Source organism: Triturus cristatus, chromosome 3_2, assembly GCF_964204655.1.
Source record: "Triturus cristatus chromosome 3_2, aTriCri1.1, whole genome shotgun sequence".
Taxonomy (NCBI): Eukaryota; Metazoa; Chordata; class Amphibia; order Caudata; family Salamandridae; genus Triturus; species Triturus cristatus.
In genome coordinates this window covers 566,009,707-566,081,795 of record NC_140584.1, presented here as the reverse complement: position 1 = coordinate 566,081,795, position 72,089 = coordinate 566,009,707, and positions in this window count along the sequence as shown.

Here is a 72,089-nt window from a genome sequence, read left to right as displayed (position 1 = left end):
AACGGCCAGCCGTTCTCATCCGAACTAATGAAACACGTTTCCCTTTTGTTAGGCTACCAATGGAAATTCCACTGTGTCCGACATCCCGAGGCAGCAGGTCTCGTGGAACGTCATAATCAAACTCTGAAAATTAGATTGTCCAAAATATGTAGAGAAAAAGGTGTCGATTGGATAGTAGCCTTACCAGTTGCGCTCTTTTACATGAGAATGGTAGCACATTCTCGAACAGGGCTATCCCCGTATGAGGTGATCTTCGGTAGACCACCAAATATGTGGGGGACGCCTATACCTCGCAAAATCACTGATGTTGACTGTAATATGCTGACAGATTACCTGGCTTCCTTGATGTCTGCACTACAATCTTGTCGTTCACAGGTAACCGCAGCTTTTCCCGATAATACTGAGGTGAAGCCCCATGACGTGGTTCCTGGTGACCTGGTTTTGGTCAGGAATTTCGACCGGAAGACCCAACTGGAGCCTAGGTGGAAGTCGCCTAAGTTGGTTCTACTCACTACAAGTACAGCCGTGAAGATTGAGGGTCGCAAAGGGTGGTTGCACTCGAGTCATATCAAGAAATTTTATGGAATACCATCCAGTGTGAATACTCAACCTTGTATTCCCTCACAGACAGACTCAAAGCTCCCCTTGGTTGAGCTGTTAAAACCAGAACTTTACAAACTAAAATTGAGGTCTAGCAAGTCAGACAATTTGATTGTTTAAGTCCTCTCCAAGGTGAATCGGTTGAATTTGTTTCTGACATGTATCCTCTAGACCGGAATAGAGAAAGAAATCAACAGACACAGCTTAAAAAGCATGCGTATTGTAAATCACTTCGTAGTCACTGCACAGTAACACTATTAATTTTGTTTTTTCTAAGTCTTCTGATCATCGTTTTCAGCATACTATTGCATATGTATTATCCTATTCTTAAGCGTGCTTACAATGTAACTGCAGAACATTCTTTTAGCGAATTACCTCCGCACGAGTTGTCCTATAGATTTGCGCTGCGCAACAACACATTCATTAGTATGTTACATCATTCCCATCAGACCAGCAATGCTACCAATTGTTGGATATGTGGCCGACTCCCTCCCTATCAAAACTATAAGGGAGTTTTGCCCCTCTTTCCATATCCGTTCACACACAATGGCTCCTGTGGAGCATGGTTTAGTTTGATTAATTCCTTAGATTCAAATTCCACAGTTTATCAAGACAACTGGGTATGGGGAAACCTGAACCTAGTTTTGCTTAAAGTCTGCTACCCTAACAAGGAGGGACTTCCCAAAAGAACAGGAACTGATCTAGAAAATGAAGTATATGGATTAGGTAATTTTACACTTAACCTCATGATCCTGAACGTTGAATCTGAAGCTACACCAATCTTGCCCGCCATGTCAGTATTCCCAGTAAAAGGGGAATTATGTGTACAAAAGAATGGTTCCATACATATGGGCCATAGTAAATGCACCACTGTAATAAAATTCAGTGATCAAGGCAAGTCTACATTTAGAGCTTCCCATCATTCCTACTTCATATGTGGTCAGACCGCATATATATGTCTACCTTTAGATTGGGATGGTACCTGTTACATAGCATTCCTTCTGCCACCTGTTTTCCTAGCTCCTCCTGATTATCACAGAAATACCCATTTAGTACACAATAGACAACAGAGAGATCTCCCAATTGTCGATTACACTGAAACAGCATGGGAAAAATACACAGATTTCAATAAAGGGTTCTTTCCCTATATAGGTACAGTCACTAATAGTAAGCTGATACGTAGATTAACCAGAACCCTTGAAGCAGTAGTGAACGAGACTATTTCCGCCTTAGGCAATTTAACAGAAGAGCAGTCTGCCATGCGGATTGTTGTGCTTCAAAATCGTCTTGTCCTTGACGTCATCCTGGCCGATAGGGGCGGAGCTTGTAGGGTCATCGGATCAAGTTGCTGCATTTTCATACCAGAAAATTCGCCGTCAGTATATAAAGCCATAACCCGCCTTCATAAGATTATAAGCCAGATACACCAGAGTCCAGGCACCTGGACTTGGTCCGGTTGGTTCTGGGGCGTGTTGTCAGCCTGGGGATGGAGAATCCTATCCTTCCTAGGTATTGGCTTTCTCATACTATTCAGTTGCTGCTTATGTCTACAATGTGGGCCAGCGATTTGTGGCCTGTGTGCCACATCGTGTATTCCACCTCCAAGTTTTCATTCAAAATCCCGGAAGAAGAAAGAAGAACAAATGATGCTATATGAACAGATCGATGGATTGATGAAGATCGATATCTCCTGAGGGTCCGTAGGGGACAAGGAGGGAATGAGGAAATATGAATTTTGTGATCAGTTATGTCCCCTATCGTAGACCCCAACGGCTCCATGTGCATGCTACAAGTACATGTATGTTCCCTCCAGTTCCAGCTCTGAAGACGCAAATACATGTGCGTCCACCGTCAGATCCACCATGAATGGGTCAGATATTCCATTCCTAAGTATGAAAGGCCACCGACTTTATGTGGTTCACTTTCCACATTTTACAGATTCAGGCGAGTAGGCCCTGAATTCTGTCATCAAGCCTTCTCCTGTCTTCTGCCTCTGAAAGCTCCAGCCCGAGCCTGCATCTGTATCCATGAACTTTGTCCTACTCCCTGCGCGGCTAACGGTGCCTGATCCAGCCAGTTGCCTGCCAAAAACTGTATTTCACCTTCAAGATTATCTGCTTCGCTCCTCATCCGATGCATTCCTGTCTAGCAGTTTAGGTAAACATTCCTCCAGCTACCGTGCAAAGAGGCCAGGCCTCACTGTCCTCGTGCAAGTAATTCATAGCCCCGTTACCATGGAAGATTCCTATCCCCTCGCATCTCATGTAGACACTTAGACGCTTGTACACGCACTAACAGTCAGTATAGAATAGATTCTACTCTAGAAACCTTTCCTTTTGGATAACACAGTTCTTTAAACATAGGATATTAGATATGATTTGGGATTAGGTTGACATGACCCTCAGACTTCTGTCTCCACATGTAGAGCTAAATGTCAAGTCCCCTTCACCCTCTAGTTGCACGTCAATCACACGTCATGCGGCTGCGCACGCATCTCTGCCAAATATTTCTGCTGACATTGCAGGATTCTCTTATGGATCCACCCATTTTGTGACATCATGTTTAATGACGTATTTTAGTTACACCCATGTTTACGCCTTTTTGGTTACGTATGCATATTTTATCTCTCTTATCAGCTGTTACGCCTCTTGCATCTGTTTCACTGTAATGCATTTTCCTATAAAACTGATTATCTGTCAATAATGTATGCCCTTCCTTCCTGAACTTTCGTGGTGATGGAATAGAAGCCTGTAATTCGAATTACATTCCTTTGTATAGGAATAAAGCCTTTTTAAACCTCTAATACCACGGATTCTGCCTCTTATATTTACTGAGTTATTCTTCCTAGACTTTACCGCATAAAAAATAGTACCGGTAATGAAATATTTACCACACCCCCCAGCACAAAAACAATAAATGGAGGTGATTTCCTCTTTCTATGTGTGCTTCATAATGCAACACATATAGAAAGACAAAAAATGAGGAGAAATATGGTTATTTCTCCTGGTTGCGCCACCCTTAAGTGCACCCCTGGGGAGGCGTACACTTTTTTTTACCCAATCCCAGCTTTACGAAATTTAGTAAATCTGGGAATGTATCAAATGCCATGGGTGTTACATAGGAACACCCGCCGTAAAGCCCATGGCATGCCTCCCTATCGCAGTGTGCGGCAATGCAGAGACTTGTGCTGCATTGCCTCAGTCCATTTCTACAAGTCCATGCAGGGTGGCTTTACGTGGCCTTGTAGAAATGGCTCTGCAGTGTGGGACACCAGACTGTTACTAAAAGTGACTTTCCGGTGACGAAGGAGCCTAGTAAATGAGGCCCTCAGAATTTAGGAACCATACACTTCACTCAAATGAAATGGTTCCCTATCACAGAGTCTGTGATGCTTTAGCCTCTCGTATTTGAGAAATGCCAAAAACTGTGCATCCTTTTCAGCACAAAAATACCAAGAAACAACCTGCACTAATCTCCACCAGAAGCACATACCCGAAAACCTATAGGAAGCATCTTAAAATTCGGGTCCGCTCTGATTTTTTATATGACCCCTGCACCCCAGCAATCTTCGCGCAAGTCCTATCTATTAAATCTACTGTAGAAGCTACACCCAGTTTTCCATTAGTACTGACTTAGACAGATAAATGGAGACAGAATACAATGTTTATGTTTAAAAACATAAAGTCACATAAACAATGGGGCATATTCTCAAGGACACATCGGCGAGTTATTGGCACTTTAGCGCAGCAAAATTGGCGAAAGAATTATCGCCCCATTCTCAAGCTGGTGCAAAATGCCGTTATCTCCAGTTTTCCAGCGATAGCCTCCGCAAAAAACATCGCCATGGATGAGAGCGACAACTAATGCTAATGATATGCAGAATAGGCGTTTCCGTTCATAAACACACAAAGACACCTCTTCGCGATATTCTCATCGATCAGCCAGATCGGTGAAGCAATCCAAAAACCGGCGATAAGGCGCTTTAGCAGCAGGGAATGAACACCTGCCTTTTACTGGTGTTCAGCAGGACGACAACCTGCAATATAAAAGGGTGCCCAGCCCAAGCCACATCGACAGACCAACACATGTCATGGAGCTACTGATTATGCAGCTCGGAGACTCAAGAGGACCACAACACCCACCGCCACCACCCCCAATATTCCCACTTGCCCCTGCCACCGCCTCCAAGCCACCCCCCCAGACTACCACCGAGGCAGCGCAGAATAAGACAGTGGTCCTTCCGAAAATGCACAAGCCTCAAAGACTTAACACCAGAGGAAGTCACTGGCCACTATAGGCTCAAAAGGACAACCATCCTCCGCATCCTGACCCACATTGCCCACAGGCTGACGGTACCAACACAGCAGACAACCAACATCCCTCCGCAGACAAAGCTGCTGGCTGTACTGCACCTGTTGGCCTCTGGTACCTTCCAACCAACAACCGCCAGAGTCAGAGGTGTCTCACAGCCAGCCCTATCAAAGTTCCTCACACCTGTCTTGGATGCCATCATAAGCTTGGTACCCCAGCACCTTCACTTCTCCCACACTGCGCAGGAACAGCTGGAGACCAAGCAAGGCTTCTACACAATAGCTGGCTTCCCGCACGTGTTGGGGGCAATTGACTGCACACATGTCCTACTTGTGCCCCCTGCTGACACTGCACACAATTACCGCAACAGAAAGCACACGCATTCCATCAATGTGCAGGCAATAGTGGACCACCGGGGACTCTTCTCCAACTACCCAGGCAGTGTGCCTGATTCCTACATCTTCCAACAGTCCATCATCAACCAGCCCTTCGAGGATGGCACCTACGGAAATGCACTGCTCGTTGGTAAGTACCAAATGAACACACCACACACCTCAACTCCACAATCATGCAGCTCACAACTGTGGGAATGCACACATTACAATATCACATACAACATGCCAAACAACATGCCCACCTACCAGACACAACAACACTAGGAACTGTGGTAACAGGGGCCAGCCATGTAGACAAACCATCCACATCATGGCACCTCTGCCAAGCAATAGCAGGATGTGGTGAGAGTTGGGAACCAAGTATGTGCGAAGGAGGCAGGTGACCCATCAATGAGAATGTACACAATGCCTAGTGTGGTGGTGATGTGCTGGACAGACTTCAGTATACAGAGCACAGACATGTCCATTTGGACATATGCTGCTGGTGTTTGTAGTGTTGTGGACAGTGGACGCAAACAGGTCACCTCAGGCAGTGGGGTAGACCTTGGAATTGTAGCTATGTTGTCCCCCTTGTAAGCATAAGCGTAGTGGGCTGGGTCAGCGTAGGAGAGGAGCTTAATAGCCCGGGGTTCAGGGCGCTGTTCACTTCCGGGATGGCCACCAAAGCAACTACTGCGTGTGTCTCTGTGTCCGCCATATCCTCATCATAGGCCCACACACACGTGACCGACCACCTTCAACAGGCAATATCACAGTGTCATTGTCAGGCTTGTGGACATGCGCAGACAGTCATGATAATGGTGTGTCTCAGGAGTGCAAGTGATGCAACCGTGCAGCGCACACAAGTAAATAGGCTCGGAGGAGTGAGGAGCAGCTGTGAGGCAACGTAATACACATGGATGCCGCTCATTGGCCACATGCAAGACATGTCAAACATGAATCCCAAAGTCCCACACATCACACACCAATATACTAATTAGCCTGCCAACACAGAATGCAGAACCACGATTGACACATCTCTCTCCCTAGTCACAGGTGACCAAGGATATGCACTCTGCCCGTGGATGATGAGACCCCTCTGAACCCCGAACATCAAGGCCCAGAGGCAGTACAATGCGGCCCACAAATGCACCAGGGGCATTGTGGAGCACTCATTTGGCGTGTTAAAGTCACATTTCAGGTGCCTGGACATCACAGGTGGAAGACTCCTGTACAGCTCAAAAATAGTGTGCAAGATGTTCATTGCATTGTGTGTTGCACAACATATGTGTACGCACCAATGCCCCATGGATCCATGTGCCAGATGCACCGGACGATGATGAAGAGGATGAGGCAGGTGGACCACACCCCAGTGCAGCAGCCGCAGTATTAGCCCGAAGGGACACTATCATTAACAGTTTCTTCACAGGAGCACGTCACATTGGGACTGTCCTTGGCAATCATGGGACAGGACAAAACGACTACAGGCACAGCATGTGCAAATGAATGCATTCCAAGACACATTGCCTGTGTGCATGTCACTCCTCTGCATTAGCACATCACTCTGACAAGTGTAAGTGCAACATTTAGTGCCCACAAATTCTTAGATGGTGGCAGTATCACCTCCGTTATTGGGATCCTGTTTTCCTGTGGAATGAACCGCATCTTCCTCTTCTTCTTCTCCTTGCACTTCCCTGACCCCGGGGTCCCAGGCTGGTCCTCCGTGGGGCTTGTGGGGTTCTGGTTGTCCTCTGTACTTGCTCCGGCTACCTCCATGGTGCTTCGCAGTTGTTTGTGTTTTGTTTGTGTTTTTTGTTGCCGCTTTTATTCTGCTTTTTGCAGCCTGACTTGTGGGACTTGCAGGCCTGGCGCTGCTTATCGCTGACTTTTTTATCGCACTTGGGCACAACGCAACTTTTTTCGCATTCGGGTTTGGATTTGTATCGCCGTAGCAGTAATGTTATTGTGGACATTTGACGCGTTATTGGGTAACTATCGCATCTTACCACCGTGTCAAAAATGTGACGTTGACACAGAGTTATTTTTCCGTGATAGACGGCGATATGTGAAATTGCGTTGACCCATTTTGGCGAAGATTATCGCACGTTCTTGAGAATATACCCCTATGTCTTTTCCATGACTGCTGCCTTTCTAGACTCCCAGACCTGTATGTACATAGTAACAGCATGGAAAGTTTAACAAGTGCCTAAATGGTCTTTAATAACTTTGTGTGCACTTCTCTGTCCTACAATTCTAATATTTTTTATTATTGCATTTGTTGTGTTATATTTGGCTGCTTATAATGCTAAAACCTGAAAGGCACCAAACTACAAGCCAACGTATATTTTTTAAATAAATGTAGAAATATGGATAAATATAATAAAATTCGGTATTTGTAAAGTGTGAACTAATCACCCCTAAGGGTCTCAATGCACTGGAGGCGGTCAGGGAGATAACGTGAGCTATTGTCCAGAGCCACATGATACTGAGCTTAGCTGCGGCCAAGGATCGAACCTTGAGCCCCTCGCTTCAGAGTCAGCTGCTCTGTCTGCTGCGCCACACCTCTCCCCTAAACATAGAGGCAAATGTTCAAAAAATACATTCCATAAAGGCAGGAGCCTTAAATATAAATAATGTCTCTACTGCAATGGGTACCATGTGAAACTAACTCAACTGTTCATTTGTGAAACAGCTTCTACATAACTCAGATCTAGAGTCAAATAACCCTGCTGACTACAGAGCAATAGCAAATGGATGTTTGCTGACAAAAATCATTAAAAAGGTGGCCTACGCAAAAATCTGAAAAACAAACATTCCGATGTAGAGTGCACTAAAAACTCTCTGAAGAGGGACATAATCTATTCTAGTCCCTGCATATCACGAGTTATGAACAAATTATGCAAATGAGGCAGCCACCCACAACCTACTAGATGTCTCTGCTACATATGATACTGTCGACTACCAAAATATGCTTGTCACATCGAAATCCACAAAATATTCTTGGACAGGAATTCCTTCCTGTTCCAATACACTAACATTAACTCCCTCCTGCCAAATTTCTAGGAAAGCACATTGCCTAGCTATCACAGGACTAAACTTTTTCCTTCAACATCCACTCCATCCCTGAGTCGGGTATGATTCAATCTTTTGGGCTGTTCACTGACAAAATATCGCCTATGAAAATATCGCCACACAAAAATATCAAGACCAAAATATTGTTTTCAAAGTTATTGTCATCCTATACGTATATTGGTTAGTACAAAAAATCCAAAAAAGTATATCATTGTCATTAATATCATTGTATTAAATACCGTTTTTAAAATATAGATACATTTATATAATAATTATTAAAAATATTACATGATAACATTAATCTAATAAAAATGATATAGATTTAATATATATTTCAACAAATATAACAAATAAACTCATTTAAACACATATCACACATATTGGTTATTGGATATATATATATATATATATATATTCACTTAAAAAACCATAGGTTTCACACACGTTATAGTTAGGAATTAGCATTTAAAAAACCTTGCAAATTCACTTAAAAAACCATAGGTTTCACACATGTTATAGTTAGCTGGACATTTCCCTTGTAAAAAAACAATGAAATTCCCCCGTTATAGTTAGTGCAGGCAACTATAACTCACGCGACCGCAATCCTCTGCTGATGACGTCAGATATTACATCACTGATTACATATGTGTCTTTCTGAAAAATAAATATTTGTAATATATGTATAGCTAAAGATTAATGGAAGAAGACATGGGTAAATAGGTGTCTAAATACAGTGATGTAATATCTGACGTCATCAGCAGAGGATTGCGGTCGCGTGAGTTATAGTTGCCTGCACTAACTATAACAGGGGAATTTCATTGGTTTTTTACGAGGGAAATGTCCAGCTAACTATAACATGTGTGAAACCTATGGTTTTTTAAGTGAATTTGCAAGGTTTTTTAAATGCTAATTCCTAACTATAACGTGTGTGAAACCTATGGTTTTTTAAGTGAATTTGTACGGTTTTTTAAATGCTAATTCCTAACTATAACGTGTGTGAAACCTATGGTTTTTTAAGTGAATTTGTACGGTTTTTTAAATGCTAAGTTATGTATTTATTAATATCTTTTTTTTTTCAGGTTTTTCACCGTGCGCGCACCGTGTGCGCACTGTGGGCACTCGGTGCGCTTCGCGCACCGAGCCCCCACGATGCGTTGTGTGTGCCGTGCGCGCAGGGTGCGTGCACCCCGTGCTTTTTCGTCAAAAAAATAAATGTTTTTTTCACCCTTGGGGGTCCTTCAGTGACCCCCTGACAAAGGCTAGGGGGTCAGGAACTGTCCACCCTGCCCCCTTTTCACGTTCTCCACCTTTGTTTTTCACTGCCTCAGACTGCGAGAGACAAAATGGCGGCCGACACTTCCTGATTTCGACCGATTCGAATGTTTACTGACATCTAACAACTAATCAGAATTGCGCTCGCGCACGTCACCGTGCGTGTGCAAGCTTATAGATATATATGTACTTTTAACTGAAATTTTCTCTGGAACTACTGAACAGATTGACTCCAGATATTCAAAAGGCACATCCCTGACCTGAGGACTACCTCTCTGACAAATTTCAAGTAATTCTGTTCAGCCGTTCGGGCTGTACCTTGGACTAAAGGTCCCTATGGAAAAATGCATGGGGAAAACGCGTTTTGGGACCCCCCTTTTTTCTCGGCCCCCGCTTGACTAATCACCCCGAGACTTTCAGGGTAGGAGCGGAGTGCCCCACCTATTTTGAAAAATTCGCGAGGATTCGTTAACCGGCGCCAAAGTTATTCAAAATAGAATTTTCAGATTTCCTATGGAAACACGGTCCTAACTATAACTATCTACTGGCGACCGCTAGTAGATTATATATATATATATATCCAAAACGACCAGTTACTCCTTCTGGACTCCACGAGACCCGTGGAATGTGGCTCGAACGCCGGCGGAGTACCGGCTATGTCAATATTTCCTCAAGGCTTTAATATTCAAACGCGCTCTCAGGACAAAGTACCACACGAAAAAACAAGGTGTCCGTTGTTTAATTCACAACGCGTTTCACCTCTGACGAGGCTTGATCAAGTGAATAGCAGACAACAAAAACCGCACAGCATAAATGGGGTTTCCGTGATGCATACTAGTGACGTGTAGATCGTGGTTAATGCAGCGGACATTTTGCAATGGTACATACTTTAAATGCCATGATAGAAAAAATTAAGTAATCATCTTACTATAATTTCCGTACGATCGTCCATGTCAATATTTGGTGAAGTCAATATATCTCTACTCTTACATGCACATAAATATGACGAAATTGCATAGGGAAATAATAAACATTGCACATGACGATCAATGACGAATAATGTGCTGTTTTTATTGGCTGCTATTGTCTCCAAAATGATGATCAAACATATGCCATGACCAAACATATGAAATCACATCGAAAATATGGATGGCAGCAAATGAAATATTGGGGACTTGCAACTGTACCCACAAACGAAAGAGGAGGTGACAGAACTAAAAAACGAAGACAATTGGAATCAAAAATGATAATCAGATTTCAAACCAAACAGCCAACAGGATTAAACGGTGATGAACTCCATGTGCACTTGTAAATGAATCGCCTGTGAAAAAAGAAACATTTCTTAATTGTCAGAGACTAGAAGCCTTTATATATAAAAAATCATGCACTAAGCTGACAATAATGTACACAAATGCATTCAAGGTGACAAATGATAGTATCAAATGTGGTAGGGCACTAAACCACTTCTAACCTTTAAAAATATACATGCTCACAAAATATATATGCTATGTATATAAATGAAATGGTTCAACACAACAAAACTGTAAATATGAACAAACATGCACTGTAAATATAATCACTTTCACTATTTGAAACACATTTCCCATAATGCACCGTAATAGCTGTATGGATAGCTGTGTATATATAGACATTACCTGTGGAACTCCGCTAACTGTGAGCAAGACCAGAGCGGTCGAAACGCATTGGTTAAGAAGCTTGATGGTGTCTGGCTGTTTCAAACTGAAGTAAAAAGGTCTTGACGTCTAGTAAGCAAGCAGCTCGAGTGACTTTGAGCCTGACCGCAATCCACTTGGATAATAATCAATTTTGAATGCCAAGCAATGTGTGATGCTGCTCACATGAGAAAAAAGTTGTCACCACAATTACCAGCAGGCCATGCTGTTGGCCACGCCCACTGAGGCGGGGTAATTTGGATATAATGGAGGCCGCTGAAAATGCTTCACCATTGACTTTTTGAGCCCAGAGCCCCTGAAGAAGTGTTTATTTACATGAAACGTGTTGGGCAGGACCTTATGACTGCGAGAGTTGGTTCATGGTGTTTGTGTTGCTTCTTGCAATAAAGTGATATTTCGGCGATACTTACATGTTGTGGGCGTCTTCTGCAGCAGGCAATCTTTTGGTTTGGCTATATATATATATATATATATATATATATATATATATATATATATATATATATATATATTTCGACTCTCGTTTTTTCGGGAGAGAAGCGAGCCACTTTGCGATGGCGGGCTGTGGCGGGGTCGCGAACCTCCAAAATTCCACAAAGGTGGCGTCCCAATATTTAGATGAACACACCACAGCCTAAACTTCTTTCAGCATGCTTATTTATTTAAGCAATGCCACCCTACGCGTTTCGGAGCGCCTGCTCCTTGTTCAAAGTATCTGATTGCGGAGAGGCACAATGTACTATTCCCACTCCAGTCAGTGCAAAAGTTGGGAAAGTGTTGGAATGCAGAGGGGTACAATTTGCTATTCCAACTCCAATAACTTCAACAGTCGGTAAAGTGTTGTATTACGGAGAGGTAAAATTTAGAATTCCCACTCCAGTCAGTGGAGCAGCAGGGAAAGTGTTGGATTCCGGAGGGGAACATGTATTATTCCCACTCCAGTCAGTGCAACAGTAGGAAAAGTGTTGGATTGCGAAGGGTCAAATTTACTATTTCCAAGCCAATGAGTGTAACAGTAGAGAAAGTTTTGGATTGCGGAGGGATAAAATGTACTGTTCCCACTCCAGTCAGTGCACCAGTAGGGAAAGTGCTGGATTGTAGAAGGGTAAAATTTACTATTCCAACTCCAATAAGTCCAACAGTAGGGAAAGAGTTGGATTGCAGGGGGGTAAAATCTACTATTCCCACTCCAATTAGTGCAACCCTAGGGAAAAAGTTGGAATGTAGAGGGGTAAAATGTACTATTCCCACTCCAATTAGTGCAATAGTAGGGGAAGTGCTGGATAGGGGAGGGCTAATATGTAATATTCCCACTCCAGTCAGTGCAACATTAGAAACAAATTCTCTTCAACATAATAAAATATTTAAAAAAACATAATGAACAGTTAATATAAATATGTCAAAAAAAGAAATACAAATATATATTATATTAAAAATTTATTTAAATCAAAACATGTTAAAATACATATCATAAAGAACTACAAATATTATTATAATAACATACAAAAAATATTTCTTAGTTAAATAAACAATTGTATATAAAAAATATTTAATTAACAAACAAAATTATAAAATTTTAGTTACTTTCCACCCTAAACCCTTACAAAACCCACAACCCACACCTAAAACTTAACTTAAAAAAAATAATTATTTACACAATTAAATTAAATATTTATCAATCAACTAATTATAATCAATTAAAATGTAATTATTAAATAATTATAATTAAGTTACTTCTCACAATATACCCCACAAAACACACAACACACTCCTAAAATGAAACTGAACAAAACATTAATTAAACCGCACAACCCACACCTCAAATCAAAAATTTAAAACAAATATTAGAAAATTAACATAATTAATTATCAATTAAATTAAAATTATTATTTAACAAATTATGAATTAATTAAAATTAAATTACTTTCCACCCTGTACCCCATAAACCCCGCAACCCACACCTAAAATTCAAATAAAAAAGAATATTTGCACAATTAACATAATTAAATACCAATTCAATAGATGATATTAAAATTGAATAACTAATTTTTTATAATTAAATTACTTCCCACGCCATACCACTATAAACCCACAACCCGCTACAGTACTAAAAATCACAAAAATAAATGTAATTAATTCAAAAAACTTCTAAAAATATAACAACTATATAGAAAAACATAACCAATAATTATATAAAAATGCACTTCATGGGAGATCAGCGGTGATACAAGATAGCCTCTCCTTAATATCCTCCACGGCACTGAGAACACTGCGAGTCAAAGGGGCGCCTAACTGATGTTATGCGGCAGGCCGGGCATGGGAATGGACGACGGAAGCTCCCCGGAGCGGAGAGGCAAGTTTTTAGATTTTAAAATCGGTCTAATTTTCAGGTTTTTTCCTCCTCTGCTCCCGGCAGCGCTCCGTGTCCAGGCCGCCATTTTGAGAGTCTGAGCTCACATTTTCCTCAATTGATGGAGCATATGCTGTGCCCACTTGATAACCAGACAGCATTGCTCTGAGAAATATGGGAATCTCCTAGAAATTACTCAGCACTGATAGTATGTGGCTTTCTTGATTACCTGGATATTGCTTTTATTTGCATTGAAGAGTCTTCCCTCTTTTTCTTATTTGAGGAGGACTGTCTTTACTTGAAGTGTGCTACGTATTTACAAATATGGGTGCAAGCAGATTTGAAAGCCCCAGGAGCGGAAAGGCTTCTTACATAACTATTATGTGATCGAACTGACAGCTTCTAGAGCTTTGTCCCCCGCTTCTGGTAAGTTCTAATTTTGGCCACCATTTTGTTTTCACCTCAAGAATCACCACAACAGGATGACTCTTTAATCTTAAGACTTTTTACCTCTAAAGTGATAGATTCATTACTCTGCTATGACTTTTCTTTTACATTTTAGAACTTATTCTTATATGCTCAGAGATAAACCTATTCTTTTTTAGGAATATCCTTATTAAGTGGCAGAGTTACTCCTGTTTAAAAATGGATTTTGTGAATTCAAATAAATCTCAATGATCTTCTGGTTCTAATGCTACTAGTCGCAAAGAACCTGCTGGCAACACTAATAAAAGGGCTAAAAAAGGATCCTTCTTCTCCAAATAAATCACCTCTAGCTTTGACTTTAGAGGATATTATGGATGAATTGAGAAATATTCATCCATTTATGGCAGATACCACTGCGACACTTCAAAGAATTGAAGAGAAATGGTTGGTCTGGATTTAAGACTCACAGACGTTGAACAAAGAATTAGTGATGCGCAAGATGTTGTCGCTAAAGTGAATGTTTTATCTAAAGAGGTTGCTCAATTGAAAAAAAACAACTTAGGGTTTGGAAAATCGAAATAGACGTAACAACCTAAGAGTTTATGGTGTTCCGGAAAGGTCCGAAGGCAATGACATGATTTCTTTTCTGAAGTTCCATATTCCACAAATTGTTGATTTATCGAAATCTGTAGACCTTAACATCCAGAGAGCTCACAGGATAGGTCCTCGTAATGCAGAGGCTTCAAACAGACCACAAGGAATCATTGCCTACATTCTTTTATATTCTGCCTTACTGGTGACTCTTGCTGCAGCCAAAACAGCATAAACAGATGTATTGGTCGGGTCACAAAATCTTTTTAGTCAAGATGTTTCAAAACCCACAGCCAATCGCCAAAAAGAGTTTCTGGACCTCAGACCTATGCTTCGATCTATGAATGCTCGTTATTGCCTTATTCATCCATGTTTTTTCAAAGTTACATATAAAGAAAGAACAGTTACCTTTGAGGATCCTGAGGAACTTCCGAACTTTATACATATGCACAAAGCAGAAGAAATGGAACTGAGTAAAACCTAATTGCTCTTTTCTCTTGTTTTATTTTGCAGGTTCCCATTCGTATTGTGTCTGATGTTGTGTCTTTGCTCCCATACTACATCAGTTCCGTCGTCCATGTTTCGCTTGGTTACATTGTCCCCTTGCGCTGCGTTTGTTCAGCTCCCTTTTCATTAACATTGTTCTTCCATTATATGTTGTAATTTCAGTAGCTTATTTTTGGTGTTGCTCAATGGAGTGGTGTCTGTCCTTCTTGTCCCCCCCTTTCATCTTTATTGTCCTTTCTGTTTCTGATTACTATGGCTAAAGTCCTCTGTCTTTGTCGTCTTTTTTGTATATATTTCTCAGAGGAGACTATGTTCTTTTTTTCTCCTAATTCTCCCAATTCTTACCTCAACTCTTTTTCTCCTTTCCTCCCCTCCCTTTTTGCAATCTATTACAGACAGCTTTTCCATTTCCAAAGTTGTTTTTGTAGTCTTTTACTATTCTCTATTTGACCATATCGGTCCTGGTATGTCTGTTAGATACTTTGTTCACTTTTTCGTTACTTTCCTCATGTTTTCTCAATTCCTTCACTTAAATATTAACTTTATGTGTGTCAGTTTTTATGTATATTCAGATCTGTATTGTCTTCTAACATTTTTGTTTTGGTTGACTAAGCCATGCATTTATTCTAGGTTTCATTTATGTCATGTTAAACGTTTTATAATTTTAATATTGAAATTCTCACGTTTATCCTCATGAGTACCTTATGTATGGTGTCATGGAATGTTAAATGTATTCGTAACCCGGTTAAAAAGCTAAGAGTTTTGACTCACTTGTCAAGATTGAACTGTCAAATTGCTTTGTTACTGGAAACACATCATAAGGAGCAAGACATAAATTCTATTAAGAGACAATGGGTTGGGAATGTTTTCTGTTCCCTTGCCCTGCATAACTAAAATGGTGTTCCTATATTGTTTCATCAATCATTAAAAATTCAATTGTTAAACAAATTCAAGATGATGCTGGAAGGTGGCTTCTCCTAGACGTGATGTTAAATAATACAAAATGTATGATTTGCAATGTATATGGGCTAAACGGAGTTGGCCTAATATTTTGGAATAACTATTCTTCTATGTTGTCCTCCCATGCTTCTGAAAACCTGATAGTTAGTGGTGATTGCAATCAAATTATGGACCCATTTTTAGACCACAGATCACAGACCAGGTTTGTCCCCACTAAAATTCATAGAGCCTTCCACAAAGCCATTTCTGCTAGAGGGTTGATTGATGTATGGAGAGCACTTGACCCTGAAGTTTTGAAATTCAATTTCTTTTCTCCCGTTCATAGGTCCTATTCCAGAATAGACTATGTATTTTTTACCCAACACATGCAGAAATAGGATCAATTGTTATTTCTGAGCACGCACCCGTTATTGTTGATTTTGATTATCCTAATCCCATTTCCTTAAATCGTAGATGGAGATTTAATTCCCTTTTATTGGATCAACAGTTTACAGAACAATTCAGTCTTTCTACAGGAATATTTTATAAATAACCTTCCCTCAGATACACAGATGAATTTTGTATGGGATGCTTTCAAAACAACTGCAAGAGGTTTTATAATAGACTTTCTAGATAGAAAAATGAAAAGACTTCTTAAAGATTCTAAGCACCTCTTAGAGCAGATTAAGATTTTGGAGCTCGAATATTTTTCCTCTAATAATAGTCATATGTTATCTAAACTTATTAAGTCTAAATTGTAATACAACAAACAATCCTGGGACAATGCTTGTGGTACCCTACTTCGTTTCAATGCAGAAATGTATGGAGGTTGTAACAAAGCAGGTAAATCCTTGGCAAATTACCTTAAAATTTAAAAACAGAAATCTAAGATTGTTGCCATCACCGACTCATCTGGGTCCGACATATTAGTGACTCAAAAATTCTAGAATGCTTTACGGAGTATTATACAAGTTTATATACCCCCAAATCATCTCCCTCCACTGCACAATTGGATACCTTTTTTCAATCAATCCCAAAAAAAACACTAAAAAGGTAGATTTATTCTCCCAAGATACAACTTTATCTGAACAAGAATTATTAATTGCTATAAATCAGCTTCCCAAAGATAAAACTCCTGGGCCTGACAGATTTACTGTACACTTTTATTTACATTTAGACATCTTTTAATTCCTAACTTATTACCTCGTGTTAATCATTTTTTGAGTACAAGCTATACACAACTTTCTTTCACTTAGGCCATGTTATGTTTAATCCCTAAAAAAGGTAAAGATTTTTCTCAGTGTAGTAATTATAGACCTATCTCATTGATTAATACGGATTGTAAGATTTTTGTAGAAGGCAGGGACTAACGGCGGACTCCAATGGCCGCACCTCTTTGCTATGTTCCCATTGAGTATAGTTGATTGTATAATTACAGTTGGTGTGCACAAACTGCTCCTGCATCCGCCGTTGGAAGATGCAAACTGCTTGGCAGATAAACAAGAATTAAGAGATAATGGAGTGGTGCACTACCATAGTCTTTTGTTTAAGTCACACCCAGTGGTCAATTTTCTTCAGTGAAACAATGTTCTTTATTATAATAATCCAACAAAATTGTGAAGAGAATCTCAGCCAACGTGTTTCGTTCAGGAGAATGAACATCGTCAGGGCTGAAAAGAGGTATAACATAAATAATATAAATATAGACAAATGACTAACTGAGCACAGGACAAACAAGGAACAGATCGATATATAAGAAACATTATATAAAAAGACATAACTATCACAAATGTCTAACTACACACAGGACAATAAATACAAGTACGTATGTCTAAAACATACTTTAAAATCATACCACAATAATGACACATAACATGACCCCAAGAAAACAAAATATACTTGCATTAAGTCAACACCTAAAAAATTTTTTAAAAAGGAAAGAGACAAAACTGGATGACAAAAGTATACATTAACAATACACATATAACATAAATAAACCATAAAACAGACCAGTATAAACAGGGATATGTTAAACCCATACATGGGTAATGATGAATATTGACTCCAAAATAGATCAATTTTCCTGTTAGTGAATGAGCCTTTCAGAAAACACACAATGTCGCTAAAGTAGCAGTCGCGTATCATATGGCGGGTCCGAGGACAAAAAATGCCTCCTTAATAAGGGCCCAATGGTAGGTTCTGCCAAAAAAGGTAAGAATATATAATCAACAAAGGACACAAAAGTATCATGAGATATTTATAATACCTAGAAACAGGTGACAGAAAGACAGAATATAGCCACTCAAAAAGAAGGGGACAAAAGAGGAAGAAAAAGTGAGCGTCATAATGGAAGCGTCAGGGATTAAACATGTCCAAGGTGTAAAAATTCCGCAAAGTTCATAACTAATTGGAGGACAGAGATGGGATAACAGGTCGGCCATCTCGGTATAAACCGTGGGTGACTAAAACTGATGTTAAAAACAGCAGCTATGGTGAGCAACACGGTTCCGGGACCGGCACAAATGTCAACATAGAGGAAACACAGGACCAAACTGAAATGGAGATAAAACATGGCCCCAAATGCAGTTGAATCTACAGAGGGAAACTCCGACATGGACTATGAATGATGCAACGGACTCGCACCTTGCACGGAGAAAGCAATATAATAAAGCCAAAAGCGTCCGTGTTGCACTAACCAGCCATCAGGACATACATAAGTAATCACCGGGTCGAAGGTGCGGATGACAGGGAGGTGGGGCTGGGCAGAATACAAATCTCAGTAACGGGCGAGTGAAGCCTGAATCGTAAGTTGCACCGCTTACCTAGAGCCGTGAAATCTCCGTGCTTCTGCCTCGCACCGCCTCCGGATGGTAATAGAATCCATTAGTGGACAGACAGGCCGATATATAAAGGAAAAAAAGGGGGAAACATAAAAAGGCCGTTTCCGTAGGTAACAAGCGGAGTGACGTAAGGGGGAGTTACCCGTCCTACCATGTGTACATCAGCTGGTAAGCCTCCGTGCATCGGAGCGTTCGAAATGTGAAAGAGCAGCCTATGGGTTCCTGGCGTCCTGTAGCAGCAACAGGCGATTTGAGCAGCTCGGCCTGCTCGCGGAAGTCTCTTGGAGTTTTTGGGGCGTTCTGCAGAATTCCAGGTAGCAGAACTTCATGAGCTCTGTCCAGGCCTACAGCAGAGTTGCTTGTGCATCCAGCTTTCAGGCAGCAATACAAATTTCAAGATAACTGTTATGAATAATGTTCCTACTAGAGAGAGAGAGATAGGAGTTTTGTCTAGTGGCAGTTTTGACTTGGTCTGAAGTGGGGCAGATGTCTAATATGCCTCCTGCAAAGAACAGATCTGTATTTTATGTTGACAGCTGAGTTGATTAGTAAAGCCAGCCTTTACTAGCTCTTTAAAACAAATGAAAGGTATGTGAGAGAGAGTCTATAGAAAGATGAGAGGCACTTTTGCTGGGTGGTAGGGAGGGAATCCAAGGAGGAGGTCATGGGGGCCGCCAAAAAAGGCTGTCATGCAAGGCTCCATCTGTGCTAAAGCTGGCCCTGCCCCCAATATTCTCAAGACCCACAGGAGGAGTATGATCACTGGGCAATATCTGAATGTGAGTTTCTTTTAAGAAAGAAAACTTATTGGCCTTTCTGTAAACATATAAATGTCACAGTTTCCTCTTTAACCAAAGTTCTAAATGTACCAACTGTGCAACAAGAGTGTCCCCTAAAGTCCAGTAGCCAATATTGGGATAACTTTGCCTGCAGATATGATGGGTACTCGAACAGCAACTCGTGATCTTTGCCTGTAATCGTGCTGGGAAGTTTGAAGCCCACAATGTCACACTGGTGGCACCTGTGCATTATAGTATTAATAGATAAAATATAGTACAAAAAATGGACTTCTTCGCAGGGCTATGATTACAAATATACGTTTGTAGAAGAAATAGAGAAAGGCAGAGTGGTTTGAGCAGACTAGGAGTGGCACGAAGTGGTAGAAAATGTTAAAACATTGCAAATATGTTGATTGACGTGTAAAAGCTCAAGTACAAACCAAAATTCATAATTTTCTAAGCTAGAAATATGCAGAAATGAGAAAACAAAAACTTTACATATCTGCCTGCTCTTCGTTAATGTAGAGAACAGATACTTGGGAACCAAAAATCAGGCGCATGCAATACACTAAACATAACTAAGGACAGACAATGGTGAATTGTGGCCATTGAACTCAAATGGCGAGTAAATACTTTAAATAGCAACAATTAATTAGACATTCAGCGCTGAAATTTATGACTAGGCTTCAGTTGGGAATTTTTATGCATAGGTGAAATCTCACAAAACATGTTTCATTTTGCACTACACACATTCCTGGAACTTCAGTGCAAGTCATGGTTGCTTTATACGGCTAAATGTTAGCCCACAGGAAACCACTTCGAGCAAAAAGTGGCTTGCAAGAGCAGTATGGTTAAGCCAGTTTTCCTGCCAAAATCTCGTGTGACTTTTTTATGTTTTCCTCCGAGATACAGGCCAAATGTCTTTTGCTTAGTACATGTATTTCTTGTAACGTGTGAAAACTACTACGGGGAAACATTGCAACAATATCCTTCACACCCCAAAAGACATGACATACAAGACATAAATAATCCATTGTGAGAAATTGGGTTACTTGTTGAAGGGGAATGAAAACCTACTCAAGCAGCAACCATAATCCATGTCAGGGTGAGGCACAGGCAAACCCCAAATTAACCTGTTCTCCATCCTCTGGTAGCTTGGCAAAGAGCAGTCAGACTTAACTTAAAGGCAATGTGTAAAGTATTAATCCAGCACTTCAAACAATAAGCAAGTGAAAACACACAGAACAAGAATCTAATGCCAGTTTAGAAAAAGAGAGCAACATTTAATAAATAAATCAAGAACAAAATGAGAAAACTCTAATCAGTAAAACCAGAGATATGCAGTTTTGAAGACTTAAGTGAAAATAGCGCCAAAAAGCCCAAACTTGTGGCCATCTGGTCGAGGAAGACCGGTAGAAAGTCACAAGTTCATGTCGACTGCGATGAAGCATGGGTCAGACACAGGGACCAGGTTAGTCAAGTTGAAAAGTTACCTTCTTAGTCCAATGCAAAGATTCCCATTCGCAGTGGAGGGGTCTGCGAGGAGCAGGGAAGCATCACAGATGTCGTCAATGTAGTGGAGGGAAGAAACTGTTGTCATCGTGAATGGTCGGGCTGGAGTTTCGCTGTAGCACTCCCTGCGAGTATTCAGTGCTGTAGTGCGAATGGTGGGTTTGGCGGCACTTTACATACTCTAGCAGTGTGAGCATCAAGCTTTTGGAAACAACAGGAATCTTTGAGGTCACAAAGAAACCTAAAACTTAAATTCAAATCCACTGAGGCCATACCAATGGTCCAGAACCTTAGGGGCACCACTTGGAGGTCAGGGTCTTACTCCAGCTGGATCTGGGTGTTGGTTCAGGTGGTGAAAGCCTATGCCCCTGTGGCTCTGAACAGAAGGCCAGCAGACTAGCCCGTGGAGTACTGGGTTCAGGTTTAAGTCTTATCCCTCTGACTCTGGTAGGAGAGCAGCAATCCAGCAACGCAGCAGTCCAGCAAGGCAGAAGTCCAGCAGGTCAGTAGTCCAGCAGAGTGACAGTCCTTATTCTTGGCAGAGTCGCCACAGGTTCAGAAGTATATTGAAGAGTTGGTGTCTGAGTTCCAGTATTTATACCAGGTGCCTCCTTTGAAGTGGGAGAAGCCTCTAGAGGTTTCCCTTTGAAGTACACCGGTTTCCTGGATCTTCTGCCCTGGCTCCAAGGGGTACGCAGTCCTTTGTGTGGAGGCAGGACACAACCTATTCAAGTGTTAGTAGGGCTCTGCCCAGCCACATACCCCCATCCTACCAGTGATGGTCCATCCAGGCACACCTAAGCTTGGTATTGTGTGTGGCTGTCTAGGAGGAATACACAAAGCTCAACTGCCAACAACACCCAGTCATGTGACCCAGTGACGGACTGAAGATACAAAATGATTAAGGAAGAAAAAGGGCAAATTCCAAAAGTGACATTTTTTTAATTTGCAATTTAAAATCCGAATTTACCGTAAGGAAGGATTTTTCATTCAAATTCCAAAGTCACCAAACATGAACTGGTTACCTGTTCCATTTGGAAGTTCCATTTTATTAAATGTAATAGTGAAATTCCAATGTTATGCTATAGGAGAGGTAGGCCTTACAGTAGTGAAAAACAAAGAATTTAAGATTTTTTTCACAAGCAGGTCATGTGAAACATAGAAGTACATATCACATTTTTGAATACACTGCACCTTGCCGCCTGCACTGTCCAGGGCCTATCCCAGGGGTGACTTGCATGTACTAAAAAGGAAGGTTTGGGCCTAGGAAAAGGTTTCCTATGCGAAGTAGAATGGCAGATTAAAACTGATCACACAGGCTGCAATGGGGATCTGAAACATGTTTAAAGGGCCATGTAAGTGGGTGGCACAATCAGTGCTGCAGGCCTACTAGTAGCTTTTACATGTAGTACCCCTTTACTAGGGACTAACAAATAAATTAAATATGCCAATTGAGTGTAAGCCATTGCTAACATGTTTTGAAGGAGAGGGTACAAGTACTTTAGCATTTTACCATTTTAGCACTGGTTAACAGTGGTAAAGTGTGCAAAGTCTTAATAGTCAACAAAAATGGGTTCGGAAGGGTAGGGGATAATCCTGCAGGAAAGGCCAAGTCCAACAGCAACAGTGAAGGATGTGCTTGTGAACTCTGTAATGCAACTAAAGTCCCACTTATACTAATACAATTCAATACACAACACCTACACAAATAGACATGTCATTGAAGAACATAGCAGTACCCAAAACCAAACTGGAAACCCTGGGTCCAGTTTAGTGTTTCATGGGCAGGCAACTCTGTTGCAAAAGTAACAGACTACCCTGCCCACCAACCCATGGTCTGCTAGCCCCATTTTGAGACGGCTGGGTCTAAAATATACCACTCATGGAATCCCTTTTGGCTCCGTCAATGGAACACTTCCACCAATGGGTCAACAGAATAGGAACTGTAATAGGAAGAATATTATACTGCCCGCCAAACTTAGGTTGCAAAGTGTAATGTCTAATTTTTTCCTGTCCCTCACTTCCAGGAAAAACCTCATGTTGAAAGACAGGGAAACACAATTGTGACCCCACACCTTAGAAGAATGCTCCCAGGGTATGGACATCATTAGTTTTTTATTTTTCAGAATCAAACGCCTACTTTAGTCAAAACTGACGGCATCTGTCCACCAAACTTTTAATACATTGGAAGGAACCCCTTTGATGGTGCTTTTTTTCAATGTACAGAGTTGACTGATAAGCTGGCGGTAATCTCTAAATTTGGCAGACGGAGTACAATTAGAATGGCTGGAGGTAATGTCCTCCGCCATCCCGACGGACACTATTCCATCTATCATACTATTCCATCCATCATAGGTGAAGCAGGTACCTTGGAATCTTACCATTTCAAATGCAAGATCTTAAGGAATAAGCAAGCTGTAAAAACAGAAACTTCAAACTTTCAAATGAAAACCTTGGGAAGCAAGGGAGATGGACACAAAAAAGTGGAAAAAGGATCACTAATCAGTGCAGAATTAGGAGCTGCATTAAATAGTTTAACAAAAAACTGTGAGAAAGCAGGGCTGAAATGTGTACACTGAAGGAATAGATAAATAAATCAAATGAAACAAGTAATTTTCTGCTGAAGAAGAAAACATGCAGTAACAGGCAGCCCCCAACTTGTACTGGGATCAAGAAGGAGCAAACAGTGCACAGTTGGTACTGGTATAGGCAGCAATTAACACTTCAATGCTGGTAGAGGGTGTAGGCAGAACAAATACAGCAAGCAGCTAGCATCAGTGACCAAAGTGCACAGTGTTAGGAAAATCCATAGAAAAACATTGCCCATCTAGTACTACTGTATCGCTACAACATCATCAAATGAGTCTTCATATAGAGAACTTAACTGAAACTGTGTTACTTTTACTGAAAAACATTCTCATATGTTTATTTTTCCCAAATGGTGACTCTGGGCTGCTGGCGTCAGACGCAGGAAGACCCACCGGTGAACCACAGCTGACGTTGCCGGAGCAGAAGTGAGTCATCCATGGATTTGATATTTCAGTAATAGCAGCAATTGATGGGGATCCTCCACTTATCAGGTGGGCCAGATTGGCCATATTTGCATCGGGTCCTGAATTTGGTGATGTCCTGGAGCCCGTGGAGTGCTCCCTACTCTTAGCAGCACTGCTGGCACTCTTGCGCTCTCTCTTCGTCCTTCCTGTTGGTTCTCTTGCCGCTCTTGTCTTACTTGTGCTGGGTGCCTCCTGCTGTCATTTCTTCGTGTGGTGTTGGAGTAAAGTGGGGGGATGTCTGGCTGGCAGCGTGGTTGGCTTGTGTGCCTCACAGTGGGCTCCCGATGCTCGCTCAAACGCTGCACAGCGAGAACTGCTGGGAGTGGAAGACACCCCTTTGGAGTCAGGCTCACAGCTAGTCAAAGCAACTATATCTCAGAGACTGATAGAGACTAGCAAGAACAGCGAGAGTGATTAAGTCTCAGTGCAGGTAACAGCTCCTGGCACAAGACCTAAAACAGATGTGAGTGACATTTGAAATCAGTTATCTGTGCTTTCTGGGTCAGTTATTCCTTTAATTTCTTCTAATATTTCTATGCTTTCATAGTCTACTGTAGCTGCCTCCCAGAAAAAAGAGGAAGCATTTTGTCCGGTGAAACAAGCCTCTTCTCAACCTTCTTAACCTCCTCAATCTCTTGCTGTACAGGGAGGCAAAAAGGATGAGCTAAATCTTTCTTTAATGGTGATGCCCGGCTCTGTAACACTTTCACTGGCTCCTCCAGTTAATAATCCTAATTTGTACAACTCTGGAGGAGAACGTTAACCAGACGGACAAATGTAATTTGCTCGTATAATATCATGATTCTATACTGGCCTTAAAAGACTCAACTTTAAAAGAGACAGCTCATCTTGACAAAACTACCATTGGTATTCCACAAAGGGATTCTGGCTAACCTTTTTAACTAACCATAATTGATAAGATCTCACGAGACACAGAATCACTGGAGGATTTTTTTTCGCTTTTGGACCCCTCAAAGATTGAGAGCGTTAATTTGTATTCAAGGTCTCAGTCTGAGGGTGAACCAGTAGCAGACAAAGAACGAGAAAGAGCCTCGGTTCTGACTAGATCTAGCAAGTGATTGGTCAAATCAACTTCTGGGACAAAGGGAGAGAAAGGTGTAAATATCCTGAAAAGATAGTTGAATCTGACCTCTGAGCAAATGGAAGATTCTGTGACTCAGATTCATGCTTCAGGTGAGCTGGATCCAAGTTGGCTGAAAAAGGATGAGTTATCCTGGGGTCCTGAAGGAGTCAAGCTTTCTCCAACTAATATTTCCCCACCCATTACCAAAAAAATCTTTGTAGCCAAGTATTGCTAGGGGAGATGTTCTCTCCTCAGGTGGTTCTTTGAACGATGTACAAAAATATGTATGTATCCAGAGGTGCCTCAATGATATGGAATCTCGATCTGTTGACCTGATGCAGACAGTTCATGTTACTCAGTCTCAGCTTGGTGCCCATGATGGAAAACTACAGAGCATCCTAATAAATAATCTTTGGGTCCTGGGATTCCAGAAAACAATGAGAGGGATTATGCTGGAGCATACAATGTTAAACTTTTTAAAGAAGCATTTACTCAGTTTGGGGACTCGGATATCAACTGTTTGATTCAGAGACCACACAGGTTTCTATTTCACAACAGCAAGAGGGCAATAAGGGAAGAGCAGCATAATATCCACAACGTATTCTCATGTATGAAGGAAATTTTATATTTTGACAACTCATCTTATCAGCTGCTCATCCACGTACCCCTGTGAGATGGTGTGTTTTGGATTTTTTGTTGTTGAATATTACATCTACCACAAGACTGTGTAGCACCGCAGGTGGCTTCAGGAGTTTGTTCCTGCCTTTAAAAAGGCAGGAGCTACCATCTCACTTTTACAACTGGCAAGCTTGCCTATTATTCATGAGGGCAGAACATATTTTTTCTGGATCCTGTTAAGGCAGACATCTTACTCAATCAACTGAAGGGCAATGATTGACTGATTGGCTCGCTATTATAAATGAGATTTGAAATAATTCACCTGTTGGACAGTTGGTCGTTGTTATGAATTTTTTTGAAGGATGAATTTAGTTATCTAATACATTAGATTGTTAACATATTAAGTAGAATTTAAAGCATGCCTGCAGTAGTAATTTGCAGCCGCGGCCCGTGCAGGTGAGAGCGGTGGGGCGGTGCGCCGTGTGGGGGGGGGGGGGATTTTGACAGATGATGAGGGAATATAAAATAAATAATTAATTTTCCCTTGTCACCGTCCATTGAAATCCACCCCACCTGGCCCCACTGCCCACTGCTCTTACCTGCACAGGCTTCTGCTGGTAGTTTGTGCATTTAGTTTTGCTGAGGATCTGATGTTTTGCTGCTATTTGCCATCTTATTACTGGCCGAGGATCTTGTTCCATCTATGTTAATGTGTGAGTTCCTTTTCTACTGGTGGGTGTAAGCTCTAATTGGGCTATTGCTTTTGGGATCTCTGAGTGTTTGAGCCCTTGTTCTACTGAATTTGGATAGAAATGGATGATACTAGTCGGGTGCAGCGGGTTTTGGGTTCAGTGTTTTTTTTTGTTGGGACGTGATGGTTTGTACATGCAGGATGTTTGTTGGTTTATTTGTGGAGGGTAATGTGCAAAGGGGGAGAAACTGAAAAAATTTGGATGTAGCGAACGTTTGAGCCAGTTGTTGCTTCATTAGTATCAGTTTCATATTCCCTATGGCTAGCTTATCTCAAATGGGGAATCAGGACCAATAGATACTTAGTTGGAAAGAAGCCTAACATACTTGAACCACAAGTCCTTTGAGTCCATGAGACTGATCTTACTATGTTAGAGTATCATCAAATGTAAAAGCCTAGCTACAAGGTACATACAGTTTCTGTGTGTAATGCAAAAGTGGGGTCGCGTTGTTAATGTGAGTTGTAAATTTGGTCATAACAGAGGTTAGAGTTGATAATGCTGCAAATACATACAGCTGCAAACTGACAATCTCAATCCCAAACAACCCTACGCGCAGCGGCAACACCTCTGCGACCATCTACACTAACGGTACAGTCATGATACAAGCCAACAACGATAACTTAGGAGCATTCGACTACCACGTCCCCTCCCTACGAAACACCCTCAATGAGTCACGCCACTCCCACCTGAGCAACTCCCTATTCCCCGACAGACTGACCCTCCAAGAGATCACACAAACTATACCCAAGACCCATGCCAACAAGGCCAACCTTTCCCCCAGACATCAACCTCTCCTCCCACCACCCCTCCCCTGAAATGCACAATACACACCTACCTTCCAAAACTAATTGGAGATAAGTCTCTGATGAGACCCTCCAATCCCCTGATTGACACCTACCCCCTTCCTCCCGAAATTACTTTTCCCTACAAACAACTTACAAACTGAATCCTCAGTCAATGACTCCTAACTCTCTCCCTCTACCTGCGCCCAAGAGGCAGCCGCCTGAATGACGACATGACTCTCCACACTCCATGTCCATTGCTACCCACAGGGATAACATAAGCAACACCAACACCAAAAGCCAATCTCTCAATGTCAAGCTCTCCCCTTTCCTTGACAACCTCGCCCAGGACAGTCAGAACCCTGACGCCCCACCGCCCCCTCCTGGGAGACGATTTAGAGACTTGCCCAACTGGAAAGCCAGCTAGAAACTGTATTAGTGGGCCTCAACGAAATCCTATTGAACCTCACCTCACCCCGGAAATCTCGCCAACGCCCACACCCTACACCCACAATTACCAACACTAAACACTAGAGGCCTCTCAAGGCTCAATGGCACAGCTGGAAAACAACTCCCCTCTTGAACCAAACACAGAGACATAAAAGAACAAAAGCCGCAATGTCCATGAGAGAAGCGATGGAACTTGCCACCTCATATGATGTCACCCCAAACTTCAAGATCCAGGTTATCACTGGATTTGGTAGAGACCGCTCCCCTCCCAGAACGTCAAGACCCCCAGCCTTCCTTTCTACTATTCCCAGTGCCCCCCTAAAGAAGAAACTCAATAACAAGGGGACCACCACCAAATGTATGCTCATAAACTGCAGATCGACCATGAAACATGCAACCATACTGGCAGAAATCATCCTTACCCATGACATGGACATCACGTTCATCACTGAAACATGGTTGAATGAGTTCTCCTCCCCATCCATTGACATGCTTGTGCACACTGGCTTCTTAATCATCAATAAAGACAAGGAGGGGGTATTGCAATCATACACAAGAACAACATCTCCGTAACGTAAATTGACTCCTTCAAATATAACTAATTTGAATGTCTAACTGCCACCATTAAGACGTGTGACAACAAAACACTACTCTGCCATCTCCTCTACCATCCGACCTGGCAACACCACCTCATTCGGAGAACACCTTTCCGACCTGGTAACTCACTGCGCACTCCGGGACTTCAAAAACATAATTCTAGGTGACCTCAACCTACACTGGAATGAGGAAAACAACTCGCTGATCCAAACCTTGAACGAATTTCTTCACAACAATAACCTTACCCAACACTGCACAGAACAAACCCATCATAGAGGCTGAATCCTGGATACCATTATTGCTCAAGTAGATACAGTCATTATTAACCACATCCTGCCTGTTGACTGGTCCGACCACCATATCATTTTATTCCACATTAACCAAACGACCCAATGCCTGCCCAGCACGCAGGAACGACCCCCCTGGGCGAGAAATCTAAGTCAAATTTCCCTTACTGACTTGGAGGAAAGGGTAAGCTCACTCCTTCCCATCACCACAGACAACATCTCCACAACAGAACTCACCTCTCACTACAATACAACTATGACTTCCATTATGGACCAATTAGCCCCCTTGAAACAAAAAAGAGTCAGGAACACCCCATCTAGATCCTGATTTAATACGGACATAAACTTCGAAAGAAGACAGGTAAGAGCTGCATAAAGACTCTGGCGGAGGAACCCGTCCACAATCCTCCTTGATCGACTAAAATCAGTATGCAGGGAATATAAAAAACACATCAAGAATGGAAAATATCCTTCTTTTGTAGTGCTCTTGACAATGCAAAAAACAGGCCGAAAGAACTCTTCAATCTCATCAGACAACAAACTTCCAAACCCCCCTCATCCTCAGTTCAGGCCTCCAAAGACTTATGTGATAACTTTGCCAATTTCTTTAATGACAAAATCACCAATATTGAGCTCTCCCTGGACCATCACCTCTGCTCCCTACAGTAGCTCGCTCACTGAGACAGAAGCTATCACACCCAAGCACCACCCAAACAACTGGAAACCCCTTCAACACCATCTCTGAAGCTGAGATCGCAAAAATGATATCCAGCTCCACACCCTCATCACACGTCTCGGACCCTATTCCTGCCCAACTGGCCAAAAAGCTCAAACTCACACTAGCCCGATCTGGACCAAGATTATAAATAGCTCCCTGAGAACTGGACTCATGACTGACTGTCTCAAAATCGGCCAAGTCACACCACTATTAAAAAAAACGGGCTCTGACACAAACGATCTTAACAACTTCAGACCCATCTCCATTCTCCCTCTCCTAGATAAAATCCTGGAAAGATGTGTCCTCCTCCAACTTACCCAACACATGGACTGCAAAAACCTTTTAGACCCACACCAATCCGGTTTCAGAAAAGGTTGCAGCACAGAGACAGCGATCCTGAATATCATAGATGATATCTACAATTCACTAGATAATGACCAATGCTGTCTACTCATACTCCTGGACCTATCAGCAGCCTTCGACACGGCTGACCACAAATTACTCATTAAGGCACTGCAAGAAAGGGTAGGAGCGGATGAGGTGGTCCTACAGTGGTTCACCTCCTTTCTACAGAACCGCACCCAAAGAATAAAAATCAATAACTTCTTGTCTGTCCTATCCCCCGTCAGCAGGGGTGTACCCCAAGGATCAGTTCTCTCCCCGCAACTTTTCAACATCTACATGGAACCCCTCACCTCCATACTCAAAAAACCAACATCCCCTTCCACCTTTATGCAGACGACACCTAGATCTATCTCGAAACCTCCTCCATTGATGACATTCAAAGACTAAATGACACTCTAGGAGAAGTCCAACACTGGCTGTCACTCAACGACCTAAAACTCAACCAAGACAAGACGGAAATCCTTCTCATTTCCAATAAGGAGCAGAACTCCCAAATCACAGAATGGCTACAAAGCCATTGATGCTCTCAACTGAAATCTCACCCTGGTCGACTCTGTAAAATCACTGGGAATCACTCTGGACCCAAAATTAGAAATGGCCAAATACATCAAGAACTCCGCTAAGAGTGCCTTCCTCAACCTTAAACTGCTCAACAAAATAAAACCCTTTATCTCTCCCAACGACCTCAAACAAGCTACTCAATCCCTGGTGTTGTCCAGACTGGATTACGGGAATGCAACCCTCACTGGAACAGCAAAATCTCACTTAGCTCCCCTCCAATCAACTCTCAATGCAGAAGCCAGAATGGTCACCGGAGTAAAGATATTTGAACACATCTCGCCCACACACAGAGAGCTAAAATGGCTCCCAATCGTAATGCGTGCCACCTTCAGAACTGCCTATCTCAGGCACAAAGATCTGCACACTGGGAAACCCGCATACCTGGCCGCCAAACTCAAGAAAGCCGGTCAGACAAGGAGCCTCAGGAGTACCAACACTTTACTCCTCATCCATCCGAAAACTCGCAAACAAAAAACCTCATCTTGATCCTTCACTGGAAATGCGCCCAAAATTTGGAACTCCATCCCAGTCCATATCAGGACTACCCCCTCTTTTGTAAAATTCAAAAGGCAGCTCAAAGACCTCTTCCTCAACCGATCCCCTCCGAATGGATAGCTGCCGCCCTAACGCCGACTCTTGCCCATTGCAGCAATCAAACACCTTAACATTAAGACTTCTTCTTCACCCACTTCCCGACTCGTTCCTTTGCCGCGACACAAGTCAATGTAGATATATTCCTCCTATTTTCTGTGATTTCTTCCTATCAATGTTGTATTGTGCTCTGAGACTTTCGATTTGCCACGAGTCAATATGTATACTACTGTTATTTTTTATGTTTTTACCGCTACTTATGTTGTAAAGCGCTCCGATACCTTCGGGTCTGGCCAGTGCTATATCAAACACCTAAATACATAAATAAATAAATAATGTGTGGTGTTGTGCTGATTGCTCATATGAAAAGTGTAAGGGTAAGGTCATCTGTGTGCTCTATTAACAACCCAAATATAGATGACCCTTTAGTGGTGATTTTAATGTTTGTTCTGTGGTGATTTTAATTTAACTATTCACATTGGCATTGACTTACATCATTAGTAGAGGCTGCCCGACAATGTAAGAGGAGAACAAGATCTGTCTTGAAGCAAATTATTGCATCATGTGCTCCAGTAGACACGTAGAATACGTAAAAAATCTGAATCTACTTTACATTTTTCTCAGCACCTCATCAATCCTATTCATGGAAAGATATGTTTTTGCTAGTCTTTCTGTGATTCCAATGTAGACATTAAACTTAATCCAAGGATTATGTCTGATCTTAATGCTTGTCTTTGATTATTAAGAATGACTTCTTTCAAGTGCCTGCCACTTTACCCCGGTGAATCTTTGATCACAAACTGCTATTTGATAGTACCTATGTTAGTTATATGGCAGATTGTTTTAGGGAATTTATTGATTTGAATACTGGAACTGACCTTGCAACATTGATATTTTGAAGGTTAATAGCCAGGATTACACATTGAGATACACTATCTGTAAAAGAAAGACAGGCAGATAAAAAAGAAGCACGTTTTGTGTAAAGCTTATTTTATAGATTAAGAGTATTCACTTTTTCTGAGAGATCCAGCTTTACATCTCAATGCCTTCCTCATTTATGGTCAGTTAGTTACTACACAAATGTTTTTTTTTAAAAGGATCTGTGATAAGGCCTGTCGTAAAACACAGACTTTCAAACCTTCTGGTACGAAAACTGTGAAAAAATTGAGTAAATCCTGGTGTTTCAAGTTAAAGTAAGAACCAACAAATGTTCAATTATGAATATCCAAAATGCTACTAGTGAATTAACAGAGGTCGCCCTCGTATGGTTGCTGTATACATCAATTTTACACTACTCTATATACACACGATTGTATCGCCTCTTATGAAAAAAATATACAACTTTCTGAAAACTGTTTGTTTATAACATTTAATTGATTAACAACATAGTATTTTAGATTATTGTATTACACAACAAGAGGTAGAGGAAGGTGTATTACAGCACCCATCTGGAAAGACAACTAGTTCCAGATTTAATTCCAAATGAATTCTAAGAGGTGATTGTTAATATTCATATTCCAACACTGCTTGCAATATTTAATTCAGCAGCATTCTGTTATGCTGCACCCGCCTCTTAGGGTGAAACGCATATGTGTGGGCTGAATGCTTATATCCCCCAATCTTGCTTATTAATTCAGACTCAAATTTTTATACTTGCATTCTTTCTAATACTCTAGCTCAGAATATCACCTCACCTGTTGATCCTGTGCAGCATGGATTTATAACTCAAAGCGATATCACTTTCCATATAAATCCGGTTATATTAGGGCTCGAGGTTGAGGAGAAACTTGTAATACTCACTGAGTTGATCCTGTTGGACACTGAAAAGGCATTTGACAGGGTCTCCTGGTGGTTCTTGCATACTGTTATGACTATTATGGGTAACTGAGTTGATCCTGTTGGACACTGAAAAGGCGTTTGACAGGGTCTCCTGGTGGTTCTTGTGGACTGTTATGACTATTATGGGTATTGGTCTGACCTTTTATTGTTACCATACTAGAGCTTTATACTCTTCTCTAACAGCTTGTGTCATTTGTATGGACACCCTTTCAGATGTTATTTGTATTAGCCATGTATAGGCTGCACTTTACATCTGCAGAACTTTGCAATTTATTTAGAACCTTATATTCAAGCTTTGAGATTTTTAGCAACATTTCTTTTATTAACATTACCAAAATTAGAGGTAAGCATATGCAGACAATATAGCTATTTTATCTTTGGACCCATTAAAATCTATTAATGTGATTGAGCAGACTGCGTTGCAGCTTGCGTGTGTCTCGGGCGATAAGCTAAAGGCTCTTAAGACTAGGAATGAGTGAAACTCACGGAATTTGACTCTGTGGAATTCTGTGGGGTTACTAAAACACTCTACGAGATTCAGCAGAGTTCCGGCAACAGGCGGAATTAGGCACTTTGTGCTGCTCTTTCTGTAATAAAGTGCCAAAAGCGTGTTTCCTGCTGAAAAATCAGTGTGAATGGCATCACATGGCACATTAGAGGGCGCAGACACTTGAGTTGATTTTGCTGCCGCTCAAGTAGATTTTCTACTTGAGCAGCAGCCTATTGACCGTGAAAGGTCCCACCCACCTGCTTGCTACTGCCCGCTTTGGAAAAATCTTGCCAGATGTCCTCCTAGTGACTGAAACTCGCCAAATCTCATTTGTGCCTACTAACTTACTGTTTTGGTGTATGTGCAAGAAAATGCTGCGATAGGTGAAATTTGGCTGGAACTCCGCATTGCCAAAATTCTTCTAATTCTACCGGCGGAACAGAATATTTTGTCCACCCCTAGTTAATACCCAAATAGTCAGTAATCTCTCTCCGGTAATACATGAATTCTGGTTTGTTAAATCAGCCACATATTTGGGTGTTCTGGTTTTGACTAGCTGTGTGTATATATTCAATGAAGCTTTATTGGTAAATTCAATTTTAATTCGAATGAATTTATGGGTTATATTTATTAAGACACCTCATTAGGCTCTATTCGTATTTCTTACTGTTTAGCAATAGCAAAAAACACAACTTTGAAAATGTGGCTGCTAAAGGGACTAGGAATGTGAGTCTTCATTCAATTATTTGGTATTCAGACCCGGTGGGATAGTACTGAACTAATATTGGGTAATTAGAATCCAGTCCCCGCCTCACCGCTCATGCAATTCCTCCATAGTTACAGCAGCATCGAACCCAGATCTGTAGGATGCATACAGGATAGTTTAGATGGCTATCAGGCGTGTCTAAATGGCGGCCATCTTGGTGTCAGGCAAACTCCGCCCCTCCAGATCTTTGCAATTTTTAAAGAGTTTAACAAGGCTTTTCTCCAATGTAATGCCTTCCAAGAATAACTACCTTGCCTTTAAAAAGTCAATGTTCTGGCCTTTTAGACAAAATTGCATTGTTTTCATATTAGGGCTTCCTGAAAGTTTATGAATTTGTAGTTTCGACATTCTCCCCTCAAATTCTTGTAGTCCTCCAATTGTAGTTTCGCTTTTATAACATTGTTCTCTTTCACAGAGACAGACAAACTGGTACTTCCTTTTGTGCAGCAGCCCAGGCTCTTCACGGGCCAACCAGAGCTAGGTTCTAACGTGTACGGTTCCTGTGTGACGTCACATAGAGTTTGTTTCTTGGTCATGCTTGTCTGGGATCAAGGCAGCTCTTTTTGCATTACTAGCCAGCTGACCACCATATATGAAACTTCTGGCCTTGGACCAAGGGGAAGCGTAATTCAAAAATTAAAATAGCCCTTAATCTAAAGAGAATCCAAATTCTCACAAGAAAACCCCTGTCCTAACCAAACTGCAGTGCCCGTCTCGCCTTTACATCCAAGATCTGAGCCCCATAACCATGGACAAGTTGACCTGCTGCCCCAAAACATTTCCAAAGTAGCAGAGGCCTCATACATTCTTTCTAAAACAATAGCGACACCCAAATACTGCCCAAAGCAAAAGTGATCGTCAAAGATAGACCAAACGTGCTAAAAGCAGAACAAATGCTAATCAACTCAATCAAGCAACAATGAGCATCAAACATTGCCCAAAGCAGAAGTAACCCCCAAAGACAGACGAAAAATGCTAAAAGCAGTGCAAACCCTCATACTCTCCATCAAGCAACACTAAGCACCAAACATTGCCCAAAACAGAACTGATTCCCAAAGACACACTAAGCCAACTAATGCAGTGCAGATCCAAAATAGTCCATTTTGCAAATCTTAGCATTTGCAACGCCAATAGCTCAAAGTTTCACTAATGCGAGACCTATTGCATTGCAAATGCTTGTTTCCTTTCCTATTACAGTGGCATGACTTGGTGAGGTACAAGCGTGGCTCTATAAGGACATTCCGGACTATAAAGCATGGTAGCGGGTATTTATCTCTCAATGTCCTTTAGAAATTTCTGTTAATCAAAGTAGCTATGGTCGGTCAAAGCTAAAAAGGAGTTTTGTCATTTATTTGTTTATGTAGTTTGGCTACTACTGGGTATTATATGATGCACATCTACTTGAAATGTATCTTATCTATTATGGTGTATTTATTTAAATAGAACCTTTTCATCTGGTATGCTTCTGAACTGTTTTTTGTTACTTTCTAAAAATAAAAGAGAGGAAAACATTCTCATAGAGATATATACGATAAAAGTTAAGTCAGTAGGATATTGTTAATAATCTCGGACAACAGATAAAAGAGATAAACAAACAAATGGACCCATTTGGTGACCAAATAAAAGGCAGTAACGGGATTACAGATATAGAGGAATCACAAGCAGTGGTACAAAGTGAAATCTGATTAGTAAGAAAAGAATTGGAAAAACATAAGTCTTAGCAAGAAGATTATGAAAACTGTATGATGAGAAGCAATTTGAGATTGGTGGGGATCCAAGAATTTAAGGAAAAGTAGGTACTAGTTTCACAGTTGATTGAGAAAATAACAAGGTCTCATATTCTTCCTAGAAGTGTTAGAAGTTTATCAGTTTGTTGGGCACATAAAGTCCCAGTTTCTACACCGAAGCCTGGCTCTAGTACAAGAACCATATTGGTGACCATTAGGGTTTTTAGAATTAAGTAACAAATCATGGCTAAAGCAAATCAGGTGAAGTCCTTGATTATAGATAACAAATATGACTTGCAAGTATACCCTGAAGTGTCATTTGAGACTTCCAAAAGCAGCTAGGAACTCAAATAGTTAATACTCGAGTTTAGATCATTAGGTGCCCAGGCAACATTAAAACAAGTGGCAAAGTTGAAAGTTTTGGCAAAGGCACATTCTAAATTTTCAGTGACACACATATCATACAAGAGTTATTAACTGACTGACTTAACTGAGTTGTTAACGGAGCATAAAGGGCAAGAAAAAAGGAAAGAAAAAAAGAAGAGAGTCCCCATGAAAATGAAAGAAAAAAATGATTACTAACATATATATGGTACATTGAAGCTGGCCGTACAATTGGTACAAGACCCACATATCATCAAGAACACCAAATCCAAATGGAACTGACAGGGTTTTAAACAAGCCTATTGTTCTTCCACCTAAGCTGCACATATCATTGTTATCATTTTATTAGCTCAAAACCTTCTAGGCTGTGTAACTAAGACAACAAATGACTTGGCTGGTTGCTGGATAGCCTTACCAATTCAAAATCCTACAAAATGATTGACTGCAGTTTCATATTATGGCACGGTATAAGATAATTCCACACATTTTATTAATTTGAAATATTAATGACATCTCCAGAGGCTATTATTATAGGAAGCAACTTTAATTTTCTCCCATCCAGCAGAGGCCGCCCACTGGTTAGAAACGACGGTGCTAGCCAACCCCTAGTTAGGGCGATTGCTGTTTTTGGGCGAATGTCAATGGCCTTGGCACCGCAGTTTTTCGATCCTTGCACCGCCAGTCCCCAGATATAGTCCTATTGCAGGAGACTCACCTGAAGGGGAACCGATGCCTGGCATTGCATAGATTCGGCTATACCCTCCTGGCTCATGCTGGGTTTACGTCAGACTTCAGGGGGGTGGCCATTCTGTGGCGTTGACAGGGACATGGAAGGGACAGGCACTGAACATTTGCTCCATATAAATACCGCCAAGACACCACACAGTTACTTTTCCAGAGCTCATTAAGCTGCTGATGGATTTAACCCTGGGGTCCTTATTTTGAGGGGCGACATGAATGCTACAATGTCCCAGGAGAAAGATAGGAGGTCAGCTACCCTACAGGGAGTAGTCTAGGAGCCACTGCGGGGAATTTTGGAGGCGATGGACCTTATGACCTATGGCACGCACATAATCCCACAGCCCGGCAGTACCGCCTAGATTACATTTTCACACAATGCATGAGCGGTGGCCAATTCCATGGGGCGTGTCAGAGAGCAAGGGGCATCTCAGACCAGGCCTTGATCCATGGGAAAAACTGAGGGTCAGTACAAATCAATACTTCCTGGAGAACTCGGGGTCAGTTGACTCACCCTCACCTTGTGGGAGGCCTATAAAATAGGGAATAGGGGCTACGCTCAGGCAATGATGGGAGGCTCGAAAAAAGTGACATACCCCATGTGATGCCTTGGAAAGAGATGTTGACGCGCTGGAGTTTAAAATGGAGTGGGAAGGGGATCCGAATCACTTAACGGGGTACCAAATGCGTCTCATGCAGCTAGAGCTGAGAGATTTGGAAGAAAACTCAATTTGTATGCATGCCATCGCCACGCAAAGGTGAATGTATGACCTGGGAGACAAAGCTAATAAACTGAGAGGAGGGATTGAGACAGGAACTGGGTGCTGGAGCTGAGAATTTAGAGCAAATCTCCATGTACCACTGGGAGGGACATAGCCAAGGCTTTTGCGAAGTACTATGAGACTCTGTACCAATCAGTAACCGATAAATCTGAGGATGACTCAGTAGACCTGCTTCAAGGAATCTCCCTGCTGGACTTAACAGCAGGAGACAGAGAGGCATTAGATAAGGACCTAACAGTGTAGGAGATAGGGCGTACAATACGAGACATACAGTCTGGTAAGGCAGTGGACCCGAACCAGCAACCTGCGGAACTGTACCAATGTGTGGCAGGCTTAGTTGCACATCCGATGCTCAACATGTTTCAAAAGGCTAGAGAGAATGGACAGCTGCCCGACAACATCAGACTAGCCACTATACTATTCATCCCGAAAAAAGACAACCCCCCGGACCAATGCGGCTTGTATAGGCCCATCTCCTTGCTGAACTTTGAAGCCAAATTTCTGGTAAAGGTGCTAGCAAATAGACTGCACCCATAAAGCCCTACCAGTCGGGCTTTATGGTGCAGGGGAGTACCAGGCTGAATTTCCGGTGGCTGTATGGATTCATGCAAATGAGACAGCAGTGCTTCTCTCGTTGGATGCATGTATGGCATTCCACAATGACTCTCTAGGCTTGTGACGGGTTGCAAGAAGTGGGGCACCTACAGGGCTTCAGCTGCTGGAGCCTAAGAGGTATTGAGCACCTGGGGGACTTCCAGAGAGATGGGGCAATGCTCTTGTTTGACGATTTGAAGACTGAATACCAGATGGCAGATACCGAATGCTTCCCCTATTAACAGTAACAACACGCCCTGCGCTGCCATCTGCCAGATGGGGAATGGATTCCTGAGTGCCCTCCCATTGAAGACCGATTGCTTTTGCACCTGAAGGAGGGAAAAGCCATCTCCTGCACCTATCGAGAACTTAGAAACAATCTACCGGACCCATTGGGTACCCTGAGAGAGGGTGGGAAACAGAAGTAGGGCTTCTGGAGGATGATGATTAAGCAGAGGCTCTGCAATGCCCTAGAGAGATTGCTGTTTGGGCTCATTTCTGTTTGGTTCAGATCTGCATTTTGTAATGGCCATGCGCCGCTAGAACTCCTCAATACAGGTGGGGCCATTGCGACTCCGATTGCTACGCTAGGCGGTGCAGGGAGGTGGGATCCTTCCTTCATATTATATGGGCTTGCCCCAGGGTCAGGTGCTATTGGGCGGGAGTGACCGAGATTATGGCTGCAGCCACAGGTCTCCAGGTTCCACTTGAACCAAGATAGCATATTCTAGGAATAACAAGCGAGGAGCGGTAGCCCAAACACCTGGGAATCTGGCGAATGTTGGCTTGAGCAATAGTGAAGCGAAATATTGCTCAAGGTTGGGGAGCAGTGGCCTCACCAAGGGGGAGGGACTGGGAACATGACATGGACTAGTGCCAACTGGCAGAAAAGGTGGTGTACCAAAGCAGAGGAAGCCCCAAAAAATGAGTAAAGATCTGGGCCATCTGGGATGAGTGTAGACAAAGCTAGGCGACGTCTGGCTACGGGCGTTATGAAGGGACTACTCCACCTGGATGGGAGGGGGCAATAGATGAAGAAATGGTTCACAGGCAAGGAACCTTCACAATGTTATGTATCCATGCACTTTATTCATGTTTTATACCTCTGTATCTGTATCAAATGGTTTTAGTGTGCCAAGCGACGGCTTAATGAAAAAACGTTTTTTAAAAAAAAACAATTATCCAATCAATGACCTTAGATACTTCAAATCCCAATATAACCCAGAGACAGTCCATGATGGCACAGGTATCGAAAGACCGTGGTCACTTAATCTTATCACCAAGGCCTTTGACATTCCATGACAGGGTTGTTAAGTGCACTGCCACATCCTCTCTAAATGAATGGAGGGGCCTTCCTCCCACGTTCCCTTCCCTCTCATCCCTTCCCCTCCCTCCACCACTCTGTACCTGAGTGTCTTGCATGAGTTGAAATTATGTTTTCATAGCGTTATCTGCAACCACAAAATACAAACATAAATCACTATTGTGTAAACTAAACTCCAGTAGAAACTCCTACCTCTCTTTTACAATGCACCTTAGGTCTAAGACTATCCACATCCCCAATTTGCAGAGTGCCTTTCGCCTCAAAACAGCAATCGCCATAACAAAGGGTTGGCTAACTCCGTTGTTCCTGACCAGTGGGTGGCCCCTGCCTGATTGAACGTGAGTATATATCAAATTGTTTCTTGGATCAAAAGGTCCTAAGGATCTATATGCAATCAAGACTGGCAGAAAATAATGCCTTCCCTCGGTCAATGGATAAAACCTTATTAATTGACAAACATTAAAAAGAAGATAGTGTTATTTTTCCAGGAAAATTAGGGTTCTTCTTCCCTAGAAGTGGTATGGAGTTATTTTCAAAGGAACTATTTGGGGGGGGGCATAGTGTATCAAAGCCAAGAGCATAAGGAAATAGAACAACATTTAAATTAAGTAAGTTAAAGAAAGCAGGGGATGCTTTGAATTGGAGAGGCAAAAATGTATTTAAGAATATATCTAATGGAGAAGAAAGTTGTGAATAATAAAGGAGTGGTTTGCATCTTTGTGAGAAATGTGTGACAGCAGGCAAAATTCTTGCTTGGCCAAGTAGAGCATCTGAGGCTAAAAATACAAATAATTTAATTATAGTGTCAAGGTATGGTCAGATTATCCCGGAATCTAAAGAAATAGGCTGAGACTTTTTTTTCAAACACATTGAAACATATATTATACTCAAACTACTATGCCAAAAGAAAATAGAAACAATTATTTAGAGCATTAGAAATCAACATATTGACTGAAGAGGATGCACACATTTTAACAGTTCCCTTCAGTCAGGAGGAATAGTGACTGCAGTCAACAGTTGTAACAAACTGGGTTACTGGTTGACTGGGTGGTGAGCCCTGGTCATGCAGCAACCACAATCCTTGTCAGGGTAAGGCACAAGCAAACCCCAAATTAACCTGTGCTCAACCCCCTTGCAGCTTGGCACAGAGCAACCAGGCTTAACTTAGAAGCAATGTCTAAAGTAATTGTACAAAAATTCAGACAGAAAAAATTGAAAAGAACACACAAAAATGATCCCACACCAAGTTAAAAAAAAATAGAGCAAAATTGAATAAATAAAACAAGACCAAAATGACAAGAATCCAATTAGTGGAACCGACGTTATACATTTGTAAAGAATAAACTGTAAAATTGCTCCTAAAAGCATTAGGCGCCAAGTGTGGCTATTTGGTCATGCTGGACTGGGTCAAAGTCAAATGTTCAGCGATCAATGCTTGCTGTGTAAAGAGATGGGCTGGTGCCGGCTGGTGCTGAATTCCAGTGCGAGCGGTGTGTTTCCAATGTGAACTACCTGTTTGCGGTTGCAAAGAGCCCAAAAGCTTGATTTAAGAGCCTGCTGAGACACACTAAGGGTCTAGTACCTGCGGGGCACCACTTGGGTGTGAGGAACTGACTGTCACTGGGTCTAGGAGCTGGTTGGGGAGCCTTTTATTTCCCTGAGGCTCAGATCAAGAGGCCGGCAGACTAGCTCTTTGAGTCATTCTGGGGACCTGGGTTCAAGATGAAGTTGCAGGTCTAAATTTTCTTCCCCAGGCAAGAGGGCAGTAAGTCAGTACATCCGGGTAGTAGCTACTTTAAAGAAGCACACCAGCAGAGTGGCAGTCCTTGTAGCAGCACAGCAGTCCTTCTTCCTGGCAGTGCATCCCCATATCCACAAGTGTTCTGAAGTTGTGGTGTTTGAGGTCCTTCTTGTATACACAATTGTGCCTTTGAGGTGGAGAAAAGCATCTAGAGGCATGCCTATGAAGTGCAAAGATGTCCTGCCTTCTTAGTCCTGGATCTAGACTAACTAGCCCTCTGTGTGGAGGCAGGACACAACCTATTTAAATGTAAGTGGGGATGTGCTCAACTTCTCCCTTCCATCCTGTTAGTGATGGCCCATCCAGTCACACCTAATCTCCCATTGTGTGTGGCTGTCTAGGAGGAATACAAAAAGCCCAACTGTCAACTACACCCAGTCATAGGAGTATGTTATTGAAAAACAAAATGTTGTTAACGTTTGGTGGACAGCTGTCAAAACTAATGGCAGACACACACCAAATGTTTTGTACCTTGATCGCGAGGATGGTTCCTGTCAAAGTGCAGAGATCACCACTGGAATCTCTAAATTTGATGGATGGCAGTCCATTAGATTGGCAAAGCTAATGTCCTCCACCACGCTCAGAGGCGTAGCTAGAGCTTGTGGCGCCCGGGGCTATCCCTCAGATTGCCGCCCCTGGGGAGGGGTGCTGGGAAAAAAGGACGGCGAGCACTTGAAAGAGGTCCGAGAGACGCGTAGTATCGCTGCTAACAGTTACCTCGATCATGCAAGTTACATGCACATACATGACACGGTCCAAGGCTACACAGTTGAATACACCGGTGACAGGCAGTACAAAGGAGAACACACACACTGCATGATCTATCTGGGGACTCAGAAAAACTGTATGTGACATCCATCAGAGAGCTGCGTGAACAATTACAACACGAAAGGAGTGCATACCACATATCAGCCCTACATGAAGTTAGAATTTTAGAAATCCTGTTTTATGCTGTGAAAATTGAGGAATCTCAATTTTATGCTGTCCGAAACATTTCCCAAGGTAAGTTTCTCTTTGCCTTCCTTACGAGTTTGCATTAAATTCTGCTATGTGTGGTAACTCCGGGAACCACACTTATTGGGCTTATGAGTTTTGGAATGAAAACCATGTTCCCTTGATAAATGCTTTCAGGTCATATCTATCAGGGGAAAACCGGAAGATGGCATTTAGGTGCAGTAAGCAGCAAGATCTGGAAGTTAGTCCTCATTACTGGGGGAATAACCACTCGTAATGAAGGGTATAGCAACAACAAAACAACAACAAAAAAACTATTCAAAATCCTTCCCTTCTATCCCTCCACTATCCTTTTTCAATCCAAATAACAGACTAACATGTCCACTACTCAAATAAATTTCCTATTTCACTATACTAATTCACCACTAATCCTTTATGGGTTCCGGAGTAGCATGCTACTCGCCGAAAAAGCACATTAACACCTCAACGGGTTAGCAAGCGCTATATAAATGCAAACCTTTTTACCTCTTCTACCCCTTCGGTATCCTTCTTAATCCAAATAATTGACTAACATACCGACCACTCAAATTATTAAAAATGACTTGCATATTTCATTATACTAATTCATCACTAACACTGTATGGGTTCCAGAGTAGTGTGCTACTCGCCGAATAACACTTCAACCCCCCCATCAGAGGTAGCAAGCGCTATATAAATGCAAACCATTTTTCCCTTCTCCATACCCTTCTCAATCCACATAATCTGACTAACATATTCACCACTCACCTTACTTTCATATTTTCACTATATTAATTCACCACTATTCCTTTCTGGGTTCTGAAGTAACGTGCCACTCGCCAGAAAAGCGCTTTAACACCCCATCAAGGGTAGCAAGCGCTATATAAATGCAAACCTTTTTCCCTCTTCTATCCCTCCACTATCCTTCTCAATCCAAATAACTGACTAACATATACACCACTCAAATTACTTTCAAATTTTCACTATACTAATTCACCACTAATCATTTATGGGTTCCGGAGTAGCGTTCCACTCACTGAAAAAGCGCTTCGATGCCTCCTTATGGGTAGTGAGTACTAGATAAATGAAATTACAATACAATACAAAAAATAATTGCAAAAGTGCCATCAACACCCTCAAGCAACCAGGCAAGGGGAAACCATGCAACCAAATTTAAACCCATTCTTCCAAACTCCCGACCTCCACAAAGAAGGTAGGTCCATATCAGTGTGTCAAAGGCAATATTGAAGCTACATGAAATCAACCACATCTGGCCCACCTTCTGGGTTAAGCTAGACTTTAGGTTAAAGTTGTTAGATATATGAGGTGCTGCACCTCGGCCTCCTCTTAGATATGTTGCAGCTTTGTTCCAAACCACAGAGAGCAAATGCTGATAATGCAAGAAAACAGAAGCCAAGGGGTTCACAGGAGGAGCCCGAAAAAATTGAAAGGATATCAGCAAATAAAAGCAAAAATCCTGTGTGCATGGGAAGCAGTTGGAAACACACAGGAAAATGACTTAAACACCATTATTATTCACAGAACAATATGGACCTCACAGACCTCCCCAGTGCCCAGTTGGCAATGTCCTTCTGTGCTGTAGTGTGACATTGTATCTCAGGTTGAGGCAAGCTGAACTAAGGTACGAAGCCATGGCAGGAGTAGAGTTTTGGCTTCCGGTGGGGGCTGGGCTTATCAGTAAGACTGAGTGAGGGCCCAATTCGGTTAAAACTGAGTAAAGACCAATGCCCCTATGCCCAGACCTAGCCTAGACCTTTTTTTCCTTGAATTGTTCTTCTTCAAATCACTGCAGGGATACAGGCTTTAAAACTGTTGACGGATCATACTACTTGCTAGTGGTACAGTCCAGTTTAAGAGCAACAAAGCATTATGGGAAAGGAGGGACGCAGTACTTCATATCTTCAAGTGACCCTTTGACATCAGTGACACCTTCATCAAATCCTGCTTTTGTGACAAACAGCACTTTGCTTTCTGGTGTTCTAGGATCCACAGAAGCAAAGTGGTCTTGGCTAAAAAGCCAAGTTTGGATGAAGGCGTCACTTATGACAATGGGCGGTTAACACGCTTACTACTTTCATAGGATTAGCAGGATAGGGTGCCATCTTACAGATTCTTCCACCGATAGCAGGCACCTGATCACATAAAAATTCCCGCGACGGAAGCACCGTTTCTGCTCCACTGCACCACTTGCCCACGGACTTAATAAAGATCATTGAGAATTCATGATGTGATTGTGCACCCAGACCAACTGGTACCCCCCCCCCCCCCAAGCTCTCTTCAAATGGAATACATCTGCATGGGCAAGTTCCCTGGCTGTGATTTGTTACTTTTTTTAATCTTGAAATGCGCCATTCGCTTTTCTAACTGGGATATTTCTGTTAGCCGGAAATGCAATGTTGTTCTTAAACCGCTTTTAAATTTTGTAAATATGTTAGATGCATGCTTTTTACATATTTATGCTTTTAAATAACTAATAAACGTTTGCTAGTCACTTGAACTGTTCATAGACATGACTGGATAACAAGGATGCGCTGTCCTGGGGCTCTGGAAAAAAACACACAGACACACACCACACAGACACACACACACACAGACACACACCACACACATAGACACACACCACACACAGACACGCACAAAACACACACTGACACACACACACACACACACACAAACACACACCACACACAGACACACACACACAGAGGATGGAAGCCCTATTATGCAGGGTGTGTAATTACTTTGCACTGAACTAATGTTATATATGATGAAGACATATTAGATTAGAAAGATGATTCCGCGTTTCCTGCTGCAATCATTTGAAGGGAGGAGACAGCACAATACTACACCATGCATGTATCGGAGATGTGGGACACCCAGCTCCCCACAGACATGAATTGACGGGGCTGCTGTATTCTGTTTCTGTTTGTTTACCACCGGGGGTCAGAGACCATAGGCCGCTTCCTTTCCACATGTTGGGGTAGGGGGCGGAGTGAGGGGAGTTGACAGACCGACGATAATGAGGAAATATAACATTAAAAAAGGAAACAACTTACTTTGCGCTCCCGCATCGATGAGTGGCACACACAATGGCGGTAGTAGAAAATACATGCAGTGGGGGAGCGGGAATCTGCCCCGCCGGTTAATTTGCTGGCTCTCGCCTTGTCTTCTGGTATAAAAGGGAACTCCCTGGCCCTGCCCCCAGAGGAGCTGCGGAGGGCTATTCCGGGCTGCCGGCGCCAGGCCTGACCTCGCTGCCCCGGGCAGCCTGGGTCTCACAGGTCGCGAGCAGGAGGCCTTCCTCGCTGTGCCCTCTAACGGGCCACCAGTGCCGCGCGGCCGCCGCCCGCAAAATAGTGCCGCCTGGGGCGGACCGCCCCCTCCGCCCCCCCCTAGCTACGCCACTGACCACGCTGATGGACTGTACTCTAACCATCTAACCTTAATTCTTGCTCTTTGTGTGGGTTTCCTAACACTGATAAGAGATGCCAGCTCAAATTATCTTGCCGGCCTCCACTTCATAGTAAGCAGGGCACAAGTCGGGGTACACGCAGGTACACAGTGTCCACCCACTATTTTCACAGGGAGGACACCGTCCATTCTGCCAACAACTTGGGCCCCACAGAAATATGCTGAACTTGTCCAGGTGTAAATTTCAGACACCAGGAAACGTTCGGCAGCGCCACCATGTTGTCTGCTTTCCATCAGCAGCAACTGTGCATGCAGCGAGGGAGCTTTTCTTCACCTCCATCTGGGCCAAAGTTAAGGGGCCATTAGGCCTCCTTTTATTTGAACATCCTGACTGTAGGCAACCTGGAACCTCACACAAGTGTAAATGCCACGGAGGGTAAACAAAGGCACACAGCTTGTTATCTCTTCACAGGTACTTAAGAGAGGCATGCTTTTGCCTTTGTTCAGTCTTTGTATATGAGATGCATGTACTGTAAGAAGGACAGGTATGTTGGCCTGTCCTAATATTTACACAAATAACAATTTCAATAGCACTATTTTTTTTCTTTTATAACGCTACGTAACCCAATGCAGGGTGTCAGAGCTCTTTACGTAACACGCACATTATACGTTGAAAATAAATCATGTACATGTGTAAATCAATGTACAAGATGAGTTACATGAGACAGTGTTACAAGGTGTACGAGTCACATGTCCTTTTTAGCTCACTGTGCTATATTGCAAGGATTACAATTTATGAACTGCAGGTAACAAAAGCATCTCTGTGTTAAAAGCAGTAATCCACTTTACTATCTATATAAAATAAAAATCTGTCATATGCATGATACTTGATGTGCTTTGCAGGAGACAAACTAACCCGCTATGCTACTTTGAGTTAAATCTGGGACTTCACAAAACAAAGATCTCTCCAACAAACGAGTTCACTTCCAGAGTACCATTATTACTATTCCCTGAGATTTTCTGGGCACCTTAACCCATAAAATATTTTAAAATGCCATCTTTGCAAACAATTAAGCAGAACAGATCTACTGCCGTGATTCTCCTTGTTGCCAATTTCTTTGTGATAGTGTTTAAAAAAATAAATATATTAATTGAGGCACAGATTTTGCTTCGGGGTTGCACCACTTTTTTAGCGCAGCTCCAACGCCAAATCTCATTTGTTAAATCTCATAATGTGAAATTTACTTGTTATATACCTGATAAACATGTATGAGGTTTTAATATCTGTCACTTCTTGTGATGTCGCAATCAATGAGGTCACTTCCTGTTATTTCCGGTGCATTGTCATGCGTCGTAACAGCATGCACTGTGATGGCACGCATCATGATTTCACTTGTATACTGCCTAACCTGGTTAGTCCCACACTTCTTTTTTTAGGACTTATGCCCTGATAGTAAGTGAGATTCATCTGGGTTTTTCAAACTACCTGCAACTCTTCTGTTGAGCCATTACTCCTTTTCATGCGTTAGAAAACGACTAGCTTCAATGCAAAGCGTCAATTTTATCACATGATTACATGAATTCCTATCTTATGTGTAATTATTCCCTTCACTATTTTTGACTTCTGGAAAAATATTGGGGCAGATTTATGAGCCCCTTGCGCCACTTTTGCGTCACTTTTCCCATGTTAAAAGTGACGCAAAAGTGGCGCAAGGGGCTCATAAATCTGCCCCATTGTATTTTGCAGTGTTGGAGATGCTGTGAAACGACGTATATTATCACTCTTTGGTGATCGTTTGACTCCAACAAGCGCAGTAAGTGTTCTTTATTGCTTCCCCTATGCTGCCAAAATCAATGGTCCACTTTTTCCTTCAATTTTTTTAAAATTCTTTTCACAGATCTCGTTGTGATCGCAACACTGCTCCTGGTGATGATCTTTAACACACTACCTTGCCGTTTTCCCCATCTACACTGTGCGGGCAGCAACGAGCAGGTTATAATGGTTGAAAAACATGTAAATGATTACCAGAAGCAATATTTAATGTCGCACTGGTTTGAGAAGATATCAAGCTGAAACAGAGAAGGGCTTGTGGCATTCTCTACTTTAAGTGGCACTTTGGAATCGTTTCCCAGCCAAAAAAACAAAATTTCACACTAACCAGCATTTATGAACCATTTTTAGTAGTTAAGTATGGAATTAGGGCGAGAACCTGGCCTTTGGTAGTTTTGTAGAGCACAAATTTGAAAGAGAACGTTTGGTCTGCATTTGTTTTCAAACTGGAGGTGTGATTGTGCGTGTACCCTCTAGCCACCCCCTCACTCCTATCCTGCCAGCCAGTTCGGTGTGTTGCTGTATTCAAAGCTTCGGATTGTGAGGCTGGAGGCACTGAGTTTGTGTGCCATCTCTTCACTGTCACGCACACGTCAGTTTTTCACGCCAGGCCTTAGGTACACCAGCTGCCACGAGCTAATGCTGAGAAACTGACTCAGCCAGCATGACAAGGCATAACTATACTTCAATTGATCTCCCGAAGTGCCCGATCCAGCTCCCGCGAGCACCTGCCTTCTTTGAAATGTGATCGATGCTCTCAGAAACTGAGAGTGACAACGCATTTCCTCTCCACCTTCTGGACACAGATAACAAACAGCCTGGGACAGCCATGCAATAAATCAGGGCTGCGCTCCCTGCTGGCTCCTCTCCAAAGTTGTCCGCGAGGCAGGCTTCACGAGCCCTCTCCATCAGGTGTCTGATGGAGCCTGCGATGACGCCACCGCCGGTAAGGCACCAGTCACTCTCAGAGTCATGGCGGCCATTGTTGTGGCAGGACAACTGTGAGGCACGCATCGATTCCTCACGCTTTGCTGATATAGCACCCGACGGAAGAACAATACATATTTGCCTGGCTAATTCTGAAGCCAAACTCTGATCTGAAGATAAGCACAGGTGAATAAAGTGTTTTCAATAGGACTGTGAAGTGGTTGCTGATCAATAGCGCGGCTACCCAATAAGCAAATTAATTAGCCTCCCCGGATGTCCTCTCCCCCTCTCTCTCGGTTTGTCCAGTTGGGGATCATTGGAAACTCATTAGATATTTTATTATTTAGTTTACTTAGCTTTACCATACAACAAAAGTAGCAAAATGGTTACAATTAACTGTTCCATGGGTAATAATGATGTTATTTATATTGCTTAGAAATGGTAAACGTGCAATATTACGCTATATAAAAACAGTTTTTATCATAAATGCATTTTATCAAACAGAAAACTACAAAGCTTAAAAAACGTGCAACCCTTTAAAAACTGTCTCGGCAGTAGTACCAAACAATACAAAGGCAAGTTTCTCAAAGTCTATGTAATATGTCTGTTGAGAAATAACAGCTTTTAAATGCAATTCACTAATATTTTGCAAACCGGAGTGGAAAAAAGTTAAATTGTGAAGGGTGCCTTGAACATAGTTGCAAATTCAGTATTTGTTTCGTTGGATACTGTTCTGCAGATTTCTTCGTTATGTTATGTTATTTGTATTTTTAAAGTGCAAACTGTTACCCGAAGGTGTTCTGGCGCTGTCTACACACCTCCCTATGAGACCTACATATGAGGCTAGGATTAAACACCAAATAGCCAGGTTTTTAAGGTTTTCCTGAATACCAGTAGATCAGTGCAATTTCTCAGATGGAATGGGAGGGCATTCCATGCCTTGGCTGCCCCTGCCAAAAAACTCCTACCTCCCCAGCTGGCTTTTTTAGCAATTACCAATTATGCTCCCAGAGAGCGAAGTGGTCTATTGGGGACATACCAGTGAAACTGCTGCTTAAGATGATCTGGACCGATACCCTGAAGGGCTTTATAAACAGTACAGAGTGATTTAAACTGCACCCGTTTCTTAACGGGTAACCAGTGAAGTCTTCTGATGTCACCGGAGACAGAGGCAAATTTAGCTGTCCCTGTGAGCAGACTAGCGGCCGAGTTCTGTAGGAGTTGGAGTCTATGCAGTAAACGCTTCTGAATATTAAGGTAAAGGCTGTTACAATAGTCCAGCCTAGCCATAGTTAATGCAGTGACTACTGTACGTTGATTTTCCTTAGGTAAAAACTGTAAGATTTTCTTGCAAGTTCTAAGAGCAAATGTGGGAGCCGAGACAACTGAGTTAACTTGGTCCTCAAAATTGAGTTTGTCATCAATCAAGACTCCCAGGTTTTTGCCTTTCCTAGTGGGGATCGGAAGCAAGCCCAAAGAATCTGGCCACCAACTAGGAGTCCAGAACTTGGGGTCATTACCAAACAGAATGACTTCCATTTTACCAGTTTTGGGACATCCATTTACCCACTGCTTCCATGCAATCGTGAAATCGTTTTGCTGTCCCCATCTCTTGCCCTGGTAGCAGAGACACCACAATTTGAGTGTCGTCTGCATACGATGTTAGAGCAAATCCAAAGGATTTGATCAGGGGGGCCAGAGAGGACACATAAACATTAAAAAGGGTAGGCCTAAGAGAAGAACCATGAGGAACACCGCAAGGCAGTGAGAAAGGTTTGGAACAGAAAGTGCAGAGTGACACTGTTTGCATTCTGTCCAAGAGGAAGGACTTCAGAAGTTCCCATGCTTTACCACGGACTCCACACCCCCACAGCCGGTCCATCAGCAGGTCATGATGGACCGTGTCAAAGGCCTCGGAGAGGTCTAACATAATCATTGCGGCCTTGCCTCCCTGGTCAAGTACGGCCCTAATTTCTTCTGTAGATTTTAAGAGAGCGGACTCCGTACTATGCCCCTCTCTGAACCCATATTGCGTTGGATCCAATGCTTGCGCTTCTCGTAAGTATGTGCTTAACTGTGTGTTCACTTGTGTATTAAGGTACGGAATATCAAATAACCCCTTCCGTAGCTTCTGAGACAATTCAGCGTCCATATCTGATAAGTGGAGGTGGTACGGTTGCATTCTCTGTGTGCGCAACCATATATAAATATTGATCCATGACCGATTTGTAAGGTAAGTTTATACTTCTTAAAAACATTTAGATGTAAGTATTTACAAAAAAGAAACCCATAGTTGAGTCAGCAATAACAGACTGTTGTTTTAAAATAGTCGATGCGCTCTGATCTGCAGTGCCGCATCCAAACATTTCAAATGCAATGAGATGTGCGTTTTATTTTCTCAGAAATGCAATGCAGTGGTTTTATTCTGTGCGCTAGGAGACCTATTAAGGACTAAGGCCTGGAGGGCATATTTATGAATGGTTCTACATTGCACTTGCGCCACGCAAGGTGGCAGCTTGACGCAAAACCTATAGTGAGATTTACCAACCCATACAAGGCCACCTTACATGCCCCTGCGTGGCTTGGTAAATCTGGAGTATTGCACAGATGGAATCCACAAGTGAGGAACAGGGTTCCCCATGGGTCCGTTTAGTGGCTCAGGAGAGTGTAGACAGCGGGATCTACCTGAGTTAAGAAAAGGCGTAGAAGTGACAAGTGCCCCTGCATAGCATGGCTTTTGTCCATGTATTGTCACCTAAGCAAGGTATTAATTAGTCTAACCTGGTTGTTGGTTAAAGGGGGGGGGGTATGTTGGACTTGGTCCTTTCTGCAGGGTCCTCCCTAAACTTTTTGACTTGAACCTTCTGCTTTTTGGATCTGCTTTGTTGGCTTTTAGAACTTTGCGCACTTTACCACTGCTAACCAGTACTTGTGCTCGCTCACTAAAAGTTGATAAATTGAATTACACCCAATTGGCATATTTCATTTGCTTATAATTTCCTAGTAAAGTGATACTACATGTACCCAAGACCTGTAAATTAAAAGCTACTAGTGGGCCTGCAGCATTTATTGTGCCACCCACTTCTTAAACATTTCTCAGGCCTGCCAATGCAGCCTGTGTGTGCAGTTGTAAACTTCCATTTTGACCTGACAAGATAAACCTCCTGCCAGGCCCAAATATTTCCTTTTAATATACCTAAGCCACCACTAGGGTAGAAATAATGCAGCCCAGAGGGCAGGGTGCAGTGTATTTAAAAGGTTGGATATATACTTTTAAGTTTTACATGCCCTGATAGTAAAAAACACCTAAATGCGTTTTTCTATTCTACGAGGCCTACCTTTCCCATAGGATACCATTGTACTGTCCTATTACATTTAATAATTGCTAACGTTGGATTATGGAACAGGTAAAAATGTCATGTTTGGTGTCTGAGAAATTGTAATTAAAAAAATCCTCTGTAACGGTAAAGTCGGATTTTAAGTTCCTGTTTTAAAATACAACTTTTAGAAAGATGGCATTTTCTTGCCCTATTTGGTGCCTGTAGCCTGTTCCTAGGTCAACATGACTAAGTGCAGTTGGCAGATGGACTTTATCTTTTCCTCCCAGACAGCCACATAAAAGAGGGATTAGGTGTGCCTGGATGGGCCATCAACTAGCAGGAGCCCCACTTGCAACTGTGTGGGCTATGCCATGCTTTCGCACAAATGACTTGTCACCCCGCCATTGTTCATGCAGTCAGCTTGGAGCCAGGGAAGGCAGGAGACTTCCAGGACTTCAAATGGAATTCTCTAAAAACTTCTTCTACTTCAAAGAAGGCACCAGTAATAAGTATTGAACCCTCAGACCCAACTCTTCAGTACACCTCTGAACCCGAGGAAGACTCAGAAGGACTGTTCTGCTGTTTTGCAAGAAGGACTGCTAGTCTGCTGCCCATCTGCCCTGCTGCCTGAGTGAATAGACTCAACCTGCATCTTGAAACCAGGACCACCAGAGTGGCTCCAAGGGCTAGTTGGCTGGCCTCCTGATCAGATCCTCAGGGGCAGAAAATCTCCATCCACCTCGAACCCAGCTCCTAGAGTCTACCTGCTGTGAGTCCTATCCTCACGTTGTGCCACAACTGTCCTAGACCCTTGGAAGTGGTACTGAAGGTGCTCTGCCAGCCAAACTTTGGTCCTGTGAGCAGAAATGATGTAGCACAATTCATCTCCTTGCAGAAGCATCAGAATTGCCGCAGTGTTATGCCTCCCTGACTGTGGACCTCGTATCGCAGTCCACAGTCTCCTCGGAACTGCTGCTGCACGAAGCATCTTTGACGCAGGACTCCGCATTGCAAGCCCCTCATGGACTTCATTCTGGACAATAACGCTCGATGCTGCATCATAGCCCCTCAACTCCTCAGAACTTCTGCTGCGTAACACATTCTCAACGCAGGATCTCGCTACATTCCTCAAACCAGGATTTAAGGTACTTTGTTCATCGGGCCTAACATGGCCCCTGTATCTGGTCCATGCTCCCTCGCACTCAACCAGAACTTATGACTCTGGGCCTGCTTTAGATCTTAGCAGATCTCGTTCTGCTGTCACTTTTTTGACGGTTTCACCACAAGCCTAATTGATGAGCCGTCCGCACTATTTAGATGTTAGTGGGTCCAACTGCCGGCGACTCTGCCAGGAATTTTCACCTGTGTTGACAATGTGATAATCAGAAGCTGCTTTCTGTGAGAGTTCAGCCAAGGCTACCTCCGGGCCAATCACAATGTGCCTTTCCGTCGAGAAAACCTATGTGAAGTTGGTGGAAATGAGGTAGAAAATTAACTTTTTTTCTGTTTCCCACTTCTGTTTCTGTCTTGAAACCCTTGTTCACATCCTCACTTTGCTGCTACTACATGACCACAATGCTAATCAACTCCTTTCTCGGTGGGACCCAAAGTAAGCTTCTTTTACACTTGTCTTACTATGACTAGTATGTTGACAATTACTTTAGTCTTGTGCATTTATACATTGCTCTTACATGAATTTTTTTGTATTTGTAATGCGTTAGTATACATTTTACAACTTATCAAGGTAAAATGAACACACCTGAATTGACACTTAAAAAAATGTATGTTGTTGTGGTGGTTTTGGGTGCTGTGCTTGTGGTGACTGTGGGTGTACATTCAATAGTGTGTGTGTGCTGTTTGTGTGCAATGCAATATGAAAGAAAAGTGGCATAACATATTACCTACATATATTTTAGAAGCAAACACAGCATATATGTGTATTGACACAATCAGTAGTACTTACCTTCTCCACTTCAACAGGGACTCACTCCGTGAGTGTTGGACTTGGCCCTTTTTGCAGGGTTATCCCCAAACGTTTTGCTTCTTCCTCCGATTTTTTCCTGACCTGTTGTTGTTGGCTATAGGACTCTGGACACTTTACCACTGGTAATCGGTGCGAAAGTGCATATGCTCTCTGTGTAAATTGTGAACATGATTGGCTATCCATGATTGGCATATTTGCTTTACTGGTAAGCCCCTAGTAAAGTGCACTGAGTGTGCCAGGGCCTGTAAATCAAATGCTACTTGTGGGCCTGCAGCACTGATTATGCCACCCACATGAGTAGTCCTGAAAATGTATCTCAGACCTGCCACTGCAGTGTCTGTGTGCAGTTTTGAACTGCCATGTCGAATTGGCAAGTGCACACACTTGCCAGGGCCTAACACCCCTTATCTTACTTGTAAGATACCGCTATGGTAGGCCCAGGGTATCCTCATGGGCAGGGTGCAGTGTATGTGAAAGATAGGACATGTACTGGTGTGTATGACATGTCTTGATAGTGAAATACTGCCAATTTCATTTTTCGCTATTGAAAGTGTATCTTGCCCCATAGGATAGAATGGGAAATGCTTTGTAACGTCTTACAAGTATAACTTCCCATTGGGACGAGATAGAGACGAAGTTTAGGCTCTCTGAACTCAGAATTTAATAACACATCTTTTAATAAAGATGGTTTTTAAATTGTGTGTTTGAAAATGCCACTTTTAGAAAGTAGGCATTTTTATTTTTAAACAATCCATGTGCCTCTGCCTGTTTGTGTATTGACTGTCTAGTTTTGGGAGTGACAGGGGCTGGAGATGTGTATTCATTGTAGACAGCCACTTGGGGGATTGAGGTGTGCCTGGCCCTTCCTGGATGACTCAGAGCTGAGCTGAATGGGGCTTGGCTGCATTTAGAGTTGTTGGAGGAGGTTTCCTTGCACCTGAATGGGGCCTGTCTCCCTTGCATAATGCTGTCTCCAAGACTTACTGCACCAGTGAGGACAGACCTGGTTTGGACTGGGCTCGGAGACCCTTTCACAATGAGAACAAAGACATTTTGTGGTATAAGTATTAGACCTAAACCCCCGAACTTTAGATTACTTCTGGAATCAATGGGAACCTTTGCCAAGGAGAAGAGCTGAAGAGCTGTGAGGATGAGTACTGCCCATTTGCTCTGTGCTACGTGGGATTGGCCTGCAGTTAATACTACTGCCAAGGAAAGGACTAAAGACTGGACTTTGCTGTGTATCCTGCTTGTGAAGTTTCTCCAAGGGCTTGTGTGTGCATGCCACCTGTTAAGAAGTCTCAGGGACACAAAAGACGTCCTTCAAATCCGCTGGTGCTGCTGGACTCTGCCATCTGTAAGTCCTACCCTTGCCTGAGGTTCCTTCTTCCAGTAACTTTGCCTCAGAGGTGGGTTTTGCAGCTAATCTCTGCAAGAACCAGCACAAATCATCGCAAAGCCGTGCAAAGTCTCTTGGAACTGACGCTGGATGACGCGAAGCCTCGCCATGTTCCGCCCGGCGACGCAAAGCCTTGCTGCGCAGGCCCCAGCGTCGACATTGGGCGGCGCGAAGCCTCGCAAAGCGATGCATCACCTCCCGTGTGTCACGCATCGTACCTGTGCACCAAGTTTTTCCACACATTACCCGCAGACCAGAATCGTTATGGATTTCGACACCTCACTACCCCCCTACAATCCGGATTCAACGCATCACTTCTCCTGTGTATAGCAGAACTGTCTCCTCACCTCCTCAAGGACTCAGGAACTGACGCATTGCTGTGTTTTCCAATGCTTCCTTTCTCTGCGGCTGTTTGGCCTTGTGAATTTTGACGCATCTGCAGGTACTTTGTGAGAAATGACTCATCCATAGTTTTCTATGGGCCAAGGGGGAGATTTACGAAAAAGTCACGCAACGCAGCACAGCCCCCCGCGAGGCTTCTCTGCGTTGCGTAACAGGGATGGAGCAGGAGGGCACCATATCTTCAAAGATATGTCTATCTCCTCCCCTTTCCCATGCGGCGGCGCTGATTACAGCTGCCGTGCACCATGCACACACCTTAGCGCCGCAGTGCTAGGTTGTGTGCATGACTCCAGCGTAGGTTTTGTACAGGAAGGGTACCCTTCCTGTACAAAATACTATGCTCGACACAAGGGAAAGCTTTTCCCACTTTGTATGCGTGCAGCATGCAAAGTCAGAAAAGGAAGGAGTAATGAAAGCATTTCTCCTTCCTTGCGCCTAGTTGAAAAGGGCGCAGTTTTTTCATGCTAAACCCAATCTACTGTTTTTAGTAAATTGGTTTTAGCATGAGAAAGCTTGGGTGGTTGCATGGGAACGCCCATGCACCACCCTTGGTACGACCCCATTGCGCAAAGTAACGCGAAGCAGCGCAATGCGCTGCTTCGCATTACTTTTACATTATTTCCAGCACTAAACAAGTTTAGCGCTGGAAAGTAAATTACAAAAAAAAAATGAGCATCGTTTTGCAGCACTTTTTTGACGCAAACATGGCGCAAAAGCTTAGTAAATCTCTCCCCAAGTTGTTGGAAACCTTTGTTAAGTCATGTTCTTTTTACATGTATTTTGGATTTTTGTTGTTTTGGTCTTGTTGAAGTTTAGATAAGGATACTTTATTTTTCCTAAACTGGTGTGGTGTCCATTTGTGTTGTTATCACTGTATTATTGTGTGTTTTGCGTACAAATACTTTAGGTAGCAAGGGTTATCTAAAGTGTGTATCCCCCTTACCCTGACTAGAAGAAAGGGTCCCTAATTGGACAAGGTACCTACCTCTGCCAACTAGAGACAGCCATTTCTAACAGTCAGCAAACCACTGCTAGGACAATGCCCTCACAATGGGGACATCTAAATAGGCTTGGCACAAGCCACCCAACTTGATGGCAACTGAGTACAGTTATCCAACAAAGGAGTCTGCCGCCTAGATCATAGTGCCCTGCTCACACAATTGGAAATAATCTGTTGATCTGAATATGGCAGGCGGGATACTGTCAGCTAGGCATAGGACTTGGATACAGGAGTCTCGCAAAGACCTAAATCAGGCCCTTTGTCCCAATTTGGAGCTTTGTGCTACTAATTACCGTTTTCACTTAAAACTTTCAAATTGCACATCTCCAGTTCTACTGATTGGATTTTTGTCTTTTTGATCTTAAATAAAAATAATGTATTAAAAATGATACTCTATTTTTCTAAATTGATGTGGGAATTTTCTTGTGTTGCGTTTTCAAGTTATTACTGTTTGTGTGCTGCATAAATACTTTATACATTGCCTCTAATCTAAGCCTGACTGCTTTTGTGTCAAGCTACCTGAGAGTTAACCGGAGATTAATTAGGGTTTTGCTTTTGCTTCACCATAACAAAAGTTGTGGTTACTGGTAGAGTAGTGTTTAACCCCCTCAAGCAGAAACTCCAACATCAAGCAAATAACCAGTGATGTGACATCATTTGCTAGTTAAACATCTGCACCCTGGATTGAAGACAGATATTCGAGGAGGCAAACATTCACAGCATTGGATCAGAAAGGGGATTGTGATCAGAAGACCAAAAAGGAAAGCAACAAGGTAAGACTTATCCTCAGAAGGAAGAGTGAGTTGATGATCAGCATTGGCTAGCAAGCCCTCAACATCAAAAGAAAAAGTACAGGCTTGAGGCCTAAATAGTAGCTTTGGTTCAAAGAAAGAGTTTGGTGATACTTTTAAGGCATACAAAATACTGTAGACACCCAAAACGGTAGTCAGTGTGAAGAGGATTATTCTTGGACGCCGTCGTTCCAGCAGACTGTTGCCCTAAGGCCACCAACTCCAGAATAAAGTAGAGTGGTGCAGTCATCTTGTCTTCACTCGGATAGTAGGGAATTTTCCTCCATACTTGACCAGTCATATGCTGAATTGTATTGCTATTTGCTTTGACACAGAGGACTCTGGAAATATATTTTTTTATATATATATATATATATATATATATATATATATATATATATATATATATATATATATATATATATATATATATATATATATATATATCCACCAAAAATCCCTCCAGCCGGAAAGAAAACGGGATGCACTCTTTACAACCTTTTGTGCGCTTTATTTTCTTTATAAATTCACTGCATGGGGTACAGGCAATAGCTGATCTACGCGTTTCGGTAATCCTGATACCTTGCTCACGATCAACTGTTTGTTTGATCCCGCCCTCTTTAAGTTCAATTGAAATTACATCATTTCCTGGCGGTTTTCAAACACCCCTTTGCATTCTGGAGAATGTAGTTTTGAAACCCATTGTTTCTTTATATTATGTCTGTCCTTCTTATTTATTTACACTCTAATGTTTTGTTTTTGGTAAGAAAGGTCCAGTCGACATTGTTCTTCATGAACGCTTATCTTGTTCTCTTTACCTCCTCTGGTGGAGTTTAATCTTATGAGTGATGAGTCCTTTTGGATCATTAGTTACCATTTTTTCGATTTGTTCTTCGATGTTTTCATCCCTTGACTGCATTTTCTTACATTTTACAGTTTTCATATTCATTTCTTCTTTTTTATAGATGTATGTAGAGCTCTTCTGACTGATTAAAGCCGTGCGGATGTAATGTTCGTAATTTTAAGATGTACCGTGACTCCTTCTGTCGCAATTGCCTTTCTCGATCTCCCCCACGTTCTTTCTTTGGAATGGTCTCAATTCCATAGTATTTCAATTTTTTCCAGTCTCCTTGATGGGCTTGTTCCATATGTTTTGCCACCGCATTGGATTTATCCTTATGTATTGTGGCTCTTATGTGTTCCAATATTCTTTTTTTCAATTCAAAGATGGTGCTCCCTACATACTTCAGTTGGCATGGACATTCCAACACATAAATCACATATTGCGTTTTGCACGTTATTAATTGGCGAATCTCCCAGATCTTATTGTTTGCCATCTTTATATTTTTTGTCTGTTGGGCAATTTGGCAGGCTTTACACATGTGACATTTTATGAAACCTTTTGTCTTCAGCCATGTGGATTCCTTTTCTTTTCCTTTGAAATGGCTATGGATTAGATGGTCCTTCAAATTCTTCGCTCTCCTGTATGTTACCGTCGGATGCTTTCCCACTATTTCCTTCACAGTAGGATCCAACTGTAGTATCTTCCAGTTTTTTCTCAAGATGCTCACTATTTGTTTACTTTCCAATGAATAATCCATTATTAACCGGATGGTCTCAGGTTCTGTTTTCTTTGATTTTCTGGATAGACAATCCTCTCTCGTTTTGCTGTTTGCTGTTTCCCAACATTTTTTTACTATGTTGGTATTATATTTTCTTTTTTTGAATCTTTCCATTGTATTTTGACCGTGTATCCGCCATTCATCTTCTTCACTGCATATTCGCCGAATTCTCAAGAACTCCCCATAAGGGATACTTGAGATTAGGGTTTTTTGATGGAAGCTTGTTGCTTCCAAGGTGGCATTGGTTGCTGTACTTTTTCTGTGTAAAGTTGTTTGTATGTGGCCATTTTTGATGTATATTTCCGTATCAAGGAATACCACTCTTTCATTACTGATCTCATATGTAAACTTTATATTTGTTTTGCTGTTATTTAGTAACTCGAAGTATTCCTTGAATTCCATTTCCGTGCCATCCCAGATGATGAATAGGTCATCAATGAATCGTTTCCAACTGACGACCTTATTTACCATTCTGTCATTACTTTCACACCATGCAACCTCTTTCTCCCAATATCCCATCGCTAAACAGGCATAACTGGGACTAAAAGAAAATCCCATTGCAGTCCCATTGCTCTGGCGATACACCTCATCTCCGAAAACAAAGATATTTTTGTTCAAGCATATTGATAACATATCAAGGAGCATTTTGTTGTGTTCACTGTATTCGATGTTACGTTCCTTCAAAAAGTAGTCACATGCCTCAAGGCCCATGTCATTTTCAATGTTTGTATATAAGGATATAACATCCATTGTGACTAGTTGGTATGTGTCCTGCCAGGGAGTGTTTTGCAATAGTCTTAACCGGTCTGTTGTGTCCTGTATATAGGAGCTGAGTTGGGTTACGTAAGGGTTTAAGAAGAAGTCAATATAATTGGCCATTGGTTCCAACAATGAACCTTTCGCTGACAGGATAGGTCTGCCCGGTGGTTTTTTGTGATCCTTATGGAGTTTTGGCAAGAAATAAATTGTGGCTGTGATTGGATGGGATACTGTTAGATATTTACATTCTTCTTCATTTATTAATTCCAGTCCCGCCCATTCTTGAAGCCTGTTATCAACTTTTTCTTTTATTTCTAGGGTGGGATTCTTTTTCAATTTTTCATAGTAATTTGTGTTTCTTAGCTGGCGGTGTGCTTCCGCTACATATGCTGTTTTGTCCATTATTACTATGTTTCCCCCCTTATCTGCCATTTTGATTTCAATCTGATCATCCATTGTCAAGTTCCGTAGGGCTTCCCGTTCCATCTTGGTTAAATTGTCAGTGAATGCTGGTCTCTTTATTTTGTATAGGTCTTGGATAACCGCTTCTTGAAACAGATCTATTTTGTTTCCTGGTGTTAATTGAGGATAAAATTTGGACTTCGATTTCATCCCGCTTAGAAAATGTTGGGAAACAGCAAACAGCAAAACGAGAGAGGATTGTCTATCCAGAAAATCAAAGAAAACAGAACCTGAGACCATCCGGTTAATAATGGATTATTCATTGGAAAGTAAACAAATAGTGAGCATCTTGAGAAAAAACTGGAAGATACTACAGTTGGATCCTACTGTGAAGGAAATAGTGGGAAAGCATCCGACGGTAACATACAGGAGAGCGAAGAATTTGAAGGACCATCTAATCCATAGCCATTTCAAAGGAAAAGAAAAGGAATCCACATGGCTGAAGACAAAAGGTTTCATAAAATGTCGAATGTGTAAAGCCTGCCAAATTGCCCAACAGACAAAAAATATAAAGATGGCAAACAATAAGATCTCGGAGATTCGCCAATTAATAACGTGCAAAATGCAATATGTGATTTATGTGTTGGAATATCCATGCCAACTGAAGTATGTAGGGAGCACCATCTTTGAATTGAAAAAAAGAATATTGGAACACATAAGAGCCACAATACATAAGGATAAATCCAATGCGGTGGCAAAACATATGGAACAAGCCCATCAAGGAGACTGGAAAAAATTGAAATACTATGGAATTGAGACCATTCCAAAGAAAGAACGTGGGGGAGATCGAGAAAGGCAATTGCGACAGAAGGAGTCACGGTACATCTTAAAATTACGAACATTACATCCGCACGGCCTTAATCAGTCAGAAGAGCTCTACATACATCTATAAAAAAGAAGAAATGAATATAAAAACTGTAAAATGTAAGAAAATGCAGTCAAGGGATGAAAACATCGAAGAACAAATCGAAAAAATGGTAACTAATGATCCAAAAGGACTCATCACTCATAAGATTAAACTCCACCAGAGGAGGTAAAGAGAACAAGATAAGCGTTCATGAAGAATAATGTCGACTGGACCTTTCTTACCAAAAACAAAACATTAGAGTGTAAATAAATAAGAAGGACAGACATAATATAAAGAAACAATGGGTTTCAAAACTACATTCTCCAGAATGCAAAGGGGTGTTTGAAAACCGCCAGGAAATGATGTAATTTCAATTGAACTTAAAGAGGGCGGGATCAAACAAACAGTTGATCGTGAGCAAGGTATCAGGAATACCGAAACGCGTAGATCAGCTATTGCCTGTACCCCATGCAGTGAATTTATAAAGAAAATAAAGCGCACAAAAGGTTGTAAAGAGTGCATCCCGTTTTCTTTCCGGCTGGAGGGATTTTTGGTGGATTTAAAGCGGTGTGGTTCAACCGCAGGGATTTGCACCCACGAGGAGCGCTGCAATTACCCGGTAACTGGGAACCAGTGGAGTGTATATATATATATATATATATATATATATATATATATATATATATATATATTACCTACTGGCGGTCGCCAGTAGGTAGTTATACTTAGGACCCTGTTTCCATAGGAAATCTGCAACATTCTATATGGAATAACTTTGGCGCCGGTCGATGAATCCTCGCGAAATTTTCAAAATAGGTGGGGCGCTACGCTCCGCTCCTACCCTGAAAGTCTCGGGGGGGATTCGTCAAGCGGGGGCTGAGAAAAAAGGGGGGTCCCAAAACGCGTTTTTCCCATGCATTTTTCCATAGGACCTTTAGACACAGCTACAGCCCGAACAGCTGAACAGAGTTACTTGAAATTTGGCAGAGAGGTAGTCTACAGGTCAAGGAAGTGCCTTTTGTAGGTTTGGTGTAAATCTGTTCAGTAGATCCTGAGAAAATAGCATTTAAATCAATATATATATCTGTGGCAGCTTACGGTGCGCTTACCGTGCGCTTACGGTAAGCTTACCGTACGCGTACGGTGCCGTGCGTGAGCGCGATTCTGATTGGCTGTTAGATCTTAGTAAACATTCAAATCGGTCGAAACCAGGAAGCGGCAGCCGCCATTTTCTATCTCGCACTATGAGGGGGCGGAGGAAAAACAAAGGCAAAATACATGTAAAGGGGCTGTTTTGAAAGCTCGTAAGCACCTAGCCTTGATTAAGGTGTCCCCCAAGAACCCCCAAAGACAAATATTCAATTTTAATTGTTTTTGAAAAATCGCCGATTACGCTTACCGTACGCGTACGGTAAAAATAATTAAAAAAAAAAAAAATGATCCATACTCTCCACACCCCGTGTGCAAATGGTGCCCGAAGGAAACCTTGTGTGCATGGCATATATATTATACAAGTATAATGTAAAAGATTACCTTTCACAACGAAGCGCATAATATGTCCTCCATGTGCGCACGGTGCGCGAAGTGCATCGTGCGTACATGGCCCATCCAGCGTAACGTGGGCACGCGGTGCGCGTAGCGCACCGCGTGCCCACCGTGCGTGCACGGCACTAACTGCGTAAAGTGGGCGCGCGGTGCGCGAAGCGCACCACGTGCTCACTGTGCGCGCACGGTGCACGAAGCGCATCGTGCGCGCACGGAACGAACTGCGTTAAGTGGCCGCGCACGCCACGAATGGCGTAAAGTAACTTAGCATTTAAAAAAACGTACAAATTCACTGAAAAAACCATAGGTTTCACACACGTTATAGTTAGGAATTAGCATTTAAAAAACCTTGCAAATTCACTGAAAAAACCATAGGTTTCACACATGTTATAGTTAGCTGGACATTTTACTGATAAAAAACCAATGAAATTCCCCCGTTATAGTTAGTGCAGGCAACTATAACTCACGCGACCGCAATCCTCTGCTGATGCTAATACTGTATTTAGACACTTATTTGCCCATGTCTTCTTCCATTAAATTTTAGCTATACATATTTTACAAATATTTTTTCTCATAAAGACACATATGTCATCAGCAGAGGATTGCGGTCGCGTGAGTTATAGTTGCCTGCACTAACTATAACGGGGGAATTTCATTGGTTTTTTATCAGTAAAATGTCCAGCTAACTATAACATGTGTGAAACCTATGGTTTTTTCAGTGAATATATATGAAGACAAGTCCTGAACTCCCAATCAAGCTGGGGAGTCTAGAAAACAGGTACGGACCTCGAACCATACACGATGCTGTTGTCCAAAGAAGATATGCCAAGCAGTTTAAAGTTTCATTTCTGATTTATTCCATTAAGTCAGACAAGTGTCCGCCTCAGACGCGTTTCGATCGCCTCCGCGATCTTGATCATATATATATATATTATCTACTGGCGGTCGCCAGTAGATAGTTATAGTTAGGACCGTGTTTCCATAGGAAATCTCAAAATTCTATTTTGAATAACTTTGGAGCCGGTTGACGAATCTTCGCAAAATTTTCAAAACTAATGGGGCGCTCTGCTCAGCTCCTACCCTGAAAGTCTCGGGGTGATTCGTCAAGCGGGGGCCGAGAAAAAAGGGGGGTCCCAAAACACGTTTTCCCCATGCATTTTTCCATAGGACCTTTAGTCGAAGGTACAGCCCGAACGGCTGAACAGAATTACTTGAAATTTGGCAGAGAGGTAGTCCTCAGGTCAGGGAAGTGCCTTTTGCAGGTCTGGTGTCAATCTGTTCAGTATTTCCTGAGAAAATAGCATTTAAAAGCCTATAAATATCTATACGCACGCACCGCGCGCACGGTGCGCGCACGTGCGCGCACGGTGCTGTGCGCGAGCGAAATTCTGATTGGTTGTTAGATGTCAGTCAACATTCGAATCGGTCGAAATAAGGAAGTGTCGCCGCCATTTTGTCTCTCGCACTGAAAAGGAAAGGGGGAAAAAAGGTGGAAAACGTGAAAAGGGGGCAGGGAAGAGAGTTTCTGACCCCCTAGCCTTTGTCAGGGGGTCACAGAAGGACCCCCATGGGTGAAATAAACATTTTTTTTTTTTTAATAAAAATCGCGGGGTGCGCGCACGGTGCGCCCAACGCGCGCGCACGGTGCATGAAGCGCACCGTGCGCGCACGGTACGCGCACGGTACGCGAAAGGGGGAAAAACCTTTAAAAAAAATATATATTAATAAATACATAACTTAGCATTTAAAAAAAACGTACAAATTCACTTAAAAAACCATAGGTTTCACACATGTTATAGTTAGGAATTAGCATTTAAAAAACCATAGGTTTCACACAGGTTATAGTTAGGTGGACATTTCACTCGTAAAAAACCAATGAAATTCCCCCGTTATAGTTAGTTCAGATAACTATAACTCGCGCGACCGCCACTCTATCACGAGGATGATATCATCAGTGATGTCATGAGTGATGCCACTGACCATGTCATGAGTGATGTAATATGTGACGTCATGAGCAGTGGATTGCGGGCGCGTGAGTTATAGTTATCTGAACTAACTATAACGGGGGAATTTCATTGGTTTTTTACGAGTGAAATGTCCACCTAACTATAACCTGTGTGCAACCTATGGTTTTTTAAGTGAATATATATATATATACAATAAGCACATCTGGTCATGAACCATGTTTTGAGCTACTTAGGATCATTTTTTGAATTTTCCTTCAGTTGACCCCTTTCTGGGATTCCCTTTTGTTTCCTCCCCCGTGTTTGATGTTTATTCATCTTGTGTCCTGAGGAAGGTGCAACCAATATTTTGGGTCTCCACTGAAACATGCGTCGGCGCTTACCTTGGATTGGAATACAAGGACCAGAACATCAGATTAATTCAACCATTCAAGAATTGAGCGATCCCTTCTATAATATGGAATTCATGGTTTCTGTATTATATGTATCTGAAAAGGGTCTGTTAGTTTACAGATTAGGGATTCTGATTTTGGTCCATGTTGTTTCACATTTGAAAATACTGCTTGATATTCTCAAAGAATATGAAGCCTCTCATTGTAAACTTATTCGGCCTGCTGTTCATATATTTGAAGCCAGGGCCTTAGGTTCAGCTCTATATGGGGCTGAAAAATGGGGCCATTCCCATCTTGCCATACCCACTTCAGTAGAAAATAAGCTTTTACAGAATCTCTCTCCTCTTCCTTCTAGTACTCCTTTGATGCCTCTATTTATGGACATGGGCCTATGGAACATCAAGGGCAAAGCCAGACTTCGTCCATTGCTGTACTGGAGGAGGCTACAGTCTACTCCTGAACTCCTGCACTACACTTTAGCTCTGCAGGATGTTATTGCTGCTGGCCATTCGGTATCCACCCCTTGGTTTAAACATGTTAAACTTACATTAGAATTCATAGGGGCACCTGAACTTTGGACCCAGACAGCTACCATATCTTTTCCTACTAAAATCAACCTTAAAAAGCTATATTGGACAGTGGTCGATGTTAAACTAGCTGCAAGAACATTTATGAGTCATGTTGGGACCTTGTGACTATGCCCTGTGATAGGAAATTCTATTTTCAATTCAGAGTGGGCACCTTGCCACTAAGAGCGTTTACTAAAAATTGGTCGGGCAAGGTGACTGATTCCTGTCCTACTTGTCAGTCCCAGCTGAGACTGTTCCACACGTTTGTCCAGCTTATGCCCAGCTGCACAAGTTCTGGCTGGCTCCTATTTGCAGGCGCATAAGTCACCGAAGCCACATGGCTGCTCTTCAGATTCTGAGGTATGATTGTTCATCAACTTTTGCCATTCCTCTTGCTAAATTTTTAGGTGCTGTGTGGATTTTGCACAGGAAACTCCTTTCCTCAGCTTAGGTTCCTTTTTCATTTATCTGTTTTAAAATTAAAATGTTCGTACTTTCACTTTTGATAATTGTATACTTTTTCTTCTACTGAGAAATGTTATGCAAAGTTGTAATATGTGTACAGACTTTTAAACATTTGTTGCTATTTAGATCATGTATGTTTGAACTGTACTTTTATGGCCCTGAAGGGCCGAAATAAACTTATTTTAAAGTATAATATGAATCTGAAAAGGGTCTTTTAGTGTGCCAATTAGAGGATTCTGATTTTGGTCCATGTTGTTTTACATATATATATATTGCTTGATTTTACTGAATTTATGTTGTATGTTTATGGATGATTGATATATGTGATTTGAATGGTATGTATGTAGTGTGATTGATAGTCTGATTGTTTTGTCTGGGGTCTGAGATTGGGTCTCTCCAGGGTAAATATACATTGTTATCAGTATTGAAATTGTTGTGTTGGCATTTAAAAATATATCGTTTAACCTTATTTTTGTGAATGTACCATAAGAACTATTGAATATTCTGAATAAATATAATGTGTGCATTTTTGTGTCAAAAATTACTTTGTGATTTGATGTTTGTACTGAATCACTGGACTTAATTACTACTTATTGCTCTTTGAAATTATTGATGAGATATTTTGCTTTAATTAATGTACTAGGCAGGTTGTTTTTTGTTTGAACTGTAGTTACTGTGGAGATGCCATGGATCTAGCGGTTCCCCGGCAACTGTAGATCCATAAGAAGAGCGACATGAGGCTTTTTATGAAGACGTAGACCAACACCCAGTAGAAAGCTGCTCCCATGGCAGTGATGTATGACACAAGGTGAAGGCAGGCTCACCGGAGGAGAAAATGGACTCCTGCCCATTTAGACCCTCAAGTCCAAATGATTAAACATTGCCTCACGCAGTAGTGAAGATGGCAGCAGGCGTTTAGCGGGTGCAGCTGAAAGACGAACAAGCTGAGGCTTGCTTCTTGCTGGAAACCCATCACCATTCCTCCATTGTAGAAGAAAAAACAGTTCCGACTCCCTAGCATTGTAGCTCAAGGGAATGAAGCCCTTGCAGAAGTTGAAGCAGTCTCCTTCAAAGAAAATAGGCTGAGAGGAGATAAGAAATAGAAGGTGTCAAGCCAGAACCTTACATATATAATGGCAAATGTACCAGCTTACTCCATAGCTCGAAACAGGGCCACTACCAGATAGCAAAATAATAGAGGGGGTAGTCCATAAGGTGGGAAGATCAGCAGCCACATAATGACATATTGCCAGTTATAACTCCTTACTCAAGAGGTATGGCCACCAACATTGAAATGTGATTAAGGCGGTCATGCTGCATCTACTAGAGCAGTATAAAAAGAGGGCGAAGGTAAACACATACATGTCTAAAATCCTTTTTCGATGCACAAACACGGCTAACAGCTGTGCATGGGCACCATATTAACTAAGACTCACTTATAGCATGCTAAATCAGAGCATTCATAACAATACTCATGACATCTCAAATTACATAATTTATGAGAACACGAGTTGTAGTCAGGGCCAATCGAATTATGCAGCAGAGGATTAGGCAGCAAGGTTGACTAAATTATGTGGCAGGAAAATCTAATTATTCGGCATAAAGAGGCACATTTTATGATAGTATTACTTTAATTTTTTTGTAATTGTTCTCACCTGGTAGCAGTGTCTGAGAAAAGAGTTCATCTTAATTAGTATCAATTTAACACACAAATGCAATTAGCAACTGAATTGTGACTAGTCTTGAAAATAGTCCCAAATACCAACTCCACTCCATTTTAATGTAATTCCATGTGATTCCGCAGAATCAACCTCTGCTAATTCCATCCACCCTTAACTTTAACTAATCTTAAATCTTTGTTTTTGTCATTGAATTTGCATAGCTTACTTTTGGAAAAAAAATCTGCTTCTAATCATAGCATATGATTTATTATGGCATTCATTCTTTTAAATTTTTGTTTTTGGGTACCACAGTACTTTCGAGAAAGGTCAAAGTTCATTATGTCACCAGCGTAGTCCGCGTGTTTGTTCTGTTTTCACATGTGCTTCTTCGAAAGTACCGCAGTGCCTCCAGACATTTTTTAAATTATACTTACACCAAAGAAATATTTTTAATTTAAAAGATGGATTCAGGGTTTTATGGCTAGTTATGTTTTTTTTATCATTTTATATGTTAGTATTATAACTGTAGGTTGTGTTTGTGAACTACACAGGTACCAGGATAGTATCGAGATACTATTGAGTTACTTTCACTTTTGTGAAACAGCATGTTCATGGCTTAGAACTATGTCAATTGTAGGAAACAGGAGGTGTGAGCCCTTTAGCCCCATTAAGTTTGATATCTTCAAAGGAGAAGGTTGTGCTCTTTGGCAGAATTAATATCTTTTGTTCTGAAGAACCTTTGAACTTTTGAAGAACAGCAAAGGCTGAAAAAGATGATCCTGTGCTACTGCAAGTGAAATAAGCAGAAGTGAAGCGGAAGAAGAAATTAAAAGAATCCATTATATGTTTTTTTTTTCTTTTTTACCTGAAGGGAAAAAGGTGAATTCAATACTTGTTACCTGGAACCTAAGAAATCAAGGTGTTTCCGGTAGGAATATGATACAATACTCGTTCGGTACCACAGGAATGAGAAAACAGCTGCAGGCATTTCATTCCACCAGGTTGACTCTTGTGGAAAGAAGACGCCAGAAGTATGGGTGAATGGAATGTTTTATTCCACCAGTGAATTGGTGGTATTTGGCGAATCGATGTTACTCCTGTAACGTGGAGTTCCAGCCAAATTCCATCAATCGCTCGCATGGCGGATTTCTTTTCACACAAAGCTCCAGAAATGCAAGATGACAAGCGTGATTTTGGCATCCCCAAGCGAGATTTTCTTGTGGGGATTTTCTTGCAGGGGAATTCACTGGTGGCTGGTGGTAGATTTTATGCGGCTCAAATACATTTTCTACTCAAGTGGCAGCAAAATCAACTTGAATGACCACACGTGTGGTGCCGTTCACACTAATTACAGCACAAGCTGAATATTTTCCACCCGTTGACGGAACTCTGTGGAATCTCATGGAGTGTTTATGTAACTCTGAGGAATTCCGCAGAGTCAAATTCTACGAGTTCCGCTAACCACTAGGCAGAAGGAGATAGAAAAGGCAGAAGCAGGAACATTGACAACGGACAATTCTGCTGTTACTGCAACACCTTCGCCTTCTTCTGCTTCATCAGCACCTCCATCAGCACCTGCTGCTTCTGTCCCTCCAATCACACCTTCTAATTCTTCTGCTCCATCAACACCTTCACCAATACCTGCTGCATTTGACCATCCACCAGCACCTGCTTCTAGAACCGTGGTGCCAATAAATCTTCTGAGGCAGAATCAGGAAATTATGGAGCAATATGGCAGTACAGGGACATACTCTCCCCTCTACCATACTGCCATTGTTGCAGGAGAATGACTGTTCATTGTGAACTTGTCATGGCTCACCAGTGTTTGGCCCAATTGCCTTTTTCTTTGCCTTTGTTGTTCTCCTGTTTTCTGTTGAGATTTTTGTTGTGGTTGGTCATGTTGACCTTGAAAAACAAAAGTTCCATAAAATTATTTTAAAAACATGTTCTTTTCAGAACTAACTAAACATCTCAAAAGATAAAGAGTTTCTACCCATATTAACCATATTTTTTTCAGGTATTACAAATACTAAGGGGCTTATTTACAAGTGCCTTGCACCACTTTTGCTTCATTTCTGTTAAAAGTGACATACGAGTGGCGCAAGGGGCTTGCAAATAAGCCACTAAATTGTAATTTATATAGAGATAAATGGTAATTGTGAGGTAAGTTAAGCATGTGCCTAATGATTGCTTCATAGTATCACTGTAGACTATTACAGTGGTATCTAATTGTATTTAATAAACATAACAGTATGTCAATCCATCAATGTTTTCCTTCAGACAAAACTACCATTTCTTTACCAATACTATGTCATCTTAAAAATCATTTGCAGTTCGAGATGATCTGACCATATGGTAGTAGCCATCATGAACTTTACTTTTTATGAGTGCTCTACCAAGTTCTTGGCATCTATCAGTTTCTAGTTTTGAGTATTCCAGCTTATTTTTATAATCCACAGGTAGTAAGAGTAGACGATGTAAGATCATGCCTCTGATGTTATACGCTGTTCAGCTAGTAGGAGCAGTAACTACACAAGATAAATTAGAGCTAGTAATTTTATTGAAATAAGCAGTGATAACACATGTTTTCCCTGTATCTGCTTATCCATTCGAGTATTCTAATGTAGGTTCATAAGTAGTACATTCACATATTCCATATTCATGTTGAAGTCTATGATCTACATATCCTTTTATTTATTTTTAAATGTCTAGTCGTTCCCTATTTAATTGGCATACTAAGTTATCTTAATTATGTACGTCCTTTGTGAGGTGGTGCACTGCATTTAGAACCTCGTGCATGACAACCACAGCTTCATATCAATAATTGGTTGTCCAAGTGGGTCAGCAGTCCTGGAAGTAGAAGTGTTATAAGTAGATGGGGTATTGCGTTGGTTTTCTGCATTAATATTATTATCTTCTATTTCTTGAATGAGCTTTTATAAGTATGTCTGGGATTTAGGCAATGGAATTTCATTTTTATAAACATTAAATGCATCTTTATGGAATTGAAAGGGACATATAAGTTCTTATTTGTGTCATGGTTTAAATAGTTAAAGAAGTGATCAATAGTAAGATTTTTTCTTTTGTCCTGTGTCACAACTTAGTTTACAATGATTAATAAAAATAGATGTGCTATGACATACTAAACAACCACTGTTTGTATTTTCCAGTGTGATATCTTTTGCCATATTGTTTCTATATTAATAGAACTGAGCAACTTCATTGAGACATAATTTTTCTAATAATGGAGTTCTCTTTGGATAGTATGCGTCTAACATATTTATATCGAAATATCTTTGTTTGTGGGATCAAAATGAGCAAGGTATTCAGTTTCGGGGAGGCTTATCAGAACTCTTAGACATGATGATAACAATATTTCTTCGACTTGAACTAATATGGATTGGTGAAAGAGGTTTGAAATGGAATTAGTTAATTTCTCTATTTTCCTCTGTTAGTAATTGTGACTATACCCACTTTATGGATATCCACTGTGGTGGCAATGATATAGGACATGCAACTGGAGTTAGATTGGACTTTGAGATGGAGAAATTTTCCTTCGTAATGTCTATGTTTCCAAACACACATTTTTTGTTCTCATATATTTGTGAGAGACAAAAGCGGGGGCTCTCGGGCATTTAAAAATAGGGGATAGAGTCAATGCATTTATTTAAGGGGTAAGTGGGTGCGTGGCCCACCTCCTCAAGCTTCCAAGAGGCCCAGGTACTCCATTCCCCCTGAGCATATATCTTCATAAAGGGTAGGTGGTCCATGCAGACTCCCTTCCTGAGCCTCCAAGAGGCCCTGCGGACACCACCCCTGGGGCTATCTGTCAAATAAAGGGGAGGTGGGTTGCATAGCCCCATCTGTTAGCCATACAATGGCCCTGGGGCCACATCCCTCTGGCCATCTCAGTGGTAAATGTCCCAGGGTCCCCAAACCCCAACCGTCTATTTAAGTTCTCCCACCGGGCAGGGTCACAAAGCTGCTTCACTCCCAGTGGGAAAACAAAGCATTTCCCAGCCTTCGCTCTTGGGCAGGGAAAAGCTTTGATTTCTCCCATGGAGTTGGAGCACTACTGGCTCCTGCTGCAACCGCGAAGGGCCCTGGGCCTCCCCCCGCAGCCTCTAACTGTGGG